Genomic DNA, 72,089 nt, shown 5'->3' on the forward strand with positions numbered 1-72,089 from the left:
CCAACATAGGCGCTGAGCTGTCAGCACAGAGCCCAATGCTGGGTTCCATCCCACAGGTTGGAGATCATGACCTGAGCCGAAACCAAGAGTCATTTACTTAGCCACCTGAGCCACCCAGGCACCAGCTTTTAAATACTTGTAATTCCTTAAAAAGCCGACAAAAAACTCATCAAGTATTACAATCATGGAAAACTGGCACTAAAAATGCTACTAACGTAGATGTAAAGTACTTCTCCCTAATCTCTATTTCATTTTTATTCTTACCTTATTTTTTCCTAGGTGTGTTATTATGAGGTGCATCGTCTCCCGTCCAAAATTCCTCTGTTGAAGTCCTAACCCCTAATATCTCAGACTGCTGACCTTCTTTGGAAATAAGGTCTCGGCAGCTGTAATTCATTATGATGAGGTGATCTGGAAGCCGGGTAGGCCCCTAATCCAATATGGCCGGTGTCCTTATAAAAAGGAGACATTTAGGCACACACACGGAGAATGCCAAGAGGTGACGAAGGTGGAGATCAGAGTGGTGTTCCAGAAGCCAAGGAACATCAAAGATTGCCAGGGGAAAAAAAAACCCACAAAACACAAAACGAAACAAAAAACACCAGACACTAGGGGAGGGCTGAGGAGCAGACTTTCCCTCACAGCCCTCCAGAGGGACCAGCCCTGTTGATACATTGATTTTGGACGTCCCGCCTCCAGACTGTGAGACAATACAGTTCTGCTGTTGAAGACACCCAGTCTGTGGAACTTTGCCATGGCACGAGCAAACTAATGCAGGTGTAATTTTATTCACTTGAACCAGAAGAGTCAGGGCAAAGACTCCAACTAGTCAGAACTGTGGGTTCGGGTTGGCATAAAACAACTGAGTTCAGGGGCGCCTGGGTGGCGCAGTCGGTTAAGCGTCCGACTTCAGCCAGGTCACGATCTCGCGGTCCGGGAGTTCGAGCCCCGCGTCGGGCTCTGGGCTGATGTCTCGGAGCCTGGAGCCTGTTTCCGATTCTGTGTCTCCCTCTCTCTCTGCCCCTCCCCCGTTCATGCTCTGTCTCTCTCTGTCCCAAAAATAAATAAACGTTGAAAAAAAAAATTTTTTTAAATAAAAAAAAAAAAAAACAACTGAGTTCATGGAACTGCACAGAATATTGGTAGGCAACAGAGGATAAGGGGTACCTCCCTGGAATTTGTACAGCCTGAGAAATTGCTAACACAGAAGTCAAGAATATTAGGTAAACAAATGTATAACCAAAGTTTTAATTTATTTGCTCATTATAATAAAGAATTCTCAGGACGTAGGCCATTTTTTAAAAATCATTTCTAAATTTTTTTCTAACATTTATTTATTTTTGAGACAGAGAGAGACAGAGCATGAACGGGGGAGGGGCAGAGAGAGAGGGAGACACAGAATCTGAAACAGGCTCCAGGCTCTGAGCTGTCAGCACAGAGCCCGACGCGGGGCTCAAACTCACGGACCTCGAGATCATGCCCTGAGCCGAAGTCGGACGCTTAACTGACTGAGCCACCCAGGTGCCCCTAAAATCACTTCTAAATGTTAGTATATTGAAAGCACATAAAATTTGAAATGTCTTCACGCCTAAAGGACTGTTTCTGGCTCCCTTTAACTCTTGTAATTGGGTCTTACCATTAATATCATCTCTGTTCCCACAGTGCTTCACCATGGACTGAAGTCCTCCTCTAGAAGGCCTGGAGTCAATACAAGAGCATTTCTGCCCTAGTCTGTTACCCATTTCGCAGGCCTCTTTCATGCTGGCACTTTGCCTGTTAGATGCAGAATTATTAGCTCTGAAAAACCTGAAGGACTTCATTTTTTCACAACCTCAATCTTTCCTAATCCTTCATCTGAGTTCATCTGCCATATTGAAAGCCCACAGGAGGACTTGGGACCTCACATTCTCCTCTTGCCAGGATGAGGCCAACCCCTCATGCCAACACTAGGGATAAATAAGAAAGTCTGGGACTCTGGCCTTTGGGCACCCATCACACTCAAACCTGGGGTGTTCACTGTTTTCCGCCTGCATTCTGCCTTGTCCACTGAGCGCCACACAGGTTCCTACACGTCAGCAGTGGGCCCAGCCACGCGCTACTCAGACTAACATAGTAGTAATGATTTTTTTGCCTTGACTCCTGGAAATCCAAAGAAGAAGGATCAGGGATCTTGGCAGGGATATAAATTCTGAGTGTGAAAACAAGGGTGCAGGCCAGTCTGTGGGTCTCCAGCCTCTACCCAGCCCAATACCTCACAGAAGAGCAAGGTGCCAAGAAAGTGGCCTATAAGGCTTCGGGCAGTGGAGGACACAGTCTGCTGCTGCAGAGCTCGGGTGCTGTTGAGACCTGGGCCTCCAGTCAGGAAAGAACAGGTGAGAAACCTAAGGGGACAGCAGTTGTCTGCTGTCCTTCACGGATGGGCACTGAGGCTGAGGGCAGTTAGGGTTAGGGGTAGGGTTACCTCATCCTCACAGATGAATCCTTGATGAGATTTTGGTAGCTATGGTTTCCACTGTCAAACTTTCTTCTTTTTTTTTTTTTTTCAAGTTTTTATTTTTTTATTTTGAGAGAGAGAGACAGGGAAAGAGCGAGTGGGGGAGGGGCTGACAGAGAGAGAGAGAGAGAGACAGAATCCCACACAGGCTCCTCAGTGTCAGCACGGAGGCAGACACAGGGCTTGATCTCACGAACCGTGAGATCATGACCTAAGCCGAAATCAAGAGTCAGACGCTTAACCAACTGAGCCACCCAGGCGTCCCTCTTCCTTTCCTTGACAGACCCTGCCTTGGCCCTTGGACAGAGAGTTTTGGATAGGTGAGGGCGTGCGTTCCGACCAATCCCACCACTGTCCTTTCCTGTAAAGTCAGCAAAGCATAGAAGACTGTTGTGTGCATGTGGGGCCTACTGGAAGAGTGTGTGGATCTTGGCTCACAGACAGCTACGTCCCCCATTTTGTAGAACAAGTCAGTCTACAGGAGAGGATGAACCCAACACGCCGGCAGAGCCCAGGAGGGGGTGGGGAGAAATGGCTACATCTTCTCAATGGTCCACCTTCTCATCCCTTTGTCTTAGACACTCGAGCCAGTAAATCATTTTCCGCTCAGCTTAATTCAAGGTCATTTTTGCCTCTTGAAAGCAAGAGAGTCCTGCCAAGTAAATACAGCATGGCGCAGAGGCCTCCAGATCAGACCATTGTAAGAAAATCTCGGGGGGGAGGGGCAGGTCGGCGGCAGGGAGGAGTGTGTATCCGTCAGGGCCTGCATGGCTGTTCAAGGCTGTTCTGCATTTTATCTCATTTCATCGTGGCTGCAGCCCTGTGGACCGTACTCCCGGTATGCCCCTTCACAGCGGAGCCCCTTGCTCAAGATCATGCAGCTACTAAGAGGCAGAAGGGTGTTCAGACGTAGGCGGGGCTGCACCAGAGTCCGGGCAGTGAACTTCCCTACCAGAACTCATCTCTGGAAGTTCCCAACTCCTGTCTCCGACACCGCTCAGTGCCCGAACCGTTGCGTTAAACGGGGGCCACTCGTGTAGCACATCTACCCCTGTCACTTTCCAGGGGTCCAGGGCTGAGACGTGACCTTATCACTACTGGAGATGCAGCTCTGGCTGTGAGTTGCAGGATCATTTTTGTTGTCTGACATACTTTACAATTTTAAATGTTTCCTTTTGTCGAGATATTGAATCCACTGAGGTTTCCAGGACGGATTTGGCTTGCCGTCCAAAACAACCGTTTGGCACACTGAAGAATGTTGTATCACTTCTCCAGGGAGTAAAAAGCGGATTCGAGAAAGATCATTTTCCTCCCACCCCATGACGCTCCACTGCTTACCTACCAACAGCTGCTTTAGGCAAAATTACATCCACTTTGAAAAATATTTTCCATGACACTGTTCTCTTTGAAGAATGAGCTCTGGTCTTCTGCCAGTTGGAGATTTGATGTAACCAAAGATCTTAATCCAGCCTAGAGAACTAAATTCACTGAACACAGAAAGAACAACTTTCGCAAATGTGCTGTTTGTATTCCTACTGTGAAATAAGATCTGACCCAGCACTTATCTGGGAAGAACTCCCACCAGAGCTGTGGAAATCTTGTTTCATGATCAGAAATCCTGTTGGGGAGAGAAACCACGCTGCCCGCTGTCCAACAAGATGAACTCCTTCATTTCCTGATGTTCTCGTGTGAATCCCCAAAGCACGGCTGGCTGGTAAACTGCACCGGCTGGGAGGAAGGGACAGAAGTTCCAGAGAGCAAATGGAGACCATGGGAGGTGCTGGACTCCATCATTCACTGTGAATCATGGTTTTTGTTGTTGTTGTTGTTGTTGTTGTCGTTTTCTCCATCGTTTGAGCTCCAAACTGAATGAGACTAGTTAAAAGTCTCAGAAATTACAAAACAAAACAAAACAAACAAACAAACAAAAAACCATATACGATTTCTGAAATATCAGGTGGTATTTGACACTCACAGGGTGGCCCCTCTTCTGGGGAAACTAGAATCCACGTTGAAGAGCTTTGGAAACTCTGAAATGATATTCCTACGAAGAGCCTCCCAAAAGAGTTAAAAGGGAGAAAGAACATAATCTTTGAAGTTACTAAAGAGCTGAGACATTTAAAAAATGTTTCTGTGCTCATCTCAGATTTCAAGGTATGCTACACAAAGCTATAACAATCAAAACAGTATGGTATTGGCACCAGACAGACACACAGATCAATGGAACAGAATAGAAAGCCCAGAAAGAAACCCACACTATATGGTCCATTAATTTATGGCAAAGGAGGCAAGAATACACAATGGGGGAAAAAAGTCTCTTCTGCAAATGGTGCTGGGAAAACTGGACAGCTACATGTAAAAGAATGGAACTGAGCTGCTTTCTTACACCATACACAAAAATATGCTCAAAGTGAACAAAAGACCTAAATGTGAGACCTGAAACCATAAAACTCCTAGAAAAAAAAATATAGGCAGTAATCTCTTAGACATTGGGTTTAGCAACATTTTTCTACTTCTGTCGCCTCAGGCAAGGGAAACAAAAGCAAAAAAAAAAAAAAACTATTGGGATTACATCAAACTAAAAAGCTTTTGCACAAAGAAACCAACAAAATAAAAAGGCAACCTGCTGAATGGAAGAAGATATTTGCAAATAATATATCCAATGAGAGGCTAATATCCAAAATATATAAAGAACTTATACAACTCGAACCAAAAACAAAACAAAACAAAACAAAACCAAAACCAAATAATCTGATTAAAAACAGGCAGAAGACGTGAACAGACATTTCTCCAAAGAAGACATCCAGATGGCCAACAGACACATGAAAAGATGGTCAACATCACTCATCATCAGGGAAACGTAAGTCAAAACTACAATGAGATATCACTGAACACCTGTCAGAATGGCTAAAATCAAAAACATGAGAAACAACAAGCATTGGTGAGGATGTGGAGAAAAAGGAACCCTCTGGCACTGTGGGTAGGAATGCAAACTGGGTTAGCCGCTGTGGGGAAAAGTATGGAAATTTCATCAAAGAGTTAAAAACAGAACTACCCTATGATCCAGTAATTGCACTACTGGGTATTTACCCCCCAAATACAAAAACACTAATTCAAAGGGATACATGCCCCCCTATGTTTATAGCACCATTACTTATAATACCCAAATTATGGAAGCAATCCAAGTGTCCATCAATAGATGAATGGATAAAGAAGATACAGTATACACACACACAATGGAATATTATTTAACCACAAAAATAAAAGAATTAAATCTTGCCATTTGCAATGACATGGATGGAGCCAGAGGTTATAAACACTATATAAGCCAGTCAGAGAAAGACAAATGCCATGTGATTTCACTCATAAGTGGAATTTAAGGAAAAAAAAGAACAAAGAAAAGACACAAAGTGAAAAACAGACTCTCAACTATAGAGAACAAACTGCTGGTGACCAGAGGGGAGGTGGGTTGGGGGGATGGGTGAAACAGGTGATGGGGATTAAGGAGGGCACTTGTGATGAGCACTGGGTGATGTATGGAAGTGGTGATTCACCATATTGTACGCCTGAAACTAACATAACACTGTATGTTATACAGTATGTGTTATACTGGAATTTAAACTAAAAAAGGATCCTTCCAGCTTTAACATTCAGTGTTTCTTAAAAACAAACAAAGGGGCGCCTGGGTGGCGCAGTCGGTTAGGCATCCGACTTCAGCCAGGTCACGATCTCACAGTCCGTGAGTTCAAGCCCCGCGTCAGGCTCTGGGCTGATGGCTCAGAGCCTGGAGCCTGTTTCCGATTCTGTGTCTCCCTCTCTCTCTGACCCTCCCCCATTCATGCTCTGTCTCTCTCTGTCCCAAAAATAAATAAACGTTGAAAAAAAATAAAAAAACAAACAAACAAAAACGGGCAGAGGAACTGAAAAAAACTTATTACAAAGAAGACATACAGATGGTTAACAGACACATGAAAAGCTGCTCAACATCACTAATGACCAGGGAAATGCAAATCAAAATGAGGTATCATTTTATACCCGTGAGAATGGCTAATATCAAAAGGAGAAGTGACAGCTGTTTGTGAGGATATGCAGAAAAAGGAACCCTTGCGCATTGTCGGTGGGAATGTAGATTGGTGCAATTGTGGAAAAAAGTACGAAGATTCCTCAAAAATTTTAAAATAGAAATACCATTTAAGCTAGTAATTCCACTATTGAATATTTACCCAAAGAAAAAGAACACAATAATTCAAAAAGATATATGCACCCCTTTGTTTATTGCAGCGTTTTACAATAGCCAAGATGTGGAAGCAACCTGTCATCGATAGATAAATGGAGTAAGAAGATGTGGGATATGGGTACAACGGACTATTACTCAGCCATAAAAAAAGAATGACATCTTGCCACCTGTGACACCATGGATGGAATTATAATGGATCGTGTGAAGTGAAGTAAGTCAGATGGCGAAAGACGGATACCACATGGTTTCGTGTGGAATCTAAAAAACAGACAAGCAGAAACAGACTCATAAACATAGAAAACGAATGTGATTGCCAGAGGGGAGGAGGGGTGGGAGAATCGGCAAAACAGTGAAGGAGAGTGGGGGGTACAGGCTTCCAGTTATGGGCTAAGTCACCAGGGTAAAAAGTACAGCATAGAGAACACGGTCAAGGGTATTGTAACAACACATGGTGACAGTAGCTATGCGTGTGGGGAAGCACAGCACTATGCAGAGGGTTGTAGAATCACTGTTTCGTACACCTGAACCTAATGTAATATTGTGTCAACTATCCTTAAGTTTCTGTGCTTTCAAAATGCTCAGATTTTAGAAACAATTTTAAAAATAATGGCTTATATTCCAATTTTTTTCTTAGGATGTAGAATTGTCATTTTTTAGATGAACAAACACTATGTTTCTGATGCAGAAGTCAAGGATGTGAAATCGTCGAATTCATAACATGAGGCTAATGACTTCTTTGTATCATCTCTAAGACTCGAGGAGTACATAAGCCTTGGAGATCTTTCTCAGCGTGTGATTTCTATCACTGCCTTCCCACAATTCTGTTGTCTTTGCTTCTTTTGCTCTTTTTCTATCCTCCCTCCACCTTAATTAAACACATCTATCGAAGAATGCAAATTACACTTCCGTTATGGCTATGTTTGCCTTGTATGCCCCTTTTCATACAGACGCCTTTTCTGTACCCGGTGTGAGAAGACCGAGAATCCCGGAAAATTAAGCGTTCAAAAGCAGATGCACTCATAGAAAAAGCAGGATAGACGGCTCCAGGGGCTGAGGGGAAGGGGACACGGGGAGTGGCTCAATGGGTAGTTTCTGCTTGGGATGATGAACGGCTTCTTCAAAAGCACGGTGGTGGAGGTTGTACAATGTTGTGAATGTATTTAATGACACTGAATTGTGCACTTACAGATGGTTAGAACGGTAAATCTGTGGATGTGTGTTACCCTAGTTTAAAAACAGAAAGAGAGGAAAAAAGCAGGTGCAGCACACCATCTCTTCCAGACATCACCAATTTATTCAGAAAATTCAAATTTCAGTTTGGCAACGTATGTCCAGGGGCAGAGAGTTTGGGATAGTCATTTCGTTGGAAGCAATCACATTTTCTAGAGATAAACGTCCATGGGGTAGCATCTGAAGGAAAGAAAGCAAAACTTTTAAAACTAATTTAGTGCGTGGGGTGATAATCATAAATATCTGCAGTTAACAAAACAATCAGCTTACACAACTGAGGCATGAGAAATGCTTATGCTAGTAGTAACCCTTTATTCAGTTCAGTTCAACATACATTAAGCACCTAATTTGTTCAAGACACTGGGCTAGCTGCTGGGGCTGAGGTGGAAACACAAAAATCACCAAGACATAATCCCTGTCCTTAAGAAGTTTACAACAGCACATAGAACCATGAGTGCTACAGGTGAGGCACAAAATAACTGCTCTAAAGCCATGGAGGGAGGAGAGTTTGCCTCTCAGTAGAGATTAAAATCGGGACCCCCCTGAAATTTGGTGGTGTGGGTGAGGCAGGATACAGCATGCCAAGTAAAGAAAACTCTGGGGTCTAGGCAGGTCTCGGCCACAGCAAATGAACTAGCTCCCCTTTAGGTTTAAATGTGTCAAAAGGGAAGGGGTATTCGAAGGGAAGGGGCATGTTTAGTTTAATCCTTCTCATCGGCGTTAGCCTATTACAAGGAAGAGATCCACAGGAGTCAGGTCAATTAAGAAAGCAAAGTTTGAAGAGGCAGGGACATGAACAGGAAACACCATTTCATAGTTTGGTGTAAACTCAACCCCGTGTGTATACACCTCTAGTAGCTTAAGTAACATCATCAAATGGGGGGAAAAGTCCATCAGGAGCACCGCAGTTCATCATGGCAGAACAGGGTGTCTCTTGTTAGACTCTACGACTAGCTTTGGTTCCTGCCAACGGAAGACGTCATGTTACACGAAAGTCAAAGTCCATATTTTACACATGATATTAAAGTCCTCAAACGTTACCCCCTCAATTCAGCATAAATGATGATGAGAGAGAATCTGGGGACAGAGATGGAAGTCCCCGTAGGTAAACTGACCTAATAAGGACTTTGGCATGCTGTATTTCCTATTTAAAAAAATACAGGATGAGCACGTCCCTCCTGAATAATAACTTACTACGCATAGAACATACTCCAAGAGGAATTCTAACGCAACGTGCTACTAATCAAACATCACAGTTTCTGCTTTTGTGATTTACACAAATTACCTTAATTATAATACTTTAGGGAACATGTACAAACACAATATGTAACGTTTTAATATTATTCATCAGCTTTAACTTCTAAAAGTTTGGCTTGTATTATCTCAAAAAAAAAAACAACAAACTACTTATAAACCTCATTTTCCCACAGAATTAATTCACCATCCAACTTTAAAAATAATTTTTTTTAAAAAGAAACCAACGGTAAATTGGAATGCTAACACCTGCCAGGTTTTGATAAAATGAAAATAAACAACTCACATAAACAGCACCTCATAAATCCAAAACCTTCTTTTGAAGTGCAAAGTTCAATTCTTGTCCTCTTAGTAACTGCTAATTGGAAGCTCCCCCCCCATCCTCCCCCCCCACCTTCAATCCAGGAACTGTTCTGGTTTAAGTCAGGTGACACACAGTATTTTTTTTTTTTAGCATCAGTAAATTATTGATATGGTACCACGAACAAAGAGCTAATTTTTAGAAACCAAAGCAACTCAGAGGACTAGCAGAACAGATACAATAGCACACTGAAATGATTTAAAAGTCAAATAAAAACCAAAACGTACCTTACCCTGGTCTTGTATTGATTCAAATGAAAAAAACCAAAGGATGAAGTATCATTTCAGACCTATATACATCAAGATGCCAGTTCTTATAAAAACGCACTTCAGTTGTAAATGCTAGATTATGCAAAAATAATTTTATATCAATTGTATTTAACTTTAATGAATTTTCCCCAACTCTAATATTAAAAATGTTAAAAGAACTTAAATTTTAATGGCAAAAAGTTCCTATTTTCCCCATCTATTAAAAAAAGATTTTGTTTTCCCTTATTAACATACAATGCCCTATTGTTAAGGCACAACTTTTTTTTAGGATAAAAATGAAACCGTAGAATAGGTTTATTTTACACAACAGTTACAAGACAGACGTTTTGTAGGCATATACTGAAAATAATGCATCTTAAATTCAACCCGGATCAAAAACGCAAAATCGCCGTTTCTATCCAGGACCAGTCAACACCTAGCCAACGCAAACAGCTGCAGCTAGAATGATCCAAGCGGTTTCTATTTTTAACCTGCCAAAGATTGTCTCCATAAGGCCATTTTCAAGGTGTTACCAAGGAGAGGCAAGCTGGATGTTTTCTTTTCTGGGGAACAGGGCGTAGTGGCACCCCAGCTCTCTCTACTTATGCTGAGCTATCAGAGAGAGTTCTCACCTTCCAAGCCCGAGTAAGATCCAGTTTCTGAGCATCTGAGACCAGGGCAGAGCTCCCCATCTCTGGGGGCAGATGTTTGCGGCCTCCCTCCCCTCCCCTCCCCTTCCCTTCCCTGGACGCTTGTTCTTCCGGACTCTCTTCTTAGCCGCAGCCCCTCCCCCACTTCTTCTGACTCAATTTGCACAATATTCCAAGGGCACACCCCGCAAACGGAATTTGCACAATTGTTGCTTCAACCACATCAACCAAAGCACTTCTCAGCTTCATCATACAGCCATAAATAATTCGCTTGAATGCGGATTTAAAATCAAGAAAAACCACTAAAATTGGGGGAAAGAATTTTGCCCGGCAACTGACTACCGGACAGAAATGATCCGTCTCGTAGGCTCTCGGTAATCTCCGCGGAAATAGGGACAGAAGTGTGAAAACGAACAGGAAAAGCAAGTTTTCTTAAGCAGGCCTATATACCTACTTCTCGTATTGACTGCATTTTCGTTCTGTGAAGAACGGATCTGAAGAAATGCTCCGTACAGACAGAAGCACCGGATTAGCCTTGACAGGGCGGGTCTTTGTGGTTTCGAAGGTGATCTTCCCTTACTTTCTGAGACGTCTCTGAAAGGTAACGGTCAACCAGAACTCTGACGAGGCTTCGTCTCCCTGGCTGGGAACTGACCTAGCGTCTCCGTTCTACCGGGAGATCTCAGCAGCCAACCTGGAGAAAAGTAGGTCTATGAGAGAATTCAGGGGTTGAGCGTTGGGGAAGGGTGCTGGTCAAGAAAGAGGGGCAGAGAGCGAAGAACATTAAGGGGCTGAGGGCATCGAGAACAAGGTAAAGACCAAGGGCAGAGGAAGGGGACGGCCGGTAAGTACTGAGGTTACTGGCGTCCCTGTTTTTACTAAATGTGATGGGTAAAACTCAAATTTTAAGGGAACACTGTGCTCTCAATGAGGGTAAAGATAAAGGAAAGAGAAGGCCAGGAGTCAGGGAGGTTCAGGGTCACTAAAAGTTAAACTCTAATTATTGTGCTACATTTTAGAAGTGATTTTATTTCTGTAATTCTGGGAGATATTACATGCCTTACTTATTCATGGTGTTTCACTGGTATGTTCTGGCACAATGTCTCACATAAATAAATATAAACACCGTTCTTTGTACTTCTATTAGTTCTGTAATGTAGACTGACTTTTGGAAACAAAAGCAAAATCTGAAAACGAACTCTATGAAAGCACCTAAAAACCATTAGTAATTAGCCTCTACCCAATAAATTATACAAATAATGCATTCAACTGCCAGCCAGTATCTTAATTTTTGCACGCAAGCCCTTCGCAAGTCATTATCTACATGCAGATTAATGAAATTAAAAATAAAACCAAAGCAGTCATGCTTGCTAATATGAACTAGTTTCATTTCCATGAAGTTAGAAAGTTTCCGTCTATTGCTGAAAAAAACAAAAAAACAAAAACAACCAACAACTCCCAATCAGACGCCGGTTCCTAGTATGCCGGTCCTGTTTCCCCATATTTGACACATTAGAATTAACTGCTTCTACCACGGACTCTGGAAATAATACAAGCCTCTGCCATCCCTCCTGAGAAAAAGTGTTCTCACTTCATTGCCCAGTAGGAAGGTGAGCTCTCCGATTTTCTGTTCTGAATCCCTAAGTCCTGTTTAAATACCAAGTGTCCCGACTACCAAAACGTTGCATGAATTTTCATTGAACAAAATCCTACCTATTGAGGCCCACTCCACTCCCAGACTGGTGACCAGCTACTGGATATTGAGGAGAAACACGTGCATCCTACCGGATTCAAGTCCCTAATGAGGAAGTAAAGGGCTTTGGAGACCGTGTAAAACGCAGACCTAAAGTTGTATGCACATCCCACGAGATGAGGATGTCCATTCTTTGGTCAATTTTACCTCCAAGATAGGAAAATAAATGGAAAGCTATTTTAAAGAAAACAGAATAAGCCATCCCTCCCCCTTTATCAGAATGTTATACAATACGAAGTCACATGAAATAACGGTATTTGTTTACATAAAGTTTCCAGATCTCACACTGAGAGAAATCCAGCATCCCCAGGAAAAACAGTTCACAGAGTAAGGGGCTAATTATAGTGACTCAGTGAAGACTCAACCGCCTTTCTTCCAACCAGATTCCACACACCGAATTTTAAAAAATTAATCAAAAAGTAACATTAACCATCATTATTTTAATCTGAATGGAAACTTCAAAGTATCTTAAAAGTTACTACCTTGAGAGTTTAGTTAGGTTAGGTGCATTTATTAACGGTAAAAGCAACCAGAAATCATTCTTGATAAGGAGAGAATCTCTACATTCAAACCTGGCAAATTGTTTAAAAAGTACTAAAACAAAGTTTTTTAAAATAACGAAAGCTAGCTTAAGCCATGTAATTGTCAAATAAGTCAAATAGAATCATTTATATTCTTATAGTGCATCATTTATCCCTAATGAGAAAATGTACCAAAATCCTAGTGCTAACCCTGAAACCTTAATCCAGACCTTATGAGTTAAAACTAAATGTTGGTCAGGAGGGAAAGGATGGAACCATGCACTGTCCAGAGCAAACGAAAATCAATAGGAAGATGGCAGAAACGTTGAACCCAGGGGTACAAATACACTGTTCTGTATCAAAAGAAAACAGAACAAAACAAAACACACACACGGAAACTACAATTACAACTCAACCATCAAACAGCTATATTCTCGACTAGCTGGTGAACCTGTTATTAAAATTTCAAAGAATGAAAACAATTTCAGCTTTTTCTATTTTAATCCTTAAGAAATATTCAGCAACAGATAAATAGAGCATTTGTTGCATATTAACGAATGTGTGGCTGCTTGTGCTTTCTATCTGCATTAGGGGTAAAACCCCCAATAACTTTATTTTCATTGAGATACAATTGTAAAGTAATTATTAAATCTACACAAAATCAATCCTTTCTTCAGCCCAATTCTATATGAAAGTACGATCAAACAGTGAAGGTTCGTGATGTTGTGTGAAAATGGTGACTCAGAACAATGTACTCAGCTGTAGATTTTAATTCACAAATATATATATACACACATATATATATATGCGCCTTGTGTATGACAACTGTACGAAAATCGTCTCAAAAATAAAGACAATACTTGAGACACGAAGCAACCCATTTTCCCTGATCTTCCATCCTATTACAGGGAAAATAAGTCTCTGATGCTTCATAAATACTTCAGAAAGTTCAGGATGGCCTTAACCATGCATAGTCTGCACCGATGCTTTGAAGCTCCCGGCGCTTCGGCGGACCATTCAACTTGGGAAGAGCTGTGACCTGTAATCAGCTTTGCTTATTTATGTCCTGTCTTCTCTAGATCTGGCAGTTTTCTGACCAGGGCTTGGTGGTTCATTCTGATGCTGGCAAGGAGCCCTCCTTCAATGCCGTCGGACCCAGTGTAACTGATTTCTTCACCACTCAGGGTAGTCATATGCCCCCCAAGGGCTTTTAAGATGGCGTTGCCAGCACATATATCCCATTTTTTGATGTATGTCACATGGATATACAGATCAGCTTTTTCTTGACTCTTATCGGGTACATCCAAGAGTGCTAAGACTTTATAACCTAAAAGATGAACACAGAATTTAAGTTACTATTCCCAAGATTTAAAGAGAGTAGCTTCCTGTTTAAGAGTACATTGTTAAAAGTAACGGCACAGGACGTGAGGCGTTCTCTTGACTGTGTTTGCAAGGGCCAAGTCTAAAATTATCTCAAAATAGTTTTGTTCTTTTTATTTTTTTTTTCAAATAACAGCCAGACATTAAACCCAAATGAGCGGAAAATATACTGCAAAATAACTTACGAAGCTATTCTTAAGTGTAACCAAACACACATCTATAATTTTTTAAATTTAAATCTACTTTGTGGTTGTTTTCTATGGAATGATACATACACTATGTCTCATTTCCTACGGAATACTACACTGAAGCTAAATCCATCTAAATACCCATGAGCGCTGGATTTGAAAGACCAAGCACTACAATCTGAAGCCCTTATTGTAATGAGGCAAAGTTTTTAAAAAAATAATATAATAAAACACACAGATGAAACCAGGTCCAGAATCTGGTTTATCCCATTCCCACCAGGTATTCTGAACCTCATCTTTCCTAACCAGCCTAACAGAGAGCTTATAAGAAAACAATGAAGTCATATTAAGTAAGGTACCTATATGTAATCACTAAATTAAAATTACTGGGCTTAAAAGTTAATCAGCATTACTTTTTCCTTTATTACTGTGGTGAAAAGGTCTTCAAACACACGTTTCTGACCACAACGTGTTACTCATTGGAGTTAAAACACTTCTGTCCTATTCGACGGCACTCAAAACAAGGGGAGGCAAACAGCCTGTGAGCCACATCCAGGCCATGTGCCGGTTTTGTAGAACCCTAAGGCCACGAATGGTTTTCTGTATTTTTAAAGGGTGCCAGAAACCCAGACATCCAAGAGGGTCCATATGTGGCTCGTAAAGCCTTAAACATTTATAGCTGGCCTTTCAGAGAGAGTAAGCTGACCCCGGATCAGTAACGCAGGTAATAAAACGGTAGAGAACGTGCGACGAGCTGGGTGGCCACTAGACTCGGGCTCGCCCCGGACACGAAGGCTGAAGAGTTCAGAGGTGTCGAAAGTGACCCGCGGATCAGCCACTCTAGGGAGCCTCGTGATGACACCTGGCATCGTTCTGACATACGAAGTATCGGAATGTGCTGGATCTCCCCTCTCCTCACTGATACTCCTGCAGCGAAGCTCCCAGCGCGATGACTTATGCTGCTGATGTGAAGATGCCGCTTCAGTGTTCGAGGAGCGGGAGTCACCGGGCTGAGACGTGCCGCTACCGTTGACACCGTGGCTCATACGAAGGCATGTGTGACTGAGATCCCACCCCAGACATTACCAAGTAGGAGACCAGGCCTATCGGGAGAGCACACGCTCTATCCTCCCTTTTCTTCCCGAGCACAGGGCAAGCGAACCTTCCTCCTGACAGAAGCCCTGACCGTGCTGGGGACGCGGGGCACCGGCGCCACAAGGGGGGTAGGAACATACCGGCACCACCAGCTGGGATAATGGTGGTCTGGTTTCCAAAAGTCTGAAGAGCAACCTGCTTGACCATTCCTGAATGGGAGCGTGACACAACGATCCTCGGGGTCCTCTCGTTGTAGGAAGTGCGGGCTTTCACGTTGGACCCACCATCTACCATGGCCCAAGCTGAAAAGCAAATATAATACCCATTAACAGCACTGAAGCTTTTTGAAACTAAAACTCAACGTACAAAGTGTTGACTGGAAAAATATCCTTTTACACAGAATTGCTTGTATTTTTTTTCCAAAACGGAAATATTTTTTTTCTGAGAACCAGAGTAGTATTTAGTATTTTTTTTACACTAACAGGCAAATATGAAGACCAAGTTAAAAAAGGCCGCGTAATCCTGCCCAACCAGAGATAGTGGCTACTAAAGACTTAACGACGCCCAGGTTCCAGAGCTCCTTGTGAGCTGCTGAGTGCTCACTGGGATTGCACCCCAATCTCCCTGTAGCTCGGCCAGCGTCTTCCCCTCCCCTACACAAATAACTCTTCAGGAAACATCCTGCGTGCTCATCTCCACATCAAAAGTCTGGCTTCTGGGGAACCCCCCCTGTGACCACCCAGGACATAAGCAGCAAAACTAGTCACCCTGGATAATTAACAACTTAAAACAGGTTTTGCTCCTATACTACCCCTATTTCTGATACGTTCGTAGTTTCAATTATTTACATATCGGACCCATCTCGTAAGGGAGCTTTATAAACATAAGGCAGCTCAAGGGGGGAGTCAGGGTTATGTATCTGCTTTGTTGGAGAGCGTAAAAAAATGCTCTAGATTTCGAAATAGAACAGGAACTTATAAGAAGGTGAGGAGACCCTCGAGATGGCTTGAAATGTTTTTTCTCGGCTTGCAAATTTTCCTCAGTGACTACCAAGCTATACAAGAGAACGGACTTACTCAGAATCATCCCCATTAGCTTGGTGCTCTAGCAGTCACTCACCACGGGGAAAAACAGTCCGCCATGGCTACATGCTGTCCGGACGACAGCAGCTGCATTACCACTTACTCCTGGCTGCAGGAAAACATCAAAAAAGTGAGCGGAGTCGGGGTTTCTGAGTTCCCCGAAGATGATGGCAGGCTCTTGGACTCCTGTCACACTTCTTTCTAAAAACCACACACAGCAACAAGGAGGACAAATACGAACACCCTTCATCAACAGCTAAGGAATCAGTAGAAGATGGAGACTGGTCACAAACGCAAACTTCGGAGAAAGAAGAGAAGTAAACACTGAAGGTCAGCAGAATGAGTGCCGCGGCTGATCCCAGGGTGGGGACTGCGGCAGGAGCTCCGGACATGCCAAGAGGTTGGAGGACTCTCGGTGGTGGGAGAAGTCAGAGAACAGTGGCTGGGATTTCTCCCCAGAGGGAAAAGGTCCCATCTGAGATGCGAACTCCTGAAAGCGGGCCTGAAATGTGGCAAGAGAGTGGCGACAAGAGGAGGCCAAGAGAAGACACAGAGCCCAAGTGAAGTCCTGAGGGCACACGACACCTATCGGGAAGTGTCTCCATGAGTGTCTCCACGAGAGACAAAGACAGGAGACTGCAAACAGAACTAAAGAAAAGGAGGAGTTGGAGATAAGGGCCCTCCTGAAATAAGAAAGCAGAAGGGTGGAAACAAAACAAGATGCCTGCTAACAAAGATAATGTCTTCCTCACCCTAACGAGAAGAAAGCTCCTGGGCTGAGAACCACCCAAACACCTTCCCACAACTCCGCAACGGCCGTGCCGCGGCCCAAATGGGAATGAGAAATGCGGACTACTGCAAAGTCCGCTGAAACCAGAAGAAGAAAACACAATGAATGAAGGTCGAAACGTTCCAAGCTACTTGAAAATGCTCATAGATCAAGCAGAATAAAACGGTAACACAATATTCTAGAGAAGAAAGAAAGAAAGAAAGAAAGAAAGAAAGAAAGAAAGAAAGAATTTAGAAACAAGAAAGAAACAAGAAAAAAAACCCAAAAGAACACCATGGAACAAAGAAACAACTGAGGACAGGTAGAGAAGTAGGAACGTAGTGAAACGAAATGGGCCCTCACGTAACGCGGGGAAGAAATTGAAAACGACAACAACAACAACAGAAACACAAGATGGCTGAAGACTTAGCCCTAGATGGTGGGATATACGGAAGGGCAACAGCGTGGCCCAAAATCAGAGCAGGCAAGGAGGACGGCAAAGGATAAGCGAAAATGAGAAAACTGATTAAAGGGACCAGAGAGAAGGCGACACACAGACGTCAGCGGAAGAAGAGTCAGTATATACATATTAGCAGGTCTCTGAAAAAGGGAACCAGAAGCCATGAGATAGAACCCGTTGTAAAATTACGGTCCAAAAGATCATGCCTGAAAGAAAAGAGGACCGAAATGTCCACACGGAGAGACACACTGTGTAGACATCTGCCCAGAAAGCCAACTCTGTATCTGACATCTAGAGTTCCATTATTAGACTTTCAAGATAAAGTTCCTTGGCACTCCACGCAAAAACACCAAGCTCCTTACAAAGGAAAGAAAATCGGATTATCGGCTTCGCTGCCAACGGGATTCAACGTGCACCCGCACAGATATTAATCAGTTCAATATTTTCTACCAGTAACCAAGAGAAAAGAGTACAGCGGGGGTAAGACAGTGTCCTACTAAAATTCATGCCTGCTAGGAACCTTTGGAATGTGACCTCATTTGGATACAGGGTCTTTGCAGATGTAATTCAAGTCAAGGTCACACTGGATTAGAGTAGGCCCTAAATTCAGTGACTGGTGTCCTTACAAAAACAGGACACACAAAACACAGACCGAGAGAATGGGAAGGAGGTGGCATGGAGTGATGGGTCTACAAACCAGGGCACCAAGGGATGTCTCACACCACCAGAAGCTAGAAGAGGCAAGGAGTGTCTTCAAGAGGGAGCACGGCACTGCTAACAACTTGGTATCAGACTTCTGGCCCCAAAACTGCGAGAAAATAAATTTCTGTTGTTGTAAGCCCTCAAGTTTATGGAAATTTGCTAGACCACCCAAAGATAGAGGGCTAAACCAAAGAGTTTGGAAGTAGCTGAGTCTTTCATGTATCAAGGCTACAGGAAGAGCTTTTAACACGTTAAGAACTCAGATAATAGGAAGGACAGCTATGTGCTAGCTCTTCTGAAGTAATCCATTAGAGGATGAGCTTTAGCCAACTAAAGGAGGACTGAAGAACACTCAGCAAAAGCACTGTTGGTCAGCACTGAATAAATTTAACTGGGGATTTAAGAGGAAACCAAAGACAGGAATAAAGGTTTCGGAAGAATCAAAGTGTGTAAATGATCTGTGTGTAAGAATCAAAGTGTGTAAACCAATCACAGTTGATTGGTTAGAGTCAAAGGATACCATGTAAATCTAAAGAGCTGAAGAGCAGAAAGACACAGGTCGAAAAAGCTACGACTGACTAAAATGGGATGGTGGTCAAGGAGGCTAAAGGAAGCTAATTTCTTTGCTGCTCATAGGGGAGACCCAACGGACGATACCTAAGGACTACATAATGAATGGCATTTAAACAAAAAAGTTGTATACAAAGGTATTTTAATAAAGAGTAGGCAACAAAAAGAACAAATTTAACTTAAAAATAATAACTGTAGGTTGAATCACACTGAATACATAAAAATCCATGAGATGTCAAGGATATTAAAAAAATAAAGGAAAAATCCTGCTCTTCCTGGAAAAAATAACATCTGTTTCCGCTGGAGGTCATTTTTACCCAAAGTCCTTACTCAGAAATTGGTAAAGAAAAAAAAGTTAACTATGTATTTTGTCTTTCTAGTAGGAACTACATTTCAGGATCAACAATTCCAGTTGATGAAATTGCTCTACACACGAATTTTAGTTTTGAAAACAGTTTTTTTGAAAAAACACACAGACTTAGAAAATTCCATTTTACATCTTTAACAGATCTTTTTAAAAAAATGTTTATTTATATTTGAGAGAGACAGACGGAGGTGTGAGCAGGGGAGGGGCAGAGACAGAGAGAGAGAGAGAGAGAGAGAGAGAGAGAGAGAGAGAGAGAGAATCTGAAGCAGGCTCTGAGCTGTCAGCACAGAGCTGGACATGGGGCTCGAACTCATGAGCTGTGACATCATGACCTGAGCCGAAGCTGGACATTTAACCAACTGAGCCACCCAGGTGGCCCACAGCTTTAATAGATCTTAAAACTATTTTGTGAAAGGCTTAATGGAATCCTGATCTCAAACGGTACCAAAGTATTTCTCCAGACTACCTGCTGATAGCCAGAGAATAAAAATAATTTATAGCAGATCTAGTCATGACCACTTTAAACATCTTAGCATCACTAGTAATGAGACAAGATAGGATACGTCATGTAAAATGATGCAGCAGGAAGTACATGATGAGTATCTACAATGTATTGACAAAAATGCTAACCTTAAGCCAGTCAAGGTTTCGGATCTAATTTGCACTTTAGAAGAAAAAGATATGAAAAATAAACAAGTTAAAGGACACCCCGAGCAAATAATCAGAGAAATCCAAAGAGCAGGACATTATGTAACAAGTAACTTGATCTCAACAAGTAATGTCACAGGGAAGAACAGGACTAGAGGTTGTTCTAGATTAAGAGAACTTGGGCGCCTGGGTGGCGCAGTCGGTTAAGCGTCCGACTTCAGCCAGGTCACGATCTCGCGGTCCGTGAGTTCGAGCCCCGCGTCAGGCTCTGGGCTGATGGCTCAGAGTCTGGAGCCTGTTTCCGATTCTGTGTCTCCCTCTCTCTCTGCCCCTCCCCCGTTCATGCTCTGTCTCTCTCTGTCCCAAAAATAAATAAATGTTGAAAAAAAAATTTTTTAAGAGAACTTAACAGAGCAACAAAAAAATGCATGTCATAAGACTGGATCTTGGTTTGAAGTAACCAGTTGTGAAATCCACTTTAGTAACAATTGAGGGAAGGGGTGCCTTGGTGGCTCAGTTGGTTAAGCATCCGACTCTTGTTTTCAGCCCAGGTCATGATCTCACAGTCTGGTGAGTTCGAGCCCCGAAGAGGGCTCCGTGCTGACAGTGTGGACCTTGTTTGGGATATTCTCTCTCTCTCTCTCTCTCTCTCTCTCTCTGCACCTCCCTTACTCATGCACACACTCTTACTCTCTCTCTCTCAAAATAAATGAAATGAAATGAAATGAAATGAAATGAAATAAAATAAAAAGAAACAACCAGGGAAAACAGGAGTATTGGATCAATTTTAATGTTAACAGAACTGTTATGTAGAAACATGTCCTTTTTAGAGATGCACAGTGAAGTATATAGGGATAAACTGTCATGATCCTTGTAATTTTCTTTAAAGCACATGAAAAAAAAAAAGGAAGCAAACATAAAAATGTTCAACTGTTAAATCCAGAGGAAAGAGCATGTGGAAATTCAGTACAATTTATGTTTGTTTGAAATTATTCATAAAAGTTAAAAAACGAGAAAGAAGAAGAAAAAAAATTCTCTAAATTCTTTTTAGAAATGATCAAAAACCATGGTTCTACTAAGAAGTGAATTTACAGTGCTACATCTCTAGAGGTCAGTATTGTCTAAGAGAATAAAGACAGTATCTCTTGATAGTATCAGAACAATTTAGGTAAGAATTACTAATTTAATATTTTAAAAATATACTTCATGTTACATAATCTCAGTACATTCTCTTATAACACTTACACAGACAAATTATTTCAAGCACTTTAAAAATTCAGTAGGTGCTTAAATAAATGATTGTTGGTGAAGAGGTAATCATGAAAAGGTAAAATAGCAGCTAAAAGAATGGACTCATTCTATCTGTAAGATATGCTAAAAAATAAAAGAAAGAAAGAAAGAAAGAAAGAAAGAAAGAAAGAAAGAAAGAAAGAAAGAAAGAAAAAAGCCCAGTAGGAGATAAAAAGTGGTTGGTACTTTGCTAACACAGACCTCAGACATTGTAACTTCTTTCTAACAGCTACAAATTTCCCCTGCGTGGATACACTACACTTACACATTTATACATTACTCTGTTAAAATACTATGCAAGTATCTGTTGCTTCTAAGAATTTCAAAGGCAATGAATTACTTCTAGCTAGGTATGATAAGGATTTGGATCAGTTTGGCTCTGACTACTGCCAATAACAATACTATCTAGCTCCCATTAGAGTCAAGTGTAGCTAAATTCTGGTAAACATTTAATACTTGACAGTTGGTACTCTGCCAACATCAATACACAGGCTGGATCTGAAAATAACAGTCCAAAAAGAGGACACAAGCCAAACAAAGCTTCAATCCAGGAATAACAGGTCAACCCGCACCTAATTAAGGACATATCGATTCTTCTGGAATGTCCGCTCACTAGCAAGCACCGTGTGTTCCAGCATACAGGGCAAGTCGGCTGCCTCACAGAAGAACAGGGCAGTTTATCATAACTTACAGGAACGTTTTTGGAACACAACTTGTTCCTAAGTTAGAAACTTCTGGCTTTTTTATTTTAAAGGAGGTAAGACTATAGGGGGAGAGGATACATGTTCTTACAGCATAAAGATTTTTTTTTTCATGGGCATTTTATTATTCTTATTCTCCCCTACCCCTAGAATGAACAGATGTGGAAATCAGGGCTCCAAGAATGTGAATCTATTTGCCTATCCTGTGTCAACTTTCTCTGCGTTTCCTGTATTACGATTCTTACTCTCTTTGGAGCAGCAGGCTGTCTGCAGCTAAGGGTGCCATGTGACCTCTGGCCAACGAGATGAAGAAGCAGGGGGCTTCAGGCTACTCTTTCCTAACACAGAATATCTGGGAAGAGATCTTTCGTCCCTCTTCTTTCCTCTTTCTCCCAGCCTGGAACAGAGCCATTGTAACTAGAAGCACCCATCTCCGTGAGGCTACAAACAAAGAGCCACCTTCTAAGGAAAGAAGCAAGAAGTCAGGTGCCTAAGAGGATCATAAAGCCACTGAAGCACCCTGCCCTTTGGCCATCTCACTATGTGAGGAAAATAAAACCTTTACTTGTTTACCTACTGTAATCAGATTTATTTTGTATGCAGCTAAATGCAACCCTAACTGATACAGATAGGCAATGAGCAACACTGTCAAAGGAGGAGTCCACTATACTTCAATTAAAAAAAAAAAAAGTAAAAGAAAAAAACTGAGACAGGACTTCAAAGACTTAAGCCCTGTACATCGCCTTTATATGTTTGTTTTCTCTTTTTTAAATTGGAAGTCACCGTAATTCATCTTTTATACGCTTTCCAGGGGTATTTTGAGTTTGGAATGAATGTCAGTACATTTCATAAACTGTGAAAATACTAAACAAATATCAGATATTAATAAGGAGTAGTTAGCTCTTGCTGTAACACTTTGAACTATGTGGCTTTCGTAAGAGCTGCTCAGCGTCTTTTCTCATCTATAAAAAATGGCAATAACAACACTTTGCTTTGTCGCAGAGTTATCACAAGCCTCAAATGAGAGAACTCGGGTGTATTTCAAACAGTTAAACACTATCCAAATGTTAGGAATCGTGGAGTTGTGAAAATGGCGTGATGTACTGATTTGCGTAGTATTTGTCAGGTTAACTGCTCCGCCTTGAGGCACATATCAAACTTCTGAGTCCCATTTTCTCATCCGTAAGTGGGAGTATCAGTAGTAAGTGTATCCTTCCCTCATGAGTTATACTAAGTGTAGCAATACTGCTAAGTTGAGTTATGTTCCAATATCCACTCGCCCTACTTTCCCCGAAGTGACAGAATCCCTGAACTGGATGCTTGGATGCCCACCAAAAATAAAGACTACATTTCTTAGCCTCCCCTGCAGCTGGTTTCAGCTACATTTTGGTCAATGGGACGTGAGCTGAAGCGATGTGTGCAACTTATAGGTCAAACCCTGAGTGGACAATGTCCTCCACGTCTCCCTTCTGGATCCTCTGCACTGGTGGAATGTGAAAGAAGCAGGGGGCCATCCTCAGTCATGCAGAAGCGGGCAGCAAAACTGAGCACAGCAAACGAGAACAGCCTGCATGCCCGGTCTGCCTGCATGCACGCTGTCAGAGAAGGGAGAAATCAACTATTTTGCCGAACCTCTGGCATTTTGGTGCATTTTGTTACAGAAGCCTAAATTAGCGGCCCAACCCGTATCCTAACTTACTCGGTAAGGATTAAAGGACATATGTGAAAGCAATCCACAAACCATAAGGCAATTATATAATTTATTTTAAGGCACCCTGTCGGCAGTAATGGCCTCAATCTTTTGTAGCTCATCAAACTGTCAACTGTAAAAACTATCTGAATTATGAAAAGAAGATAAAAAGTCAAACACCACAAAGCAGATGTGGTCTTGAAACACAGAGCCAACATTCAAGTATATGTTCAGCCTATCTCAGAGCAGCTGGAATTTGGGACGCAAGGTTATTCTGCAAAGCAAATAAATGTTAAGAGTCATCAAAAATTAACCTTGTCTCCATTTCTGTCCACTTGAGAGCCAGCTTTTTTTTTTTAATTTTTTTTTTAACGTTTATTTATTTTTGAAACAAGAATAGACAGAGCATGAACGGGGGAGGGTCAGAGAGAGAGGGAGACACAGAATCAGAAGCAGGCTCCAGGCTCTGAGCTGTCAGCACAGAGCCCGACGAGGGGCTCGAACCCACGGACCGCGAGATCGTGACCTGAGCCGAAGCCGGCCGCTCAACCGACGGAGCCACCCAGGTGCCCCAAGAGAGAGCCAGCTTCTTTAGGCAGTGGCAGCCACACCACCGACATGCAGTGGAGAAGGCCAGAGTAAGCGCCAGTGCTGTATGGGCTGTCGCCACAAATCACCACAAACAGGGCGGCTTACGAGGAAAGAAACGTATTTTCTCACAGGCCGAAGGGCTCAATGGTCAAAATCAAGATACTGGTAGGGTTGAATCCTTCTGGAAACTCTACGGGAGGATTCATTTCATGCCTCTCTCCTAGCTTCCACCATCTCTGTGCCTTCGCCCTCCCATCCTCTTATCGTGTGTGTCTCTGTAACCTCAGTTTCTTATAAGGACACTCTCGCTGATTTAAGGACCTACCCTAATCCAGGAGGACCTCATCCTGGTACCTTAATTACACCTGTAAAGACCTGACTTCCAAATAAGGTAGATTCTAAAATTCTGATGTCATGGGTTTATGTTCCCCAAAAGGTATGTTCAAGCCCTAATCCCCAGCATAGCAGAATCTGACCTTACTGGAAATGGGGTTACTGTGGACGTAATCAGCTAAGATGAGGTCATGACCGGGGAGGTGGACTCTTAATCCAATATGGTGTCTTTGTAAGAAGAGAAGCCACACAGAGCCACGGATACACAGGCAGAATACCGTGAAAAGATGAAGGCAGAGACTGCAGTGATGTGTTCAGAAGCCAAGGAACACCATGGACTGTTGTCAAGCTAGTAGAAACTAAGAGAAAAACCTGGAAGAATTCCCCCTTACAGGTTTCAGAAAGAGCATTTCTCTGCCAAAACACTGATTTTAAACTTCCAAGCCTCCAAAAACTGTGTTGGACTATATATCTGTTGTTCAAAGGCAGTTTGTGGGTTTTTTGTGTTTTTGTTTTTATGGCAACCATAAAAAACTAACACAGGAGTGAAAATGAATTGGAAAGGGGCATTATTTGACCCACTAAACTTGGTCAATGCTGGCGCTGGCAAAATGGATACTGTCACCATCAGGAACCTCATCAGAGTGGAGCCAAAAGGACTCTTGATGGGAACTACCGATTCAAAGTATGAGGAGTCCCTTCAGACTGTCAAGGATACCGCTGACACCACTAACTGTCACCCTCAACTTGTACATCATGACAACTCATGGTGTCTTTCTGGACTTGTAACTACAGTCCACGCTATCACTGCTATCCTAAGACCGTGGCTAGTCTCTCTAGCAAACCATAGCATAATGGCCGTGTCCATTATGTGCCACAGTCCACTGGCACTTGCAAGGCTTTGGGCGAGGTCATCCCGAGCTGCACGGAAAGCTCTTTGGCACGGTCCTCCACACTCTCAACTCCCAATGTGACCATCACAGATCTGATCTGCCTTCTGCACAAAGCTAACAGACATGACCACATCAAGACGGTGGGAGAGCCAAGGGTCCAATGGAGCTCTGAATGGTGTCCAGGGCTACACGAGGATTAGCCTGATTAGTAAGACTGTCACCATGACACCATCCATTTTTGATGCTGAGGTTGCCAGGTTGCCATTGCCCTTAACCACCACAGTTTCCTGACACGACAACAGATTTGGCTAAGGCCACTGGATGGTAGATCTCAGAACCCACGTGGAATCCAATGTGTATGAGCCCTGGACCTTAGCCCCAGCCACAGCACAAGAGAAACAGAGAGGAACACAGCGTGTGCCCAACTGGATTCCTCAACACTCTCCATCTCTCATGGTCATTCACGGTTTCTGTCCTCTAAAGAGAGTTTAGAAAGCTCTGCCTCATTACGTGTTATCGTTACCAACACCAAATCCCCACTGTATCCAATGAAAGGGTGAGGTATGGTGGGACTGACCTCAATAATTATTGAGCTACAGTTGCGATTCTGATAAGGCAGTAAGTACTATGGACACATGATTTAGTAACGTTAACTCTTGGGAGCTCTAGTGTATCTCTTACCTGTGTATTCAGAAAATGGCTTATGTATTACTCCTAGCACAGGTTTACCATTCACAGCCACACACACCATAGTAGTGACATACTTTCGAAGATCCTCTAGGAGAAAAAAAAACACAGAAAACAAAAAAACCCCAATAACATACGTTATTATTAAAGTAAGTAATTTTAAACTAGTTTTAAATTTGAAAATCAAGTTAAATACTTAGAATAGTCCCTGCACAAGAGAGGCGCTCCCATTTATTATCACTATTATATAACCAGGCCAATCTCAGTTTAGGAAACATTTTTATTAAAAAATCCCTCAATATTCTGTATTTCTACTACCTACTTCCGCAAAATACTTTCTAGTTTCAGTTGCTATTAGACACCTAGTGTCTTCCTCCTGTTCTCCAAATAGTTACCTACTGGGTGTCTATTATGGGTCAATCAAGGTCAGTGCTTAAGGGCTAGAACACAAAGATGAAAAAGTAGAAGGCCCCACATTCAAAGAACTTACCATCTAGAAGGAGGGCACATAGATAAGCAATTACCTTTACTATATACACCAACAGAGCAGAGAAAAAGCAAGCATTGGATATCTCAGTGTAAGAAACAAGGCAAGAGAGAGGATCCACAGAAATGAAATCTGAGCTAGGCCTAGGTAACAATACAAACAAACAAAAAAGAAAATGCGGTGGGGGCAGTAATTCTCCATGTTGCTACTTACTTACCCCTGGATGCCTACGACTTACTACGATGAATTCTAAAGATAAATGTATATGCAATAAACCCTCAATTCCTCAAATCACGAGTAAATATTATATTGTGGCTACATAAATAAATACCTGAATAATGTACACCTCAATATATAATAACTCAGTATGTAAACAAACACCTCAAGAAACAGGTGTCCAACAGGAACCATTTTGTTGTTGCGACTGATAAAAATGTCTTTTCACTGAAGGATCAGTGAGTGATATAGTGAATCACGACCACCACTAGGAGTATGCCATAATATAGTGGTTTTGGGGGGAGAAAAAGGTTGAGAATACCTGGGTCCATCCAAAAGTTTCACACCACACTGCATGAATCCAGCTCTCTGTCTTAAAACCTAATTGGAAAGGTTTGCGCCAAATTGGTAAAGTATTTACCCACCAAGTATATACCACCCGTCTTTGTTCTGATTCTCCAATATATAATGGCAATCTGAAGTCTGAAGTGAATTTTCATGTGAAGTCACCTGTATATTCCTGTGTAGCATCCAGTGGATCGATCCAGACAGTAACGCTTTCTGCTGGTACCTCCTTGGGGGTGGCGATTTCCTTCAGGATGTCCTCAGGAATCTTACGGTCCCATATGATAACCTCCTGATCAGCTGCATCTACATGTTCCTCAGTATTTATCTGCACCAAAAATAGATGACAGTTAAAACATTTAAAAAGAAGAAATACCCCCTCAGAAAACATGAGAGAGAAACTTTTCAGACCGAATCGCATCCACTGGAAGTCGGTAAATCCGTATGTTTATTTTGAAGCATTTCGTTACAAAACGGAAAAATATAAAAAATTCCAGCAACATCTTGCCTTCAAGTACTATTTATTTAACTTAATATTCAAGTTTAGTTTATTGCCTCAGAGAATCCAAATATAGAGAAATATAGAGAAATTAATCATCAAAGAAACAAGCTATTTAAAGCTTAATGATATTCATAAAAAACAACAGATCTAAAGTGTGAAAACAGATTGGCAATATTATGGAACACTGAACTGAACGCGGTAACTATAAGGAGGAGAAAAGTGACAATGGACTTGAAAGAAATATGCTTTAGAACAGATAATTCATGAATGCTAAGAGTCACAATGTCCTAGAAAAGTAATCATCTAAAATATAGCTTTGATCAATAGAAAAAAGAAACCTGGAAATAATGAAAACAGATAATAAACTAGCATATTATAAAATATAAACAAGGCTGAAATGAGTAATCCAGACAGACAAAAAAGAGCCTTCTCTTCACTATACCAAAGGTAAGTCATAGGATAAAATGCTAAAGTCAAATTTTCTGTTTTTATTTACTAGGACACAAAATTAAAATATAAAATAAATCTGACTTACATAAAAACGTAAAGGTATAGGGGAGTAGAGAACCACTGCTTTCAACAGTAAGCTTCTTAATGAATACTTAAAACATACTCTGCTTTGTAAAACAATGATTTAAATTAATGTATTACAGGGCCGCCTGGATGGCTCCGTTGGTTAAATGTCCATCTTTGGCTCAGGCCAATATCTCGAGGTTGGTGAGTTCAAGCTCTGCATCTGGCTCTGTGCTGACAGCTCAGAGCCTGCAGCCTGCTTTGGATTCTGTGTCTCCCTCTCTCTCTGCCCTTCCCGTGCTCACTCTCTGTCTCTCTTTCTCTCTCAAAAATAAACAAATGCTTAAAAAATTAAAATTAATATATTACATTTATATTTACTTTTGTAAATAATGACACACCTAAACGAGGCAACCTGAAGAACTGACTGCATTTTAAGAATTGGGTTAATAACAGACTGTCAACTTTATTCATGTACTACCTTATCAGAAGACTTCCTCTATCAAATCATAACATCCACATGCAAGAAAAATGTCTCCAAAATGTGAGTTTCCAGTAGGGAGTAAGACTGAAGCGAGGCAGGCTTTTGGGTACTGTGCTTTCTGACAAGCTCCCTTTCCACAGCAGATCACTGTGTTTGTGTGGCACGTAATGGCATGCCCAGACCCCATACCACAGTGTCAGAGTGATGATAACACTGACAACTACATAAGTAAACAGTCACACATGATAAAAACCCTACAAATACCAGCAATCTCTGGAAAGTGCCTGAACTATCCCAAATTGTCACAGAGAAAGTTAAAAACTGTAATATTCCAGAAAGAGCCACTTAAATAAAAAAAATATTTTTAATATAGTGTAAACATCCAATTCATCCATTCACTTATCCCTTTAGTGATTCAGCAAATTTTACTGATTGCCTACTACATGCCAGGCAGTTCCCAGAACCGTGTACAACGGTGATCAACTTGAGACAAAAATCTCTGAAACAGGTGATATGCTGAACAGTGATAACAAGGACATCTAAAATATGGCAGAGAAGCACCGGAAGCATGTTGTAGGAGAGCAGAAGGGTTACTGCTTAAGATAGGGTGGCCGGGATTTTTCATACTAGCCTAAAATTACAAACTACCAAGTGTCCATCAACTGATGAATGGATAAACAAAATGTGGTACATCCATACAGTGGGATGCTATTCAGCCATAAAAAGAAATGAGATACAATTCATACTATAGCAAGGGTGAACCCCCAAAACATTATGTTAAGTGAAATAAGAAACAAGAGACCACATACTGGATTCCATTTAATGTGAAATGTCTGTAACATGCAAATCTATGGAGACAGTAGATCCATGGTTGCCTGGGGTAGGGGTGGGAACACAGATGAGTAGTAATTGGGCACAGGGATATTAGTAGGGTGATGAAAACTAACACTGATTAATGACAATGGTTGTACAGCTCCGCAAATCTAGTAAAAACTAGTGAACTGGATATCTGCAACGGGCAAATGATACTGATACGTAAAATCACGCTGCAATAAAGTTGTTTGTTTTCGAAGACAGGGTAGCTAAGGCAAAGGCGGTGTTAGAGTGAAGATTTAAAGGACGTGAGCCTCGCCAGGCATCTGAAGTTACATCCTTCCAGCCCACGGAGTAACAAATGCAAAGGCGGGAGGTGGGAGCGTGCTGGTATATTCAGAGCAAGGAGGCAAGTGCGGCCAGAGCAGAGTGAGCCCGGAGGAAGGAGCCGGAGGTAAGGGTGGCGACGGAAACCTGACGGTGAAGGACTCCGCCGGCACCTCACCGAATCGAGCTGCCCTCCATCATAACCTCTGCGAACAGCGTGCACAGCGTCCTAGCCGTTGCAGAACGCTAAGGGAGGGCGGCGAGCATAGAGAGGCAAAGGGATAGAAAGGAAGAAGTCATAACATGCAATTCATGACTTACTACTGAGAGAATCCAAAAGAACTTGTAGATAAATTATAGGATAACAGAACTTTCACAGCCAAGTCTCTAGGTACAAGATCGGTATTTAACAATCACTCGCATTTTTTACCAGCAACAGATACTAGCGACAGATATTAAAAAAAAAAACCAGATTTAACATAAAAATGGAAGCCACTTCAACTAACAAAAGTAAATTATTTGGAAATAAATCTACCCAAGATGTGCAAAAACAGTACAGAGAAAATTAAACTGTATGAAAAAAATATTAATTACTGAAAAACGACAAAGATGTCAATTCTCCCACCAGTAAACTATAGATTTAATGCAACTCCAATTGAAATCCCTATAATTTTTTTTTTCTTTCTTCTTTTTTTAAACCGCTTCTTGGAAAAAGAACAAGGCATTTTGGTGACAGGGGCGGGGGAGGGAAATTATCATGGTGGGCTGACTTTCCTTACCAGTTATCAAGACTTACCTTAATGCCGGAATAATTACGACTGTGGCACTGGTGACATATTTGGCTTTTCCCTGCAGCTTCACTGAGAAAGCTACACATACATATCAAGTGTGATGGCTTGATAGGTGGTAAAACAACTACCACAATCAAGTTAACTACTGCATCTATCAGTTGTTTTGTGGTGAGAATGCCTAAGATCTAGTTAAGATCTATTAAAATTCAGTATCATTAACCACAGGCATCTTCCTATGTATTTGAACCTCAGAACTTACTCATCTTAGTCATAACCACCAGTTTACACCCTTAGACCGACACCTCCTCTCTTCCCTCATTCCCTAGACTCTGGCAATCACCATTCCCCTCACTGTTTCTAGGAGCTCAACATTTTTTTGGAGTTTTTTTTTTTAATGGCAGAATAACATTCCAGTGTGTATGTGTGTGTGTGTGTGTGTATGTGTGTGTGTGTGTGTGTGTATACTGATCCATCCATCAGTACTTATCCATCATTTCTGTATTTTGGCTATTGTAACTATTGCCACAATGAACACAGGAGTACAAATATCTCAAGATACTAATTTCATTTAGATATATATCCAGAAGTGGGATTGCTAGATCATATGGTAGTTCTATTTTTAATTTCTTGAGGAACCTCCATAGTATTTCCATAATGGCTATACCAATTTACATTCCCACCAATGGTATAAAAGGGCTCTCAGAATTTTCTCCACATGCTTGCTAACATTTACCTCTTGTCTATTTGATAATAGGCACCCTAACAGGTGAGGTAACATTTCAATTGTGGTTTTGATGTGTACTTCCCTGATGATTACTGATGTTGAACAACTTTTCATATAACTGACAGTTACTTGTAGGTCTTCTTGGGGAAATATGTATTCAGGTCCTTTGTCCATTTTTAAACTGGATTATTTATTCTTTTGCTATTGAGTTGAATGTGTTCCTTACAGATTTTGGACTTTAGACCCTTATCAAAATACATGGTTTACAAATATTTTCTGCCATTCCATAGGTTGCCTTTTCCTTTAGTTGTTTCCTTTGCTGTGCACAGCTTTTAAACTTGATGTCATTTTCCTTGTTTATTTTTGCTTTTGATTTCTGTACTTTTAGTGTCTTTTCTAAAAAATCCTTGCTCAGACCAGTATCAAAGAGCTTTATATCTCAGGTGTTACACTGAAATCTTGTATGCATTTTGAGTTAGTTTCTGATGAGTGAGTGGTATAAGACAGGGATCCACTTTTATTCTTCTGCATATAGACAGCCAGCTTTCCCAGCACCTTTATTGAGGAAGCTATCTTTTCCCAGTGGTATGCTCTTGATGCTTTGCCAAAGATGAGTTAAATGTACATGTGGGGATTTATTTCTCTATTCTATTCCTTTGGTTTACATGTACGTTTTACGCTACTACCACACTGTTTTGATTACGATCGCTTTGAATTTGAAATCAGGAAATGGGATGCTTCCAGGTTTGTCCTTCTTGCTTAAAATTGCTTTAGCTACTTGAGTCATTTGTGGTTCCACGTGAATTTTGGATTATTTTATCCCATTTCTTTGAAAAATGCCATTGGGATTTTGACAGGGGCTACATTAAATGTATACATTGCGTTGAGCAGTATGGGCAGTTTAACAATACTAATTCTTCCAATCCAAGACATGCAATACCTTTCTGTTTATTTGTGTCTTCAATTAGTTTCATCGGTTTTTGGTATACAGGTCTTTCACCTCCTTGGTTAAACTTACTCCTAGGTACTTTATTGTTTTTGATGCTATTGTAAATGGAATGGTCTTAATTCCTCTTTCAAATAGTTCATTGTTGCCAATATATAGAAATAATACAGGGGCGCCTGGGTGGCTTAGTCCACTGAGCGTCAGACTTTGGCTCCGGCCATGATCTCATGGTTCATGAGTTCGAGCCCCACGTTGGGCTCGCTGCTATCAGCTCAGAGCCAGCTTCGAATCCTCTGTGCCCCCCCTCCTGCCCCTCCCCTGCTCATGTGGTCTCTCAAAAATAAATAACACGTTTAAAAGAAAAAGAAATAATGATTTTTGTTGACTTTGTATCCTGCAACTTTACTGAAGTATTAATATTAGTTGAACAATATTTTGCTAACAATATATTAGAGTTTTCTTTCGTAATATCATGCTATCTGCAAACAATTTTACTTTGGATGCATTTTATGTCTTTTACTTACCTAATTGCTCTGGCTAGGGCTTCCAGTACAATGTTGAATGGGAGTGCTAAGCATGGGCATCCTTGCCTTTCTGATGTTAAAAGAAAGTTGTTAGATTTTGATGATTGAGTATCATGTTAGCTGCGGGCTGGTCACATATGGCCTTTATTATGTTGAGGTATATTCCTTCTATACCTACTTGGTTGAGAGTTTTTATAATGAAAAAGTGTTGAATTCTGTCAAATGCTTTTTATATTTTTATTTTGAGATAATCACACAATTTTTGTCTTTCATTCTGTTGTGGTCTATCACATTGATTGATTTGCATATACTGAAACTATCCTTCATTCCTGGGATAAATCCCACTTGATCATGGTGTCTGATCTTTTTAATATGATGTTGAGTTCAGTTTTTCAGTATTTTGTTGAGGATTTTTGGATGTATGTTCATGAGGAATAATGGCCTGTAATTTTTTCTTCTTATAGTGTCCCTGCATAGCTTTGGTATCAGGGTAATGCTGGCTTCATAAAGTGAGTTTGGAAGTGTTCCATTTTCAATTTTGGGAAAGACTTCGAGAAGGATTGGTATTAATTTTTGTTTGGTAGAATTCACCAGTGAAGACATCTAGTCCTGGGATTTTCTTTATTGGGAAATTTGATTAAGGATTCAATCTCCTTACAGGTCTGTCCAGCTATTCTGTTTTCTTCATGATTCAGTCTTGGTAGGTTGTCTGTTTCTAGGAATTTATCCATTTCTTCTAAGTTACCCAATTTGTTTACCTGTAATTGTAGTGATCTCTTTTGATCATTTGTATATTGTAGCAATCAGTATGTAATGTAGCGGTTGTACGCTTTCATTTCTGAATTTATAGAAGATTCGAATCTTTTTATCTTTGACTAGCCAAAGGTTTGTTAATCTTCTCTTTTCAGAGAAGATTCAACCAGTTCTTAGTTGAAGTGTAGTGTAAGTCCATCATTTCCGTATTGATAATCTGTCTAGATATCTATCCATTGGTAAAAGTGCGGTACTGGGAGTCTCTACTACTACTGTGGCTTTGCTGTCTGTTTCCGTCCTCAGGTTTATAATATTTGCCCAATGTATTTAGTGCTGTGATGTTGGGTGCCTATGTATTTACAGCTGTCATATCCTCTTGATGAACTGACCCTTTTATCTCATTATATAATATCTTCTTTGCCCCTTGTTAGTTTTTTTACTTAAAGTCTATATTGTCTGATGCCATTATAGCTACCCTGTCCTCTTTGGGTTTCCATTTGCACGCGATATATTTTTCCATTCCTTCACTCTGATCCTATGAGTGTCTTTAAAGCTGAAGTGTGTCTCTTGTAGGCAGCATACAGGTGGGTCTTTTTATTTTTTTTTTTAAATCCATTCACTTAACTGTTTTTTGATTGGAGAATTTAGTTCACCTACATTTCAAATAATTATTAGCAAGTGTGGACTTGCCAATGCCACCTTGTTAATTGCTTTCTGGCTTTTTGTAGCTTCTTTGTTCTTTTCTTACTCTGTTGCTATCTTCCTTTGTGATCTGATGATACTCCACGGTGGTATGCTTTGATTCCCTTCTCTGTATCTTTTGTCTATCAGAGGTTTTTACTTTGTGGTGATCATGAAACTTACGTATCTTATAGTTATAACAGTCTATTTTAAGTCAATAAGAACTTTGATCCCATATAAACTCTTCCATCTTTGCCTCCACAACATTTTATTTTTGATGCTGTAAGTTACATCTTTCTATACTGTGTATCCATTAACAAATTTTTGTAGCTCTATAGTTTTAAAAAACACTTTTAACTTTTATATTAAAGTGTCTTGTACACCACTATTACATTAGAATATTCTGAATTTAATTCTATACTTACCAGTGAATTTTATACTTTGTTTTCATGTTACTACTTAGATCCTTTCATTTCAGCTTGAAGAACTCCCTTTAACATTTCTTATAAGGCAGGTCTGGTGGTCAACTCCCTCTGGTTTTATTCGTCTGGGAAAATCCTGATCTAGTCTTCATTTCTGAAGGAGAGTGCTGCTAGGTAAAGTATTCTTGATTGGCAGTTTTGTTTTGTTTTAACAGTTTCTTTCAGCACTCTGAACAAACATATCATCCCACTCTCTCCTGGCCTACAGGGTTTCTGATGAAATATTTGCTGATAGTCTGATGAGGGGGTTCCCTTGTATCAGGTGAGTTTCTTTTCTCTTGCTGCTTTCAAATTCGGTCTTTGATTTTTGACAGTTTTATTATAATGTGTCTCAATAAAGTCCTCTTTGAGTTGAATTTTTGGACTTATGAACTTCATGTACCTGGATGTCACATTCTCTTCTCTAATTTGGGAAATTTTCAGCCACTATCATTTAAATAAACTTTCTGCTCTTTTCTCTGTCTCTCTTACGAGATTCCCAAAGTATGAAAAGTTACACTTGATGGTCCCCCATAATGCACACAAGTTTCTCCACTCTTTTTAACTTCTGTCTCTGTTGTGTCTCCCCTTTTGTTCAAGTATTGCTTTCCTGATTTCTTTGAGTTGTCTGTGTCTCTTAAACTCACTGAGCTTCCTTAAAACAATTTTTTGAATTTGTTGACAGGCAATTTGTAGATCTCTGTTTCTGGAGGGTCAGTTACTAGAAAATTATATTCCTGTGGTAATGTTGTGCTTCATTCATTCATTCATTCATTCATTTTGTATTCCTTGAAGCCCTGCATTGCTGCCTTCACATTTAAAGAAGCAGTCACCTCCTCCAGTCTTTACTGAATGACTTTGTGAGAGTTATCTTCACCCTGAGCCTGATGTGGGATTCTAAGGCTTTCTCTAACATTTTCTACAGATATGCATTCTCCACACTTCTTGTTCCCTCTTGGAGGGTAAATTCTTAAGATTGTAAGCTTTATCTCAATCCCACAAAGCCAACCCAGGGACTAGGAGCCTCCCATTTGTCTTCTCTAGGGTGGTACTCTGAGATGCTCAAGTTTGTGAGCCTTTCCCCAATTCCGCAATTCTGCTGGCTTTCCGCACTTGTTTGCTGGCCATTTACAAAGGCTCAGTCTCACCGTCTACAGGAGCACATGCTAAAATCATGCCAAGGTGGGCGAGCAGACTGGGTTTGGGCAAGACATGGAGAGTGTTGGGGGTGCCTGCGAGCCAGCTGAGGGGCCCTAATGGTGAGGACTCCCCAGCGACTCGTGGGCAGCCTTCCTGATGGGTGTCTACAAAGAGCATCCCTTTAGATGAGCCCTGGTTTATGTGTTCCCACAGCCTCTCCCAACCCCTCAGTCTTGCAGATCACTTCAGGGACGTAGGTGACAAGAGACAGAAGTGGTTTCGTGGGCAGTGTCCTGCATGGCTGGCAAAGCCAGACACTCACTCACACATTCCTGTGGGTGAAATTGCAGGCTTCAGGGGGTCGCTCTTGGCACTGAGCTGTGCTGTCTTGAGAGACGGTGTGGTGAAAGTGAACTGAAAACATTTCTCTCACTCTCATCAATGTATCTATTCTTTTTTTTTTTTCCCCCAATGGTGTGCTGGAACATCTCTGCTGGACTCCCAGATGCCCACAAAGGAACCCTTATCTGTGGATGACTACCAAAATCAATGTTCTGTGAGGGGATGACCGTAGAGAACTCCTATTCTACCATCTTGCAGGTATCACTTTAAAGTATTATAGCTTTAGGGCCCACATACTTCATGAGAACACAATTTAGGCTGTGTCAGATAAGGGAATGTAAGAGTAACACTAAGCAAACGCCATGGAATAAACTTAAAACAAGCAACAAATGTGCCTCCCAGAAAACACAAAGTAGTTTCTGGGTCTTGACCACCACAGCTTACAAAAATGGCAGTGCCGAGTGTGGGTAGCAACTACCGTGCCTTAGGATGAAAATTTCTGCCTAGAGTTCAAGCCAGCTTCTCCACATCCTTTCAAATGAGTATGGCCTAACAAAGTATGGGACTGCATCTAAAAACATCTTCCCTGAGAGTCAGGTTAGGAAGAAACAAACGGAGCAAGAGACCAAGAACGTCAGTCTGGTGTCCCCACCTGCTTCTGCACAACCGCTATTTGTAACCTGCTGCCACCATTACACACCCACAAACGGAATAAACCCACCGTACGACATTGTCAACGGCCTTAGAAATGGTTGGTTAAGTTTCTCTCAATTCTTTTCCACATTTCACCAGCCATTAAGTCCTGGAAATTCTACCTCCAGTTCTAAATACATGAAACTATGTATACCAAGCAAATCTTAGTTTAGGCCGCCATCTATCTCTCACTTAGATTTCCTTTTTTTTTTTTTTTTTTAACATTTATTGATTATTGAGAGACAGAGTCAGAGCACGAGCATGGGAGGGGCACAGAGTGGAGGAGACACAGAATCTGAAGCAGGCTCCAGTTCTGAGCTGTCAGCACAGAACCCGACACAGGGCTTGAACTCACAAACCGTGAGATCATGACCTGAGTGGAAGTCGGATGCCCAACCGACTGAGCCACCCAGGCCCCCCTCACTTGGATTTCTAAAATAGCCTTCAATTGCTCTTGCCTCCTACAGTGCATTCACGGATTCATTCATTCGTTCAACAGCTACTAATGGCCACGTATTGCAAACCGCTATGGGTACTGGAACAGAAGAATGAACAAGATGGACAAAATCACTGCTGTTATGGAGCTTCCCCTTGCATCCCAGCAACCCGCCATCTTCCTAAATCAGATTCTTGTCACTCCCTGCTGAACACCTGTGGTTTCTCATTGCACAGAGGTCAAATCCAGACTCCTTACCATCATCTACAAAGGTGCGGATGATCTGGCCCCAGTAACCTTTCTCCATTTGCATCCTTATTTACACTACACTCCAGACTTGTCTTTTTCTGGTCCGTTGGCCTCAGGGCCTTTGTACTTTGTACTAGAAAATTATGTTCCTTTGGCAACGTTGTGTTTCCTTAATTTTTTCTCTTCTGCTCATGCACACTCTTCTCAAATCTCTGCAGGATTGTCTGTTTTTTATCCTTCAGATCTCAGTTCAAATGACAGTGCCTCTCAGTGGTCTGCCCTGACCATCATGGCCAAAGCAGAAGCCCCACTCACTCTTCTGACATGGTCTTATTTTTTCTTCTTCAAAACCCTTATCAGTATCTGAGATCAATTTATTTGATCACAGGTGTACTATAGATCTCAACCTACCGGAACATAAGCTGTATGAGTTCAAGGACACAATTTCCTTCATTACTGGAGCCTAAACCAGTCCCTGGTACAGTAGGTGTTAAATAAATACTTCTGAGTTGACAACATTATTCTTTGCCAATATACTTACATTTCTTCCCCAAAACCCTTTCCATTCAATCTACTCTCCCTTCGTCATTGCTACTGCCTCTCTGTCTCAGTCCTCAACAGGAATTGTAGAATAGGAAATCAAGACTCCAAAACACAATTAAAGCTATTCATATGAAAGCTCAGTTACTTTGAGGCTGCAGAGGATTTTGGTTAATGTCCTAAGAAGACACCATTCACTACATTTTTCCATGAATCATTATATCCTAAAATGTTTTTACATATAGTGCCTCACACTGTGCCTGTCACATAGTAGGCATTCAACAAGTATTTTCTAGATGGAGAAACATGGCTCTACCTGTCTTCTTCAACCTTTTCAGAAGTCTTTTACTATCAATACCATCTTTCAGATATATATCCATAAATAATTAAACACGTTCTATCGTCTGTCTCACACCTTAAAAACAATGCCAGAAAAAAATCCATAGAAACTTCTCTTAGTCCCATAGAAGACCCCAGCCAAGCTCCTTAGGAGTCCAATTTCTTGAAAGCCTTGTCTTTACTATCTCCATTTTTTTTTTTTACCTCCCATCTTTTTCAGTTTTGCTTCCTTTCCATCAAGCCACCGAGCAAGTTCTCACAAAGTTCACCAGTGACCATTCACCACACAGAACCACTATTAAGAGTATGTGTTCTGTCACTGCCAGCTCCTCAATTTCTTGGGCATGTGACTTTATCCAGGTTGGTCCCCTAAGCTTTCTGAGCTGCTAAAAGTGAATGATAAACACATCTCCCTACAGGGTTCTTTGGGTGAATCAATGAAACAGAATAGGTAAAACAAACAAACTTAGTATAGTGCTTAACAATGAGTAAGCAATGAATAAAAGCTGGATGCTATTATTCTTGTTAAGTGATTATTTTCAATCTGCGTTATCCTTGGCTGTAGGCCCTTGATCTTCCCCTTTCACAATATAGTCTTTCCATAAGCAATCCTGTCCACAACAGCTTTCAATTAATATCACAACACTGATGACTCACAAATTCCTATTTCCAATTCCGATGTGTCTTCAGAGCTTCAGACTGATATATTCGACTACCTCCTTAACATGTCCCCTTGGCCATATCAAAGGCAACTCTAACTTCACGTCAAAGATGGCACTCATAATCTGCCCCCTTTGAGTTGTCATCGCCCACTCTTCAAAACCAATTGTGAAAATCAGATATAAAGGGGTCGTTTTCGGAACATCCTTAGAAATTCTCTCCTATCTTTCCAATTCGCTCTTTTCTGTGACCACAGCAATTTAAAATGTATCATCTCTCACTAGAGAAAACCTCCTAGCTGGTTTACCCCCTCCAAACGATTCTCCAAGTGTCTCCCCTGAGCTCTACTAATCATTCAAAGCACTATAGGTTTGTTAAGAATACACTGTGGTTATACCTCCTATATTGCCTTATCTACAGAATTAAATGGACCTGAGATGATTCTCCGATCACTAAGTCAATCCCTGAGAGGCTAAAATTATCTTCTAATTGTGTAACACTTGGTAAATTAGTTATCCTCTCCAAGCCTCAATTTCTTTATCTGCAGAATGGGGGCAATAGTACTTAACTTCCTATGTCGTTGTCAAGAGTAAATCAACGGAGGTAATACAAAGGCTCACTTACTGAGGACTAACTAAACGTTAGCCAGGAAACCAAGCTGAGTATAACTTCCCTTTTAGCGGAGTTCTGGTCCTCATCTCTTGCACAGCCTGTTTTAACATACTTCTAACTGGTCTCACCCACCTCCAAATGGCCACAGCCCAAACAAAGTATGGCATGTTGCAGGCTTCAAGAAAAGTCAGGTAAATCTGGCCCTCTTTAGTACTTTAGGATTAAACTAAAGATTAGCTCCAACCCTCTTTGAGTGAACTCGCCATGTGATTACCTTCCTAATTTCTTCCACAGTGATTTCCCCAAGTGCATCAGATTCAGACTCATCAGGGTACTGGAATTTACTATCCTACTACCTCTATTGGGCCAGCTCCTTTCAACTTGTATTTTTTTCTGTCTGCAGTGCTTATGTCTGCACTAATTATCAAATTTACTAGTTATCTAGATTTTACAGAAGGGGAACTGCCGCTCAGAGATGTGAAATGACTGGCCAGGATTACACAGGCAGGTGACTGGACAAGATGTCAAGTCAAGTGTTCTTAGCACTGTATTAAGCTTCTCAAACTTTTCCAGTGAGTACTGCTGTTGAGAGAAGAGTTTAACTCCCATCTTAAAGGTCAAGGAAGCACAGGCCTAAGACTCCTCTATCAGATTGGAGTAGCATGCCGTATCTTCAAATAAAATGAATCATCGTCAAAAACTGAACAAGTTGGGGTGCCTGGCTGGCTTAAGTCAGTCGAGCGTCCGACTCAGGCTCAGGTCAAGATGCCATGGTTCGTGAGTTCAAGCCCCGCGTTGGGCTTGCTGCGATCAGTGCAGAGCCTGCTTTGAGTCCTCTGTCCCCCTCTCTCTCCGCCCCTCCCCAGCTCATGCTCTCTCTCTCTCAAAAATAAATAAAACGTTAAAAAAACAAAAAAAAACAAAAAACACTTTGAACAAGGAAAGTTGAGGACAGGAGCCTTTCAAATACAGAGTTCCCTGTATAGTAAATTGAAACTATAAATCTAAGTGTGTCTGTTCTGTAGCTGCAAATCCACTCCAGAAAACTATCTCCAGCCTTCCTTTTCATCACCATCCAGAAGAATATAATGAAAGTGCCGCACAAATGGCTGCAGTTACTAGTATTTTCACATAATAAAATCAAGCACGGCCCATGCGTTTAAGAAGAGAAGAAAGGTTGCCTGGGGACTCTCCCAAGATCCCTGACAGAAGAAAGGCTGCACACCAAAGGAAATCCGGGGCTCCCAGCCCAAACTGGAGTTTTCTTAGGATAACACTCACTTCTCTAGAGCAGGGTTTCTCAACCCTGGCCCCAACTGAAGAATTAGGCTACGTCATTCTCTGTTACGGAGAGCTGTCCTATGCATTGTGGGATGCTTACGGTCTACCTACTAGAGGCCAAGTAGTATTCCACCTCCAGCTGTGATAACCAAAAATCTCCAGACTGTGCCAAATGTCCCCTGAGGGCAAAACTACCCCCACATGCGTATTCTAGAGTGACACGTGGTATATCCTTGTATGAGGAATAAACGTGAGATAGGAAAGCTCAAGCCTCGGACTCCAGACAGGAAAAGGGTGGTAAAAAGTAAGAGACCTCTCTCTATTTGCACAGGGCATCAGGATAAAATAAGAAAGCATCTGTGGCTAATCAATGCTAATTTGCCAATTTGAGTCGGACTGGACTTAAAATCGTTACCCCCCAAAATCCAGGTGAGGCTTCAAAACCAACGAGACGTCTAGGACTACCTTCCGGGTGCTGGGGGACGATGAGAGGGGAAAAAGGAATCCGGGGCTGAGTGTCTACATAGATGGCTGTAACATTTGGCCTCTAGTCTTAACGCAGTGATCAAAGGCTGTTCAAGAGGACACCACTTGGCAAGAGGACAAGTAGGACATGTCCAACGTTCTACTTGGACATTGTAGAAATAAATGTGACCTCCTCGACACCAGCAAAAGCCCAACGCTAGAGGTGAACGTGTGAATATTCAGTCACAAGAAAACAAAAAGCTATTTTACATGGAGGCAGAGCCCTCAACATCTGCACTTCTGAAAGCCTGGCTTTTGTGTTCAATAAAATGCAGTGTTACCACTTGGCAGCCATTCCTTTCGCGTTTGCTAAGAAGCGAGAAAACAAATGCAGAATCCTGTGGAAGTTCCCCAAAGCAGAAGGTTTGGTTCACACGTGAACACACATGGGCACGCAGGTACGTGTTTTTGGTATTTAAGAATGTCGTCGTCTTCATCTTCAAAAAAACGAATTTCAACTCTGTTTGATGTATTTTGTTATCATGGCTTCTAATCTTCTACAAGTTGAGGTTTTCCCTAGGGAATTGCACTGTAAGTTTTAAACAGCCTCCGAAAGATCTAGCTAAAAATGAAGCATTCGATAGTTCATATAAACCATGGAGTGTTGCGAGCCCCGCATTCCTGCCTGCAAACTGGGCATCGATAAAATTTACTTCCTAAGTTGCTGTCAGGATCCGAAGAAGTCCTGCGTGCCATTATCTGGGTGCCTAAAATAAATTCAAGACATGGTCACCATTTCTACTGATGTAACTATTCTGCATCAACTTCTGTGAAACTCCTCTGTTTATTCGACAAACTCTTAAGAGGATACCGTGTGTCTTGGAGAAAAGATATCCTACCGGCGGCGGATCCTACATACCCAAGGTACACATATCTGTACAAACCCAAGATAAGTATTGTTTGTGATGATAGAGCAGGGTAGGACAAAAGAAGAATAAACGTTCTGTGTCTTGTTTGAGAATTCTTGTGTCAATAACATCTGGTAGCCAGCGGCTCATGACATGAAGCCAATGTTCCTTCCCCCTGAAAAAAAAATTTTTTTTTAAAGGAAAGAAAAAAAAAAAAGGCAGTAAGAAAAAAATGACAGATGGAAAGAGGAAAAAAGAGAACCCAAGCAGTAATACGACAGACTGGAGGGAGGATTACACGAAACAGGTAATTCTACAATGACAATACTCGCTTAACTCTTCCAAGAACAACAGTAAAAGGTCAGATACTTTCCAAAAGAAGCTGGGGTTTCGATTTCACTGTTTATCTAATTAATAAAATTCCACTGGAAACAATTTTTCTTCCCCGTGGCCAAAACGAGTTAGCACATAACGCTTCCAAAGCACTGCTACACTAAGTTAAGCTCTTCCTCTGGAATTATTATACATTTTTAAAAGGGTTATTCATTCGACAGCAGCTCCACTAAAATGATGAATTCCTAAAGTATGAATAACAAATCCCCACTTCTGGATTTACCTACGAAGATGTCAATTCCTTCCCCAGAAACGCACCCAAATAAAAGGCCAAGGTTTTCCAATTCTGACTCTCTGTAGAAAATACGGGGGCGGGGAGGGGGGCGCAACTGAAACCAAGTGGCTGGGAAACAGACTTCCGAAGCCTTCTTTGAAGAGCTCCCCAAATGCACACGCCTTGAAGAGGGTCCTGATCACTCGGCGGCTCAAGTAAGCCAGAAGCATACCTCCCACGTTGCCCTGCGAACTAACAGTTCCGCAACAAGACTTCTACCGTCCTCGGTCCCCAATTAGCTCCGGCAGAAAACGCGTGTTCCATAGAAACTATCAAGAAAGGCTGGAGGGCCACGGGGGTTCTAGTCCAACCCCTTCATTTTGCAGACGGGCCCGCAGCAGGGGCCGAAGTTAACTTTCCCAGCCTTTCAAGGCCGGCCCGGCACCCCGAGCTTCTGATCGCAGGCACGAAGCGCGTCCCCGTTTCTGGGGAGGGGCCAGAAGGGCCAGGGCCCTGACTCAGATTACCTGCAACCTCACCCAGCTCTTGTGTCAACTGTGTGTACGACCTTGAGCACCTAGACTTCCGCGTCTCGAGCTCCACGTCTGCAAAAATGGGAGCCAGGGCCCCACGACCTGGAGCTGTCAGAGGGGTCAAGGCGCTGGGGCTCGCTCCGAGCAGGTCTCCCCGCAAGGCGACCCCGGGCGGGCGCTGTCGCCCCCCCCCCCCCAGGGCGCCCGGCGCTCGTGGCACCCACCCACCTGCACGTTAGGGAAGGCGGTCTTGAGCAAGTAGAACATCTTGCGGTTGGACAGCACGTCCCCGCTGGTCATCTTGTCCTCGGCCCCCTCGCGCGTCTTCCCCTTGGACTTCTCGTGGAGGACGTTGCTCTCGCGGACTCGCCTCACTTCATCGCCGCCGCGAACCGCCGCCAGCACCGACACGGCCAGCATCTCGCGCAGGTCCACGGTGCCCCCGTCGGCCGCGGCCGCGGGCCCTGCGGCCGCGCCGCCGCCCGGCTCGCCGCCCAGGCCGAAGAGGCTGAAGCGGCCGGCCAGAAAGCCCGAGTAGAGGTGGTAGAGCACGCCGAGCCCTAGCAGGCAGAACACGGCCACCCCCAACGGGGACAGGCGGATGCCCATGGGGGCCATGGCGCGGGAGGCCGGGGCTCGGGGCGGCGGCCCTCACAGGCCTCCCCGCGCCCGCCGCCGCCGCCGCCGCCGCCTCGCTCCGGGGCCGGGCGCCGCGCGTCTTACACCGGCGTCCGCTCGCCGGCGCCCGCGCGCCCCATCGCTCCCTCCCGGGAAAGGCCGAGCCGCGCCGAGAAGCCCTCCGTCGCCGGGCCGCGCGCCCAACTGCCCAGGGCAACGCGGTCCGGGCTCCTCAGCCGGCCAGCGGGACGCGCTTCCACGTTAGCCAACGGCTGGGAGGTGAAAGGGGAGCGTGGGTGTGTATCCGGGTTACGCGAGGGGGCGGGGCGGGGGCGGGGCCACGTCCTCCCCGCCCTCGGGGCGGGCTGATCCTGGGGGCGGGGCGGCGGGCTGCGGGGCTCCGGGAGCCAAGGGACGCACCACCGCGTGGCGCGGGGCTGGAGCGGTGGCTGGGTTTTCAAGTCGCTCTCGGGTGTGACGGAGCTCTTTTCCACGCAGGGAGGGTGCTGAGTGCCTTGTGCAAATTGAAACTAAATCTCTCTTTGAACGACGACGCATGGTTGACATAAAGTCTACCGCTTGTTTTACAGGCTAGACTTCCCGTCACTCTCAGATTATTGACGAACGGAGGCAATGACAAACCATTTTCAGACAGATCTGTATGTTTTCTTGTTTTGTGCGTGTGTGTGTGTGTGTGTGTGTGTGTGTGTGTGTGTGTGTGTGTTTCCTCCAGCGCTTGTGTAGACGGAGCCTGTATCTTTAAATCGCGTCTCCGCGGTGGGAGAGGTCGGTCGGCAGTGACCTCTGCCATACTGGGGAATTTTACTTGGCTCTTTATTCTGTTGGTCTCTCTGTGGTGATCCAAACGCTTGCTTATGCGTTTGCATCCGTAGGTTTATATAGATTTTTCCCTGTTCCTCCATCTGCCAGAATAAACCACCCTCTACGCAGCTGAAAAATATGCCTTGGTTCTGGGCTTTCATAATGAAAGAAAACGCTCTTTCACTTGACACACACCTTCGTCCCAGAGGTTGAGATGGAAGAGGAACTGAGAAAGCCTAGTTGATATAAAGGTGGTCACAGGATGGGCAGTCAATCCGGAATATGTAATCTTCGAGCCAATATAGGCCCTCCAAAGGCTTCCAGAAGCCTTTACCTGAAATAATTTGCCTTCGATACGTTAGCAGGAATGCTGAATACTGTACTTACTAAATTATAATATTATTATAAGCATGAGTAAGTTTATTTTCCATGTCACTAGTGAACATTAAGATGTGCAGTATCGTTCTCAAGTGTTAGGGTATTTATATAAAATCAACTTAAAATGCAGCCTGTTTCACAGTTCATAGCCAAAAAGTCATTGGTTGTAAATGGGCTTTAATCACTAATGACCTTAAATACTGCAAGTATACAGAATGGATTCTGAACATCCTTTGTTAGGCAAGTCAGCAGAGACAGGCTGACCTTCACCACTTCCTCAGAGTTCAGGACATCTGTAGAATTTGCATATGGTTATATAGATGCAATAAACAAAGACTATTGATTGCGCAGTTTCCCTGCCAGCAATCTGTAACTAGCTCAAAAATAATCACAGCACGAAATCAAGTACAAATACAAATCAAGGAAGGACCAGTCTCTGAAGTGTTTACAGCACCAGATCTTAAGAATCTGGCACTGTTCTCCTCAGCTTTTGGGAACAAATTCACAATTAAGCAAAGCTGCTTTGAAAAGAAAGCTGAAAGTGAAGGGCACAGGGCAGTTATGGCTACCAAATCCAGAGGCAAATATAAAGATCAGGGTTGAAGTAGAAAGGCTTAAGTTCAACTGAACCACCTCAAACCACACTCTGAAATCAACGAAAGATAGGAGTTGGGGAGTAGCTATGAAAATATTGAAAGCGTCAGGGGAAAGTATAGACGAGGTTTGTAAAAATAAATTGAATAATATTTTCCAAGGGTATTGGAAAGGACTAGCGGGCCCCATTCACTGTGGCACTATACAAAGCACTAATGAGACATCCAGAGGGATCCTTAAAGCTCTGGAGCATCTATACTTCGGGGAAGAGATTAAAGAATCGCAGGAGAAGTTTCCCTGAAAACAATGAGTGAGTTTAAACGTCATGGTTCCAAGAAGGGTTCTAGTACCCAGGTGACACGATAGGTAATACGTAATAGATATTCGTAAAATATAACATGTAATCATTAAGGGAAACTTTGTGATGAAGATGAAACTTAATTACATGTGGGACAGTGATGTTGTCTTAGAAACTTCATAGGAATTTGATTGCAAGAAACTTGCTTTTTCAGTAACATGTTAGAGGCTCTAAAGAATAAATACATACCAATGAAAATTACATAAAAGTAAATGGAAAATAATAGGTTTGTGGGGGTGCCTGGGTGACTCATTGGCTGAGCGTCCAACTCTTGATTTCTGCTCAGGTCATGGTCCCGTCCCAGGGTGGGTTGGTGGTGGGATGGAGCGCTGCCCCTCTCCCCCTCATTGGGCTCTTTGCTGAGGGTGGAGCCTACTTGGAATTCTCTATCTCCCTCCGCCCCTCTCCCCGCCTGCATGCTCTGACTCTCTAAAATAAAATTAATCAATCAATTAAAAAAATATTAGGTTTGTGAACTGAGGCAAACTGGACTTTCAAAAATAACCTTTTTTTCTAGGTGTTGAAGATGAGGAGTGCCTTATTCTGTAAAAATACTAGTAGCAACAAGAATTGACACACAGGAGAAACTTCTTTAACCACTTTCCACTTAACTGGCTTGGCAGACCCTGCTTTCCACCATCAGCATGTTTACACCTAATAAATGCCACCTTTTGGGGGACTGCCCACTTTTACTCCCACTACTAGAACTTTCTATACTCTTTAGTGTTAGTTTTATTTCAACCCCATTTTGTCATCATGGTTATTATTACAAATACAAGTAAAATATCATGTAAAACAATCAAATATGAGTATATATATAAAGGTGAAAGCTTTATGAGTATATATATAAAACTTAAATATGAGTATATATATAAAGCTGAAAGCTGAATGACTGGATCCAGGTGAGTCACGAAAAACAAAAATTACCACCAATTTCGGTTGTTGGGGCAAAAACTGTCCCCGACTGTGACGAAAAAGAATCATCAAAGCTCAAACAGGTGCTGAAATTGGATTGCTTGGCTTTAAAGAAAGCAAGCTGGTCGTCTTAGATTATGCATTACTCATGTGGTTGAAAGTGCAGCTAATGAATGTGCTCAAAGAAAACTCACCGTACATTAAAAGAGAGACAAGTTATTATATATTTATAGATTTGCGTCCACAACCCACTCCTGTCTTGATTACATCAGACAAAGGACCTCTCCTAGAAGTCTGAATGTTACTGCCTTCCTGCAAATACCACCTTTCCTTATGCTCTCCATTATGTATGAAATAAATCACACCCATTTATAGAACGTTATTAACATCTTAAATGATGGCATGTTTTGATTTGCCTGAATGACTCCTAACCCCAAAATTTATCTTGGAGAAATTGTGTGTGTGTGTGTGTGTGTGTGTGTGTGTGTGTGTGTGGTGAAATCAATGCCAGTTAGTTTTCTTGTGTTGTTTTTCTCCTGAAAGAGCATTTCAGGCAGACAGTTAAACTGATCAAACATTCCAGCTAGTTGAACCCCATGGAAAAGTGGTGTTACTACTTTTCTGAGAAAGCAAGAAAAAACAATGAACTCATAGCACCTCTTCATGTTTACAATATTCCAAGAAAAATATTATTTTTATACTCCTCCTTTAAGTGAGCCTATAAAAACAATAATTCTATTTTTTTAATAGATCCGGTGAAATGGTACTTGGTTCTGCTGCTAAAGTTCTCTCTTTAGCAGATCATACAGTTCTTGGGACAATGGCTTTCACGTGTTAAGATTTCATGTATTTCTAAAACATGATCTACATCCATTCTTAAAATCAATTTTCCCAAAGATTTTGAAATTCTCAATTTAAATGAGTAAGTTTTTCAGTTAATATAAAGTAATATGTTAGCAATTAATATAAAATAATATGTTAGCACTAAAACCTTCTGCTATGACTCTGACCTTAGCAATAATAACAGTGAATACTTATTTTAAACAGAAGCAGTGTGGTAGGTATAGAAAACTGAGTATAATTTCTACTCTTTGATATTGTAATTACTCTAATCCATATAGCCAACATGAAGGCAGGTAGGTGTTTTGCAGATCTTTCTATCCTCCGACCTTTTGCATATGTGAACTCAGATCTCTGTATATCCAAGCAGAGATATCATAAACATCTACTCAGATGGAAACTGGACTTTTAAGAACTAGTTTTAATGTAATTTTGTCCTTTGTGTAAAGTGTTTTTAAAAATCTTGAATTTAACAAATACATGAAGGACCCAACATTCATTTTCTCTGTCCAGAACATTTGTTTCATAGGCATACAAGTCAGATGAAATAAATATTTGCTTTGGAGCTGTTAAGATGTCACATATTTGTTAACTTATGTGTGTGCTCTTTATTAAATCCAATGCTTGGCAAAGCATCAATTCAGTTAGTAATGTAAATTTCCCCACACTGTGTTTTGTTCTGTAAGTGGTCCAAACTCATAAAGCACATTTTGCCCACTATCTACCCGAAACCTGAGGTAAAATTTACCTTCTTAATCAGTCCAAAAAACCCTCACGATATAGTATCTAAAATTTTCTAGTCTCCAAAATAGCATTTGAATGTGTGTATCAATCATGATTATAATATGGAGTCTATGGCATTGTATTTATGATTTATATTAGAAAAACCCCAACATAATACATGTTGCTATTGCACTGTTTTGGGTATAATGCAAGCCAAGTGATGTCACCCGGAATGTAAGAACTCAATGTATTTAATAATGTCACAGCCAATGTGTCTCAAAGTTATTGCCAATGAAAAAAGGGGAAAAATGTTTTTACACGTAGATATAACAAAGGAAAAGTTTCCCCAAACAATGCTTACCCTACTACATGAAACATTCTTTTATGTGTGTAAACCCTCTACATTGATTTCATGATTCTACTAAAGGGTGACTGTTTGGAGCCAGTTATCTCTAAGTCTCTGTTTCTGCTTGCCTTTCCAGCAGAGGCACTGACTCCATTTTCAAGAACGCTATCCTTTCAAGGATGTTTGTACAGCAAACAGCCTTGAAAGACAGAGAACTATCATCCTCCAGAGAAAAGGACAACTTTGTTTCCTACACATTAAAATAAAGATAAGGGCAGGCAGCCTTGCAGCCAATTATAAAAGTCTCAAGGTCCCTAAGCTCAAAGTTACGCTCCTCTGGACCCTCTGAGTGCCACTCTGTTGGAAGTGAGCCTTGAGAAACAAGTGCAAATGCTGAGTCTGAATGCCACAAATGCTTTGTCTCTGAGCCAGGAGTCTTGTGTCTTCTGCCAGCATCCATGAAACTGGCAGGCTAACTGGTTAGCTGCAAGTCAGGTGAAATCTCAGCCAATATTCCCACATTATCAATTTAACCATAAAGCCAATTTTGCCAATTTATTTCTTCATCTTAGTTAGTCTCAAAGCAAATAGAGAATGTCTTTTTTTCTGCAGCATCTGCTTACTAATACTATATGATGCTACAAAGTGCCTTCCAGAAGCACCTAGTCTTTTAGCAGAACGAAATCTCTTACTCATCTGTCTTCACCCAGGAGCCTCCCTTAGACAGAGAGAGCTTCCTGCTTGTCCTTGGGACTTCCATAGTTAGCAAATCCGATTGCTCTAGATGGGTTTATGTAAGAAGATCTGTAGTAATGGGAAACACCAGCAACATACTCAGAAATTTAGATTCATTCTGTGTCTCAGTGCTTCTAAAACTGTAATAGCAGATCATGACGTGCTTCAAGATGGACTCATAGTCATGTAATATACAACAGCAGTTCCAGCGACCCACGTTTTTTCTGTGCATCCTGTTTACATCAGCAAGGAAAGCTCTGATTGGGTCACCCCTACTGGTAGTTACTTGGCATGCCGTACTTCTCACTATATCCTCCTGGGTGTCTTCGGCTCTGGTCTAGTCATTTCAGCCGGGGTAAGCAGGGTTATTCTCGTTGAACATCCATACACGTGGCAAAAGCCATAGCCACTTGAAGAATAGCCTGATGTTGCTCTCCTCTGCAGAGAGCCATGGGCAGATAGAGCCATCATCGCCTGTGTGTTATTGCCTCAAGTAACATCTTACCATCCTTATACCTCACTACAAAGTTACAAATACCTGCCAGGTAAACATCAAATTAGAAAACTCTAGAGGTTAAAACAAGAGATAATTTTGCTCCATCCCTTGATCTGGTAGGTAAGTTGAGTTACCCCAGAGCTAAGCCAGATCAGAACCCCGGTTTTCCATTTCCCATTCTGCTTGATTTCCACACAATGCCCATATGTGGGCAACACAATCCTTCTTGGGAAGGCAGCAAGACCCTTAGCCCCCCAAATGCAGAGCCCACATTTTCAGGCTCTGCCACAGTGTGTGCTCCGTGGCGTACCATGTTCTCTCTCTCTTCTCTCTCTGTTTCTCTCCCTTTTCCTCGCTCCCTCCCTTTCTCTCTATGAAATCATTGAATCACCTAGATTTGCATATAACCTGATTCGGATTGCATTTTTAATGTTTCTCACTTCTTCCATGCTTCTGCGTGATACCACTTCATTTTAAGAAGTCCCCGATTGCTATTTTATGAATCGCTTAGTACCATGAACAATCCCAAGGAACAAATTCTCAGGTTTTATAGCTCTTCGTGCTTTCCAAGCCAGCATATCACAGTCTCCAGGAGGCTTTCCTGATGTAAGAATGGACGCCAGGCTCTTTGTACGCGTTCCGGTAACCAACAGCACGGCCTCTGTCATCGCATGATCCAATCATCTCATCACTGCCCGATGACATGGCTGCCTCCCCTACTGAACTGCGAGCTCCTGGTGGGCAAGACCCCACAGCTTATTCGGGGTTGGTATCCCAGAACCCAAAACACTTGATGCATGCCCCAAAAATGACTTCTGATGCATTTTGTTCCACTCCACTGCATTTGCACCACCATTGCCCCTTCCCCACATTCCTTGCTTAGCTTTGTTCATTACTTCCCATCTCTTCTTATTCCCGTAGGGTAATGGAATAAGGGTGACAACGTCCCAGACACAAAATCTTACCAAAGTCTAACCAAAAGATAATAGGAGGAGAGGTAGGAGACAGAGTTGTCTGCCCTGAATTTCAACGGTGCATCTCTTTGTCTTTAAGCTCAGACTGCTCTCTTTGCAGCCCCAGACAGATGTCAATTACAGTGGCTTCTCTTTGGAAACACGGAGCAAACTTTCTCTACGCTGTCCACGGAGCAAGTCAACAAAGACGGTGAGTTCAGCTCCAAATAAGTGGCAAAAGATAGATTTTAACGATTCTTGATTCTTCAGCGTGACAGTAAGGAAATGACCAACAAATTGCATTTACTGGAGATTAAGAACAAAGGCCTCAGGTGCTATTTATGTGACCATGAACTTTTTAGGCTGCTCACATCCCTCTTCATGTTTAAGAAAGGGACCAAGTATGCCAGGGACAGGGCTCCGAGGAGGGGGTTGGCTGCAAGACACCCCTGTGGGAACATCTAAGGTGATAGAAGTGTTCCATACTATTACTGTGGGAGTGGTTCCCTGACTCTATACATTTGTCAAAATTCAGCAGGTTGAATACTTGAACTTGGCAAATTTTATCAAATATACATAATACCTCAAACAACTGATTTTTTTTAGGGGCGCCTGGGCGCTCAGTTGGTTAAGCATCTGACTTCGGCTCAGGTCATCATCTCAGGGTTCCTGGGTTCGAGCCCGGTGTTGGGGGTCTGTGCTGACAGCTCAGAGCCTGGAGCCTGCTTCGGATTCTGTGTCTCCCTCGCTCTCTGCCCCTCCCCCGCTTGCACTCTGTCTTCCCCAAAAATAAGTATTACAAAAAAATTTTTTTAACTGAGGTTTTAGAAGGGAGGAAGGACAAACAAATCTAGTCAAAAAACCGGATCCTGTATGCGATATTAATGTAACTGCTTGGAGACCAAATAGGGCGGGGGGTGGAGATTACACCTGCGTTTCTGCCACAGTCGTATTGTAACTGCCTGTTCCAACAAAATTGTCTCGATAATGTCTTAAGAGGATAAGAAACATCTTCAGTTCCTGTCTAGCATGATCGCCAAGCTTGTTGTCCCCACTGACTTGTGCAGGTGGAAACAACTATGAAATAACGAGGGAGAAAAACCAGCCCTTCTGCTACACAAACCAGAATGCAGATGGCCAGGGAGGGGGTGCACGGATATTTCTTTCCCAGGCGCACGCAGCCAACGCATGTAAATCCTGAGGGTGAATAAAGTTCCCTGTCTGGCTGGATTTGTGACCTAAGGTCCTTCAAAGACTGACCTGGATAAGAAAAACTAGGGCAACGCTTACAAGTGAAGTCACGTGTCTCCATCAATCACAGCAAGGCTCCAGCCAAGTAGAAGGAGGAGACAAATGCACACTAAAGAATCTGGAAGGGTGCTCTGCTTGCATCCTAACTGTAGGGCAGATTTCGGCCAAAGCTTGCGAGGTCCAGGACGGGGCTCTTGAGGCAGGGACTGCAGAGGGAACAAAGATGCAGAGGGAAAGCAAATCCTTTGCTTCCCCTTAATGACGGTGTGTGCTTTATAACACGGGTGTTTCTGTCTGTTTTGGAAGCTGTTTTCCCCTCTGCTGTGCTTCCTCCTGCCCTTCTTGGCCTTGCCAGATCTCAGCCCTGCTCCGAGCGAGCCCTGTGCAGTCGGCCGTCTTCCCGCCCCAGCATCCTGTCAACGGCTCAGGCTCTGAATTTCTTTTGCGTTCCTAACCTTTCCTGTTCAGCTTAGCCCTGCCCTGTCTTCCCCACTATTTCTGCACGATATTCCCAGTACTCTACTAACGTGATCTCGTGTCTTGTGCTTGAAGAAACACAGTCCAGCAACCAAATGATCGTTTCCCTCAAATTCCCATTCTTGACTTGGGCTTCCCACACACTGCGAAGGTTATGCTTTTCTCTTCCGTCCGCTTTCCTCAGATGCTGGGTGCACATTGGCTTTCCTAGGCTGTCTCTGGCTGAGGAAGGCCCTTCCCCGAGGATGAGGAACTCTGTGACCCTTTGGCCCCCCTGGAGCGGCTGAGGTCGGGAGGCATCCTGTATTTGCACGTTCCAGGTTATCCTGCAGGGAAGGACAGGCTAAGGCTAGCCCCTGCTCCACCTGCTTGTGCCCCGTCCCTTACTAAGGCTCTGTGGCTTCCCCACCCCAGTTTTTCACGTGCCTGGTCTGGCTAGCCTAACAGAGCTGTGCCAGCTGGCACAGGACTGCTATTGACTCGATGTGTTGTGGTTTGAATGAACGCCATTAGTTCTATTTATTGGGATGATTAGTTCTCAAAGGCTTATAATCCAGTTTTTCTTTATAACTTCCTCGTTGGCTGGCACAGACCTGGACAGATAGGGTTGCTGATTGATTCCATGGTGCCCTGTGCCTGGAGGGGGAGGCGTGGGGGGGAAGGGAGGGAGGTGCCCAATTGCCTCAAACCTATGCAACAGGATGCTACATGTAAGTTTTTTCACTGTCTTGCAGTTTTCACCGAAATTCAAACACCGAGAGCAACAAAGAGACTATATACGTCCTCAAGAGAGGCGCTCGCCAGCCGTCTTTCCAGAACTACTGTAGGGATCCGGGTCAATGCCTCCCTTTCACCATCACCGTAGACCAGGAGCATGATAGGAGGAGAAAGATGCGTGAGGATCCATTTAAAGCTAGTTGCTGAATGCGGTGCTCATCTTGACCACCTCCGATCTCTGGCTCAGAATGACAGGGGTTTGGAGGGAAGTGTTTAGAGGAAAAAAAAAAATCCACGTGCCCCAGGTTTTAAGGTTAAGAGATTTTCCTGCATGGAGCGGCCTGGGCTCCTTGGGTTTTCTGTCCTAGACAAAGTAGCTGCCCAGAAAGCAGCCAGGCCAGGGCTCCCTTGAGGTGATCCTGGCTGTGAGGACCGCCCCGCTGGCCACACCAAGGTGACTGTGACAGGGAGGCCTCGGGCAGACGCAGCTTCCAAGGCGGGCTGGAGAGCACGTCACCCACAGCAGGGAATACCCAGGGAAATGAACTTGGTGTCCAGCAGGAGAGTGGGGAGAGAAGGCTTCGGAGAACTCACAAAAGCGCCCCAGGAGAGAAAAAGGCAGAATTCGGGCTCCCGCGCCGTCCAGAGGGCGGGAGTGCCAGATCAGGACATCACCATATGAAGTCTTCCGTGGGCCACGGCTGGTTTTTCGCGGTTCATCGGGAGAGTGGTCAGAGAATGAAGGCCACGTGAGCCTCTCCCTCCTCCCTGTAGCTGTCTGGGTCCGAGGCCAGCCTGCAAGGTCTGGGGGTGAGAAAGCTTGACCCCAATGCAAGACGTTGCTTCCTTCGACCTGCATTTTCTCGGTTGCCCACATACCAAGGGAGACGGTTGCCGAGGGTGTATTTCAAACACGTCGGCTTACACGCACACCACGTTTTCCTTACATTTATACAGATCGCAGGGACAATGGAAAGAAAAGCAAAACTGGGGGAGAGAGAGAATGGGAAATCGACATGACATGGGTAAGAAGGAGAGAGCTTGCCTCACGCCTGTGGGTCCAGCTAACGGGTTGAGTCTCATGGTGGGTGTGCCCCCACTTTTCTAAAGATTTACGACATCATTACCTGTTTTCGCTAACCAAGGAAATCCAAAGAGGGCTTTTGTTTTTATGGAAAAAAAAAAAAAGAAAAAAAAGGGTGAAAAGCGAGATGAGTCTTTGGCATCATTTGGCACCTGTTGGGCCTTTGTGGAGGCAGCGTGCACCCGAGCAGGGAGACTGGCTCCGCCAAGCTCCTTCCCCAGGAACCACACGCGGCATCTCAGAGCCCAGCCGCCAGAGCTCTGGACTGTGTCTATGAGCATCGGTGCTTTATCTCGATTTCTTTTGTTCATCTGTTAGCAAGATGTGTCCTAAGGTATAAGAAAAGCCTAAGAGGGCTTATTGTTTTGCGTCTGGGAGCACTCGAAGAATTTTCCATGGAAGTTAATGACAACTGCTTCTTCCCTTTATGGCTATTTTGGCTTACGAAAGGTTTTGTGGGAATGCTCTAGGTTCAGACGGTGGGGGTGGGGTGACCTGCACTTCCCAGCAAGCTGCTTGAACGGGGTCGTAACTGAAGACGGGCAGGATCTAACTGTAACCTTTACCAAAGTCAGTTACGACTTTGTGCACCTGGTTTTGCAATTTTTCGACATACAGCCGCTTTCATTAGGCAGGAAGCTGGGCATGAGCGACAGGAGGATGGACAGCCCCAACCCAGGACCGCCCGGGGACCACCCGTGGCACCCATCTGGCAGCGGGTCTGTGGGCACAACATCCCGGCCCAGGGAGAGTTAAGTTTGATATGCTTGTTGTGCTTATGCAGACCTGACCTATGTCCCTAGAATAGACAAAATGTTGCGATTTCCTACCCCATGCAGGTATTTTAAATACATCTTGGGAAAGGACATGGACTGTTGGCTAATTATTATATAATCCAGGGCTGTCACTCAAATGTTGCAACCCTAGAAGCCAGGGGAAAAGCGAAACTGATAGAAGCCCACACCCTAGAGTTTCTAGGGCCTTTGTCTCTCCTCACTTGACCTGCTCCTCCCTTGGAGTGTCCTTTTAATAACAGGTTGCTCAGCGGTACTTTCCTTTCCCTGTCCTGGAAGTCTTTACTGTGGCAAGGGAAAGGACCAGGGCTTCGTTCCTTTTCCATCTAACTCTCGGTAACACTTTGAGGAATCTAAATATTTCATTCACCTCAATATTGGAAGATATTGTGAGAGGCTTACTAAGTGTCGATCTCCAAAACCAGAACTCCATGAAAGAGACATGACATCCCAGGGCTGTGAGACGAAGTGGTAAAGCAAGAAAAAGGCCAGGTGAGGGTGCCAGGTCTGGGTGGGTGACTTAGTGGCTTAGACATCCTACCGACTCTTGGTGTCAGCTCAAGTCGTGATCTCACAGTTTGTGGGTTTGAGCCCCGCATCAGGCTCTGTGCTGACCGTGCGGAGGCTTCTTGGGATTTTCTCTCACCCTCTCTCTCTACCCCTCCTCTGCTGACTTTCTCTGTCTCTTTCTCAAAATAAATAAATAAACTTAAAAATAAAGAAAACCTTTGAATTCTTAAATAATGCATAAAGTTCAGGGCCTTTTTCTTTTTTTTTCTAGAGCCTGCAATACTAACCATAAGATTAATAAACACAAAATTAAAACGATGGGAGGATAATCATGCCTAACATAAGACACCTGATGAGCACATAATCTATATGGAGAATGGTTTTGTCTTCCTCATGGCTGAGAAATGTGCACTTTTTACTTGTTAACTTTAAAAGTAAAACAGCCAAGGGCGCCGGGGTGGCTCAGTAGGTTAAGAATCTGACTTCAGCTCAGGTCACCATCTCACGGTTCACAAGTTCAAGCCCTGAATCAGGCTCTGTGCTGACAGCTGAGCCTGGAGCCTGCTTCGGATTCTGTGTCTCCCTCTCTCTCTGCCCCTCCCCTGCTCATGCTCTCTCTCTCTCTCTCTCTCTCTTTCTCTCTCAAAATTAAATAAACATTAAAAAAATTTAAAAAAATAAAACAGTCAATTATTCAGAAAAATGGGTTTATTCAGGACGAGCAGAGAATTACAATTCAAGACATGGAAGCTACAGCAAAACCACAGGCAAGTCCAACCAACAAAGAAGAATGTTCGTTTATGGAGAAGAAGGAGGAAGTTGGGAGGGGTTGTTTTGAATAAAAGTCCACTGGAAGAAAGAAAGAGTTCAGGGTGATGACTGTTGCTCATTGACTGAATTGCAGGGGAAGTTGATTTCTTATAAAAGATGCAATGTGTATCTTTTTCTGTTGGGACCTGTAATTGAAGATTCTTTCTTGTTGACCATTCTTCTGTTGGGGTCTGCAATTGACAGTTCTTCCTGTAACTGACATTGAGTGGTAGGGCTCCACCTTCCAGCCTCCTGACTGGATGTTCCCTTCATGGAGGCTTCCCTTCATACTTATTGGGATATTTATGCATTTCTCATAAATAAACTTTTAAAAACTTTCAGGTGGCTTTACCTATTTATAAAATGTGTTTATTCTTAATATGGGGACATTATCTTGATGACATGTTTGCTCTGGAACATTCGCTTCTGGTAACATTAGTTAGTAGCTGTCGGTAGCTTTGTGTGGACAGGACAGTCCTCAGAAGATGATGCTAATGAAACGGAGCCCCGAGATCAGGATGTCCTGAAGCCAGAGAATTACAATTGACCTTTGAACAATGAGCAGGTCAGGGGCACCAACATCTTGTAGAGTCAAAAACCTGAGTATACCTTTTGACTCCCCCCCCCCAACTTAACTAATAGCCTACTGCTGACCAGTTACTTTGCCAAGAACAGAAACAATTGATCAACACATATTTTATGTGTCATATGTAGTATATACTGTATTCTTACAATAAAGTAAGCTAAAGGAAAGAAAATGTTATTAAGAGAATCAGAAGGAAGAGAAGACACATTTCTTGAACTGTACTACACTGTACAAAAATCTGGGTATAACCCGTGCAAGTTTCAACATGTATTATTTAAGGATCAGCTGTATTTCTTTAGACTCACTACTGCCAAAAGTGAAGCTGGTTTAAGTCCAGACAGTGCTTTAAAAAAAGAAAACACATTGTGGGATAGCATGTGACTGTCAAGCCAGGCGACCAAAGTTGCTTTTTGCAGAAAAGTCTTCTTGTTTTCAGTAGGGGAAGCTACTCCCATGTATCTTCTTGGCTACTACAACAGCTGACCTTGGAAAGTTCTATGGTCTCCCCCTTCAGACTCTCAGATCCTAACATGCCCTGTAGACTTCTTGGCCTCCGTCTTGGCCCCTGTCCTGCAGCTAGTATACCTTCTCGCTTGTGCCAACAATAGGTTGTTTTCCTTGAAATACAACTTCTTGACTTCTTGCTTAAGCGCATCGTGATCTAGACTACCAATTCTGGGATTCAGAATTCTTAACCCTCAATATTCATTCATATTTCTTTAAGAAGGTTTCCTTTAACCTGCATGTTACCTACTAAAAGGAATTTATATTTTACAATATTTTATTAAACTCTTTGTGCGCTTAATGAGGCCAAAAAAAACACAAACAACCCTACAATCACCCAATGTAAATTTAATATCTGAAAAGGATGTCTCAGAAATAAGGCTTTTTTTTAAAAAAAAAAACAAAACAACTTCTTTCCAAGAAGAGACAATTTCCCAAGGCAGGTAAGAGGAGACGGGGGGCGGGGGGGTGGGGGAGAGAATTTAGGCATACGTTCCATCCAGCTCTGTTGCTTAGTAAAGCTAAGAAGTTGGACAAATTATTCAGGCTATTGGAATCTCAATGTTCCCGTCTGGAATCACGAGGTAATAGTTGAGTTTTCTCTAGGATTAAGAGAGATCATCTATATAAAGCACTTAGCACAGCACTTGGCTGTTAGATGTTAGCTGCTGTTACCAAATGAATCCCAGGTATTATGGCCCTTATCTTGGATCCGGTAAAACCAGTTTCTAGAGGAGTAATTAAGAGCCTGTCTCCATCTCTGTGTGAGTGCGATTCCAGACTCTTCCACTTACTAGCTGTATGCTCTTAGTCAAGATACTTAACCTCTCTTGTCAGTTGGACACACACATATGCACGCACGCACGCACACATAGACACACGTAGAGGACACTCAAGAAGCTTCAGAGAATGCTTAAGAGAAAAATAATCCAACTCATAAGAGTGGTAGCGATTTGGGGCGCCTGGGTGGCTTAGTCAGTTAAGCATAAGAATCTTGATTTCTGCTCAGGTCATGATCTCACAGTTCCTGGGATCGAGCCCTGTGTGGGGCTCTGTACTGATAGCTCAGAGACTGCTTGGGATTCTCTCTCTCTTTCTCTCTCTCCCTGCCTGTCCCCCCGCTTTCTCAAAATTAAATAAACATTTTTTTAAAAAAAAGAGATTAGTAGTCAAATCTGTCATTCGGTCAACTGGCCCATGAATGCTCTACAAGTTTGTTTTCCCCTTGTGGTGCCCCCCAAGATGGCTTCCTCCATGCCCTCAGAAAGCATTCATCTGAGGTCTTCCCCTTACTCTTACCCTCTGTGCCCAGTGCTTTAAATTACTTCTCTCCAGTGCATTCTCTCCTTCTTCCTTGCTAAGAGACCCTCATTTTTTTGTGTGTGGGAAAGAACAGATGAATGCCTAGCCCCATGTAATGGTTCGTTGAAATAATTGTGAGAATATTGCTCTTTATTGTCTTCAGCGTCCTTAAAGCCAGAGTGTGGCCATATATCCCAGGTCCAGCCAAGGACACTGAAGAAGAGAGGCTCCAGGCCAAAATAAAAGCCAACACCTTAAGCCTGGCGGAAAGAAAGAAGCCTGGATGCTTTCTTACTACTAACAGTGGGAATAATGAACACAGTTTAGGATTTTTTTTGCAGTTTTATTTTTGTTGTTGTTCTTAGAATATGTCCCACTACAACTGTATTCGCCAAACACTGTGTTTTAAAGTCACATTATGTAATTTTTCCCTGTGTCCTTAAGCCGCTAATTTGATATACAATTAAGATCATTTATTTTTGTTTTCAATTTTTAGGGATTCCCCCCCCCCTCATTTCAATTTAAGTTTTTAATTTACATTTACATTGTTCCAAAGTCAAAAACTCCAAACGAGGGACGGCGTAGGAAGCCTAAGTTGCACCTTTGATTCAATAACTCTTTTCTATCCTTCCAAACGAGGAACAATTTTTATTAGATTTTAAAAATTGATTTTTCAAAAACACAAGCCAGACGGGCTCCTGGGTGGCTCAGTTGGGTAAGCATCCAACTCCTGATTTTAGCGCAGGTCATGATCTCACAGTCCTGAGATCTAGCCTGAGACTCTCCGCTGACCATGGCAGGATTCTTGGGATTCTCTCTCTCCATCTCTCATCTCTCTCTGCCCCTTCTCTGCTCTCTATCCCTCTCTCAAAATAAATAAATAAACTCGGGGCACCTGGGTGGCTCAGTCGGTTAAGCTTCCGACTTTGGCTCAGGTCATGATCTTGTGGTTCGTGAGTTCGAGGCCCGCGTCCGGCTCCGTGCTGACAGCTCGGAGCCTGGAGCCTGCTTCCGATTCTGTGTGTCTCTCTCTCTCTGCCCCCTCCCCTGCTCACGCTCTGTCTCTCTCTCTCAAAAATAAATAATAAACATTAAAAAATTTTTTTCAAATAAATGAATAAACTTAAAAAATATAAAAGAAAGCTCAGTTCAGAATGTATTCCATTTCTTAGCTATAAAGAAACACACCCTCCACACTGCAGTGCAACTTGCCTTTCCATTCAGCAGTGCATGTTGGAGACTAGTCCATAGCAGTCTTCCTCGTACCCTTGACGAATACTTCATCCTGTGACTATTCGATGGCGCTCTGTTGGGTTAACATACCATGTCTTTGCGCAGTTCTCTCAGGATGGATATTGGGATTGTTCCCGGTATTTTACAAATAGTCTTCTAACCATAACCACAAAAAATGTAGTACCTGTATCTTCTCATATTTTGGTACAAGTATCTTTCGTTCGTGGCGAGAGTTTATTAAATGCCATTTAGTTAACATATACTGCAGTATTCGTTTCAGGAATAGAATTTAGCGATTCATCACTTCCCTACAACACTCAGTGCTCATCACAACAGGTGCCCTCCTTCATGCTCATCACCCATCTAGCCCATCCCCCCACCCATCTCCCCTCCAGCACGCCTCAGTTTGTTCTCTATTGTTAAGACACATCATTGCAAATGGCAAGATTTCATCTTTTTAATGGCTGAGTAATATTCTGTTGTATACCATTCATCACTTCTTGATCCATTCATCAGTGAACGGACATTTGGGCTCTTTCCCTAATTTGGCTGCCGTTGATAATGCTGGGGTGCATGTGTCCCTTTGAATCAGTATTTTTGTACCTTTTGGGTAAATACTAACAGTGCAATTGCTGGATCTTGGGACAGGTCTATTTTTAACTTTTTGAGGAACCTCCATACTGTTCTCCTGAGTGGCTGCACCAGTTTGCATCCCCACCAACAGTGTAAGAGGGTTCCCTTTTCTCCACATCCTTGCCAACATTTATTGTTTCCTGTGTTGTTCATTTTAGCCATTCTGTCAGGTGTGAGGTGGTATCTCATCAGGGCTTTGATTTGTATTTCCCCAATGATGAGTGGTGTTGAGTATCTCTTCATTTGTCTGTTAGCCATCTGGATGTCTTCTCTGGAAAAAATGTGTATTCATGTCTTCTGTCCCATTTCTTAACTGGATTATTTGTTTCTTGGGTGTTGAGTTTGACAAGTTCTTTATAGATTTTGGATACTCATCCTTTATCAGATGTGTCATTTGCAAACATCTTCTGCCATTCTGAAGGTAGCCTTTTGGTTATGTTGATCGGTTCCTTTGCCATGCAGAAGCTGTCTATCTTGATGAAGTCCCAATGGTTCATGTTTGCCTTTGTTTCCCTTGCCTCCGGAGACATGTCTAGTAAGAAGTTGCTGCCACCAAGATCAAAGAGGTTGCCACCTATGTTCTCCTCTAGGATTTTGATGGCTTCCCGCCTCACATTTAGGTCTTTTACCCATTTTGAATGTACTTTTACACGTGGCGTAGGAATGTGGTCTAGTTTAACTTTCTGCACGTTGCTGTCTGGTTTTCCCACACAGTATGTTGAAGAGACTGTCTTTTTTACCGCTGGATATTCTTTCCTGCTTTGTCAAAGATTAGTTGACCATACAGTTGTTGGTCCCTTTCTGGGTTTTCTATTCTGTTCCATTGATCTATGTGCCTGTCTTTGTGATACTATCTTGATAACCACAGCTTTGTAATATAACTTGGAGTCCAGAACCGTGATGCCTCCAGCTTTTTCTTTTTCCAGATCGCTTTGGTTGTTTGAGGTGTTTTGCGATTCCAGACAAATTTTAGGATTGTTTGTTCTAGCTCTGTGAAAAATGCGGGTGGTATTTTGATAGGGATTGCATTAAATGTGCAGATTGCTTTGGGTAGTATCGACATTTTAACAAGATTTGTTCTTCTGATTCATGAGCATGGAATGTTTTTCCATTTCTTTGTGTCACCTTCAATTTCTTTCAGAGTACAGATCTTTTACCCTTTTGGGTAGGCTTATTCAAGGGTATCTTATGGTTTTTGGTGCAGTTGTAAATGGGATCGATTCCTTAATTTCTCTTTCTGCTGCTTCATTATGGATGTGTAGACATGCAACAGATTTCTGTATAGTGACTTTATATCCTGTGTATCTTACTTAATTCACGTATCAGTTCTAGCAATTTTTTGGTGGAGTCTTTCAGGTTTTCTACAGAGAGTATCATGTCATCTGCAAATAGTGAAAGTTTGATTTTTTCCTTGCTGATTTGGATGCCATTTATTTCTTTTTATTGTCTGATGGCTGAGACTAGGATTTCCTGTATTATGTTAAATAACAATGGTGAGACTGGACATCCCTGTCTTGCTCCTGACCGTAGAGGAAAGCTCTCAGTTCTTCCCCATTGAGGATGATATTAGCTCTGAGTCTTTTGTATATGGCCTTTATGATGCTGAGGTATGTTCCCTCTCTCCCTACTTTCTTGGGGGTTCTTATCAAGAAAGGATGCTGTACTTTGTCAAATGCATTTTCTGCATCTATTGAGACGATCGTATGGTTCCTATCCTTTCTTTTAGTAATGTGGGGTATCACATTGGTTGATTTGTGAATACTGAACCAGCCCTGCAACTGAGGTGTAAATCCCACTTGACCATGGTGAAATATTCTTTTAATGTACTGTTGGATTCAATTTGCTAGAATTTTGTTGAGAAATTTTGCATCCATGTTCATCAGGGATATTGGCCTGTGAGTCTCTGTTTTAGTGAGGTTTTTGTGTGTTTTTTGGAATGAAGGTAATGCTGGTTTTGTGGAATGAGTTTGGAAGTTTTCTTTCCATTTCTATTTTTTGGTACAGCTTGAGAAGTATAGGTATTATCTCTCCTTTAAGTGTTTGGTAAATTCCCCTGGGGAGCCATCTGGCCCTGAACTTTTGTTTGTTGGGAGATTTTTGATTCCATTTTTTTTTGCTGGTTATTGATTTGTTCAAGTTTTCTATTTCTTCCTGTTTCAGTTTTGGTGGTTTATATGTTCTTAGGAATTTATCCATTTCTTCCAGATTGCCCAATTTACTGGTAGCTCTTTTCTTTTTGATAAGTCTGGCTAGGGGGTTATCAATTTTATTAATTCATTCAAAGAACCAGCTCCTGGTTTCATGGATCTGTTCTAGTGTTATTTCCATGTCATTTTTAATTTCTTCTTTAATTTCCTGGATGACCCATTCATTCTTTAGTAGGATGTTCTTTAACCTCCATGTCTTTCCACATCTTTTCTTATGGTTGACTTCAAGTTTCATAGCATTGTGGTGGGAAAATATGCATGATATGATCTCAGTCTTTCTGTACGTGTCAAAGTCTGATTTGTGACCTCACATGTGATCTTTTCACATGGAGAATGGAGAATGTCCCATGTGCACTTGAAAAGAATGTATATTCTACAGCTTTAGGATGAAATATTCTGAATATACCTGTTAAGTCCATCTGGTCCAATGTGTCATTCAAAGACGTTGTTTCCTTGTCGATTTTCTGCTTAGATGATCTGTCCATTGATCTAAGTGGGGTGTTAGAGTCCCCTACTATTAACGTATTCATGAGTTCCTTTCTGTTTGTTATTAATTGTTTTATGTATTTGGGTGCTTTCATGTTGGGGACATAAATATTTATAATTATTAGATCTTCTTGTTGGATAGACCCCTTTATGATGATATAGTGCCCTTCATCATCTCTTGTTACAGTCTGGTTTAAAATCTACTTTGTCTTTATAAGTATGGCTGCTTCAGCTTTCTTTTGATGTCCATTATCATAATAGATGGTTCTCTATGCCCTTCCTTTCAATCTGCAGGTGTTTTTAGGTCGAAAATGAGTCTCTTGTAGGCAGTATATAGGTGGGTCTTGTTTTTTTGTTGTTTATTTTTTTATCCATTCTGATACCCTATGTTTTTCGATTGGATCATTTAGTCCATTTACATTCAGAGTAATTATTAAAAATTATGAATTTAGTGTCATTTTGTTACTTGTTTTGTCATTGTTTCTAGAGACTTTCTCTGTTCCTTTCTAGTTTTTGTTGCTTTTGGTCCTTTTTTACACTCAAAAAGTCCCTTTTAATAGTTCTTGCAGGGCTGTTTAGTGGTCATGAACTCCTTTAGTGTTTGCTAGTCTGGGAAACTCTTTATTTCTCCCTCTATTCTGAATGACCAGCCTTGCTGGATAATGTTCTTGGCTGCACATTTTCCCCATTCAGCACACTGAATATAGCATGCCACTCCCTTCTGGCCCGCCAAGTTTCTGTGGAGAGATCTGCTAATTTTATTCGTTTTCCTTTGTAGGTTAGGGATTCCTTTTCCCTTACTGTCTCCGTATCTCTGTAGTTTGCAAATTTTACTATGATATGTCTTGGTGTTTGCTTTTGTTGATTTTGATGGTAGCTCTCTTTGCCTCCTGGATTTTGATGGATGTTTTCTTCCCCGGAGTAGAGAAGTTTTCAGCTATCATTTCTTCATATAAACCCTCTGCTCCCTTTTTCCTCTTCTTTTCTTTCTCTGGGACTCCTATGATAGGAATGTTATTACGTTTTATGGAGCCACTGAGTTCGTAAGCCTACACTTATGATCTGATATTTTCTTTCTCTCTTCATTTCTGCTTCATTATTTTCCATGATTTTATCTTTTATAGCACTTCTTCAGATTTCTGCTTCTTCCGTCCTTGTGGTCATTACATCCAGTCAGTCTTGTATCTCGGTTATAGCATTTTTCATTTAGGCCTAATTTTTAGGTCTTTTACCTCTGCAGTGAGGGACACCCTTGCATTACTCAAGCCCAGCTAGTATCCTTATGACTGTTGCTTTAAGTTGCGGATCAGGGGCGCCTGGGTGGCTCAGTCAGTTGAACATCTGACTCTCGATTTTTGACCGAGGTCATGATCCCAGGGTGGTGGGATCGAGCCCCAGGTTGGGCTCCATACTGAGCGTGGAGTGTGCTTAAGATTCTCTCTCTCTCTCTCTCTCTCTCTCTCTCTCTCTGTCTCTCTATCTCTCTCTCTCCCTCTACCCCTCTCCCTGACTCATGATCTCTCTCCGTCTCTTAGAAAAGTAAAAAATAAAAAACAACATAAGTTCTGGACACCCCCCCCCCCCCCGCCATGTTACTTATATCTGTTTTGATTAGCTCCCTGGCTGTGACCTTTTCTTATTCTTTCTTTTGGGATGAACTCTTTCATTGTGGCGCTTTGTCTCCATCTCCGTCTTCTTCTCTGTGTTAGGAGAGCCCGTTACATTCCCTGCTCCTGAGAGTAATGGCTTTATAAAGAAGAGGTCACATACCGTCCAGGGCCTGGTGCTTCAGGAAGTGTCCCCAATGTGTCCTGTGTTCACTCTGCCGCTGTGTTTTGGCCGCTCTTTCCCTCGGGTCAGTCCTCTGAAGAGTTTCTTCTTATCTACAGCAGCGGGTGTTTGGAGCTTGGCCACAGTGTGATAAGTTTCAACTGTAGGCGCTCTGGTCCGCTTGTTGAAAGAGACCTGCTGCTATTTCCACTAAAGCTGAAGCTTTGCAGCACTCTATGGTCGGTGGGCATGGTGTGTGGGGTTGGGGGCGGGTGGGGGGGCTGTTGTGCCGATCTGGGAGATGGGCCCGCTATGCTGCTTCTCAGGCACACTTGCCCCCCAAAAGCAGCACCTGCAGAGTGCAGGAGGGAAGGGCTTGGCGTGAGCCGTGTAGGTCCCCACTGTTGGTGTTGTGCTGCTTGCAGTTTATGCTGAGGGGCAGGGGAAAGACATAGCACCAGCCCCCTCCCTTAGCCCCAGAGAAGGGCTTTTGCACCTGCTGCTGTCTGGAAAGCCCTCCCAGAAGAGCAAACGATCTCCCTTAGCGTGTCCCAGACGTCTGTCAGATCCCTTCCCTCACCTTGTCCGGGTGGAGGCCATCTGCCCAGTCCCCCTCCTGCCCCCCCCGCGCCCCTCCCCCTCTCCCCCCTCCCCCCTCCAGCAGTGCTGTGCACCTGTGTTCTGGCCTAGGCAGGCTGGCTGAGTTTTAAAACTTCAAACTTTAAGGGTCTGGCGTGGCGCAGACCCACACTGGTTCTCTGGGGGAAGGTCTTGCGGCAGCGGGAGCAGGGCAAGTTTGTCCCAGAAGTGCAGCCACACCAAAGCGCAGGGGTGTGGAGTTCGGAGTAAAGCACAGCAAAGACGACGAGGCTGGCTGTCCTCAGCAGGTGTCTCTCTGCCTATGCCGAGGGGCAGGGGACTGTAGTGGCGCCTGCTTGCTCTTTTGTCCCAGGAGAGGCAATGCCACCTCTCCCAGATGCACTCCAAGAAGGGGGAACCAGCTGTCCCGGTGCGTCCCAGGGGATCCTCAGATCACGCTGTCTGCTTCTAGCTCCTTCTCCACAGGAGCGCTGCTCCGAAACTTCAGTCTCTGAGCTGGTTGTAAAACTCACGATCATCTGCCCCTCTCGTTTTCCCAGTCAATGGCTTTGGAAAGTGTTTTCCTTGTGTGATCCCCTGTGTGCTCCAACCTGTCTCTCTCTCTCTCTCCCTCCCTCCCTCTGTGACCTGGTCTCCCTAGATCACAGCACCTGTGACCAGTTTCTCCCCCAAATCACATCCCCGCACCTCTTACCTGCCGTGATGTGGCCCCTTCTCTCCCTCTAGTTGTGCAGCTTGCTCCATCGGCCTTAGATCGACTTCTTGGGTGTTCGGAATGATTTGGTGTTTACCTAGCTGTGTTCCAGGGACAAGGCAAGCCTAGGGTCCTCCCACTACTCCGCCTTCTCCTCGCTTCTCCTTTGTCTAAGTACCTTTAAGGCAGATTTCTAAAATTGGAATTGTTGGGTCAGAGGGTCAGTGCATGCATAGTTTGGCAGGAGACTGCTGAATTCTTCTCGATTGCATCGAACCATCTTGCAATCTAACCACCAAAGGCCATAAGAGTCCGTTTCCCCAAAATTTTGACAACAGAGCCTGTGGGCAAACTTTTGTCTGGCCACTTGGATAAGTGAAAAATCGTATCCACGTGACGTTTGATCTTGCAAATAAAATTTTCACTTTCATTTTATGTTTGAAGGGATATTGAAAAGCTTAGTATGCGCTTAAGGTTGTTTGCGTTTTTTCTCCATAAACTCTTTGTTTGTAACATTTACTCATTTTCTTCCCTACCAGGTTGTTGATCATTTTCTTGTCAACTTTTAGGAGCTCTTTACTTATTTGGGATATTTAGCCTTTGCCCATAATTTAAGTTGTGGATATTTCCCCCAGTTTTTCATTTGTTTTCATTTTTACTTTGCCTATGATGGATTTTTGCAATACACAAATTTTTATTTTCATGTGATCATATTTATCGATCTTTTCGCTTGTTAGTATAGAGTTTGGGGTCATGGTTACAAAAGTTTTATACTCTACCAGTTTATAAAGCAATTAGTCATATTTTCTCTTGGTATCTGTACAGTCTGTATGTATTTTAACATTTAAATATCTGGTATATTTTAATTTATCTCAATCTGCGGTGCAATGGATTCAATTTTATTTTTTAAACATGCCTATTCAGTTGCCCCAACATTTATTAAAAAGCCCATCTTTTCTCCATTTGTCATATGCTAAATTCCCATGTGCCACTGAATCCATTTCTGGATTTATTATTAATTTATCTATCTATCTATCTATTCATCTTCTAATACTACAGAGCTGTAACCATATTCTTTTCACATGCTTTAATGTAATCTTTTTGGATATTGTGATATTGTAATATTTTTGGATAGTGTCTTTAATGCTCTGGAGTAATTTCTAGACATGGCTAACGTCCTGACCACCTCTCATTTCTCTGCTTTTCAAGATTTCTTTTTTGGCTCTTTTTGCTTGTTATAATCCACTTACCCTGCCTTATAAGGGTATAAAATATAAAGGATATTTTATACAACTATAAGGATATCTTTGTAGTGAGTGCATTAACTTTATAAATTAACGTAGAAAGAATTGACGTACTTATAACATCGAGCTTTTCTATCTCAAACAAGGTATGGTATGCATCATTTCATTTGCCCGTGTCTATTTTTGTGTCTTTCAGTATTCTTTTAGAATTCCCTCATATAGGTATTAGACACGTCCTGTTAAGTTATGCCTAGGTATTCTGTTATTATTAATACAATTATTTTTACTACTGTAAATGAGGTCTCTGCTTCCATTTTGTTAGAAAATTATCTTATGTATTAATAAAGACTAATATTTTTCTATGCTCATTGAATTCTCTTATTTTTGTAGTTTTTTTCCCATGATTTTTTAGGCTTTACGTATACGTAATAATTACATTTTCTGCAAATACAGAGAGTTGTGTCTCTTCTTTTCCATTACTTATGCCTACACCTACTTCATATTGACTAATTATGTTGATAAGTACCTTCAGCATGATTAGAAAAGAGTGGAGATAGTGGGAATCCTTGGCTTGTTTTTTATTTTCAAGGGAAATCTGTTTGTAGTCCCCCGTTAAGAAAGGTGGAACACAGCTATTTTTATTTTTACCGCACTAAAAGAGCACCCACCCTTCCCAGCCCGGAATTATTAACAGGCTCCTTTTCTACTTTTAGCCCTGAGGGCGGCTAGTCTCCAGCCGGTAGGAAGATGGGTGTGGGGAAAAGTGTTCACCTCACCATCTACACTACTAGAGGTTACGGCTGAGACTGCAAACCTACCTCCCCGCCACCACCGCCCCCACCGGGGAGCAATAGCCCCGCACCCCCTCCCCCTTCTTAGCAGAGCCATGCCCTTAACTGTCCCTTGATTCCTGACCCTTCCTTCCCTAACTGCCCTTCCAAAGCCAAACGTTTCAAATGAACACGTTAGACTGATCTATTTTCGTACTCCTCTGCTTTGCTTTCCTTAAAATAAATTGAGCTCAGTCACACAAGAGACCGATGTCTTAGATTCTTAACATTTTTCTCTCAGTTCCTTCTGTCTGTCTTTCAATCTGACCAGAAAGCAAGGGACACGGGAATCTCCCAAATGAAAACAATGAAAATAAACCTCTGACCTGTTTTCCCGGGAACCGAAGTACCTGAGTGGGAAGCAATGCCAAGTTTCAAAGATGAGTAATACCTAATTGGATTTCCACAGCAGCATGAAATCTAGAAGCAAGTAAATATGCTTTAGATGACCTGTTATTGGAGCTTATCGTGAAGTTTTTAATTGGGTGGCAGAAAGTTATTTTCGTCTTTGTCAAAAAGAGACTGGATTAGAAAGACGGTTCAGTAACCTAAATCAAAATGAATACCTGGCACTTCTCTGAGTGACACCTGATTGACACTCTACAGATAGTTGTCAATTGACCAAATGCATATACCAAGCGTATTTCTAAGTGAGGGGCTTAAATTCAATGACAGTGTTTCAAGTAGCACTTTTCACCTGTCTGCCAGTTTTCAAATGATCCCCACGGCGTCTCTCAGCTATTAATTCCCTGATTGCCAATAGAGGGCTTTTTTCTACTATGCCAAAGTATGTTTTATGTTCGAATCTTTTGCTCTGCTCTGTGAGCTCACCTGGGGCTGCTTTGGTGGTTTTATTCTGTTGTTGCTTGTTGTACGATGATGGTTATTTTTAATGAAGGCAGAGTACAGTTTAAGTCAGTGCTATTATAAAATGTATCTGGATAAGACTCTTTTAATTGCATTAAATAAAGCATTAATAAAGGGAGAGAAATAAGTTTGCTGGAAATGGGAAAGAAATGTTTTGGATCTATGTTCAGAAATTTGGGCCAATAGGTGAAATTAACCCATCTGGCTGAAGGAATCTCTTCATGAAGTAGCAGCTTCCGTCAAAGAAACGCTTTTAGATGGAAGTTCAAGGACAAGGACTCAGGATGTTCCTGGTCTGCTTCACGACCAGCCTGGTTTCTTAGTTGCCGGGGGGGGGGGGGGGGGGGGGGGGGGGGGGGGGCGGTCATTAAACTGGTCCATATTCTGTATGTGACTTTAATTTCCTAAAATTAGGACTTTTTTTTTTTTTTGACTTTTCAGAATTCTTGGTCATAAGCTGCTTGGGTATGAGGGGGAGATTTTAAACGTATCTGGGAGGAGCACACTGTGATTTAACTACTGGAGCTCTTCCCCTGTCATTAGCATTAGGATTGGACCTGCTTTTCATTATGGAAGCTTGGGCACTAAATGTCCGTGGCCATCACATGTCACCTGCAGCAGCAACAAACTAGTTGGTGCAAAAGACAGGAGCTAGGGACCAAGTGGGTTAGCGGCTGGGCTCAGTGGGGTGTGAGATGGGGGTGATGGAGTTTGAGGGCACGTCAGAGGCAGGTGGGAAGGAGGTGAAGGAACTCGCGTGCTCCCGCAGTCGAAGCCTTCTCCGCATCCGTGGACTTTAACTTCCACTCTGGACTTCACTGGCCTTGAATGCACAGCTTCAGTCTGCTTTAATGAGTGGCCTTACCCCCAAGAAAAGTTGTGAGGATTATGACTGCAGCCTTGAACTCACAGAGTGAGACACAGAGGGTCTGCAGTTCTGTGGGAATATAGGTAATAAAATCCCAGTGATTCGAAACGGTCCTCTATGGGGTTAGGGATTTAAGCCAAAATCATTTAAAGCCCTTGTGCTAAATAATTGTATTGCCTATTATCCTGTTGCACAACAGCACCTCGTGTTTATCTACACAATTACACAGTAACGCACCGTTTGAGAGGCATGGAAACGTGGCAAAGGAATTAACCTCCCTAAGTTAAAATTTTTGCTTTGTAAAGTGAGACTACTGCCCACATAAGAATTCTTGTGGGAATTAAATGATGAAATGCACTTTAAAAGAGCCAGCGCTACACTGGACTGGAGGGGTGTGTGTGTGTGTGTGTGTGTGTGTGTGTGTGTAAGCCTTCTAGAAATACACGGCGTGTATTTGAGAGGTGGGAGAGGCAGTAAGTAGTAGAATGAGAAGGTAGAGATCAAAAGTCAGTAACACGTGCATGTTTATTATTAATGAGAAACCGGAAATATTTGCAGGTTTGTAAAGCCTGAGGAAACACTGGGGAGAGCTGTATTACTACAGGTAGGAACAGAGTCATAGGAGACATGATAGCTTAATTGTATTTTGTAGTGATCAAACCACGTCTGGAGCTCTGGGTTCAAATCTGGATATCTTATCAGATGAGTCTATTAACAAGTTTCAGCGTACATTTTAAGTAAATCTTTTGCCACAAAAAACCCATCAGCTGTGGAGACTCACTTAGCGGTCATTTCCAAGGCTGGACAAAGGACATTTTTCCCTCAGGAAGCATCGTAGAATCTCAAGGGGAGGGGACCCTTGGGGGGAAAAATCCTTTTCTCCTCTCGGGCCAAACCCCAGGTCCCCAGATGAGAATCATTATTTCAGAACATAACCGATTTCGTAGGGCGTCTCCAGAGCACCTCACAGTGAACGGTTGGGTTATTTAATTGTGTCTAGGCATCAGACTGGATGAAGATTTAAAGGCAGACGTCATAGCTGTCAGGGGAGAAGGATATTACACAACTAAAGAACATTATATATATGTATTACTATTATGTGTAGTGTATATTATTAGATTATAGTGTAATTAAGATCAGCGGGGAGGAAGTTATATAAAGATAAGTTTTTGTTCCAGAAGAAGTGAGCTTCCAGCAACTAACTTGAACAGTGCAATAGCTTGGAGACATTGGAGACCCCTATTCAAGGCATCCCAGCAGAAGCCAGATGGTTACCTA

At 42.5% G+C, this 72,089-nt stretch overlaps 1 protein-coding gene and 1 long non-coding RNA gene across 10 annotated transcripts; one reads left to right on the forward strand and one right to left on the reverse strand.

Annotated features, from left to right (window-relative positions):
- Positions 1 to 8,006: 8,006 nt before the first annotated feature.
- Positions 8,007 to 44,469, reverse strand: BPNT2 (3'(2'), 5'-bisphosphate nucleotidase 2). Of its 9 annotated transcripts, none has more exons than XR_006300448.1 (7): positions 43,795 to 44,467; positions 27,408 to 27,570; positions 26,189 to 26,284; positions 15,552 to 15,713; positions 10,457 to 14,075; positions 9,804 to 9,865; positions 8,007 to 8,141 (listed from the first exon to the last, which is right to left on the reverse strand). XR_006300448.1 is itself a non-coding variant. In XM_043601113.1 (5 exons), the coding sequence occupies exons 1-5, from the start codon at positions 44,182 to 44,184 to the stop codon at positions 13,804 to 13,806; spliced, it is 1,083 nt and encodes a 360-aa protein (XP_043457048.1). In that variant the 5' UTR covers positions 44,185 to 44,467; the 3' UTR covers positions 8,007 to 13,803. The 9 variants fall into 9 exon arrangements, 2 of the variants coding, with proteins under 2 accessions (XP_043457048.1, XP_043457050.1); XR_006300445.1 differs by having other exon boundaries at positions 8,007 to 9,105; XR_006300449.1 differs by lacking the exon at positions 9,804 to 9,865.
- Positions 44,470 to 47,647: 3,178 nt separating this feature from the next.
- Positions 47,648 to 55,736, forward strand: LOC122495432. The gene is made up of 2 exons (XR_006300450.1): positions 47,648 to 51,555; positions 53,807 to 55,736. It is a non-coding gene; the product is annotated as an uncharacterized LOC122495432 (long non-coding RNA).
- The last annotated feature ends 16,353 nt before the right edge of the window (positions 55,737 to 72,089 follow it).

The sequence above is a fragment of the Prionailurus bengalensis genome, chromosome F2 (assembly GCF_016509475.1).
Source record: "Prionailurus bengalensis isolate Pbe53 chromosome F2, Fcat_Pben_1.1_paternal_pri, whole genome shotgun sequence".
In the NCBI taxonomy this organism is placed as follows: domain Eukaryota; kingdom Metazoa; phylum Chordata; class Mammalia; order Carnivora; family Felidae; genus Prionailurus; species Prionailurus bengalensis.

Bases quoted from the DNA above. Each gene is read 5' to 3' on its own strand.
- BPNT2 (XM_043601113.1), bottom strand. From the start codon at position 44,184: ATGGCCCCCATGGGCATCCGCCTGTCCCCGTTGGGGGTGGCCGTGTTC. The intron at 26,285-27,407 runs GTGACTTCACAT...TTTTTCTCCTAG, and splicing joins TGCTACACAGGAATATACAG to AGGATCTTCGAAAGTATGTC. The intron at 15,714-26,188 runs GTAAGAGATACA...TTTGCTTTTCAG, and splicing joins GCCATTTTCTGAATACACAG to CTTGGGCCATGGTAGATGGT.